Source organism: Bactrocera latifrons, unplaced genomic scaffold (genome assembly GCF_001853355.1).
Source record: "Bactrocera latifrons isolate USDA-ARS-PBARC rearing strain unplaced genomic scaffold, ASM185335v1 scaffold_285, whole genome shotgun sequence".
Taxonomy (NCBI): domain Eukaryota; kingdom Metazoa; phylum Arthropoda; class Insecta; order Diptera; family Tephritidae; genus Bactrocera; species Bactrocera latifrons.
Window position 1 is genome coordinate 59,719 of NW_017536463.1, and position 59,863 is coordinate 119,581.

The 59,863-nt window shown below is 35.8% G+C and overlaps 3 protein-coding genes across 10 annotated transcripts in view; all 3 read right to left on the bottom strand.

Annotated features, from left to right (window-relative positions):
• Positions 1 to 913: 913 nt before the first annotated feature.
• Positions 914 to 45,136, bottom strand: LOC108970143 (proteoglycan 4). The gene is made up of 4 exons (XM_018935321.1): positions 44,639 to 45,136; positions 3,538 to 6,562; positions 1,790 to 1,905; positions 914 to 1,553 (listed from the first exon to the last, which is right to left on the bottom strand). The coding sequence occupies exons 1-4, from the start codon at positions 44,639 to 44,641 to the stop codon at positions 1,419 to 1,421; spliced, it is 3,279 nt and encodes a 1,092-aa protein (XP_018790866.1). The 5' UTR covers positions 44,642 to 45,136; the 3' UTR covers positions 914 to 1,418.
• A 9,994-nt stretch (positions 45,137 to 55,130) lies between these two features.
• On the bottom strand, positions 55,131 to 56,971 carry LOC108970147 (serine-aspartate repeat-containing protein I). The gene has a single exon (XM_018935334.1). It carries the CDS (start codon positions 56,920 to 56,922, stop codon positions 55,588 to 55,590), a length of 1,335 nt encoding a protein of 444 aa, XP_018790879.1. The 5' UTR covers positions 56,923 to 56,971; the 3' UTR covers positions 55,131 to 55,587.
• Positions 56,972 to 58,606: 1,635 nt separating this feature from the next.
• Positions 58,607 to 59,863, bottom strand: part of LOC108970144 (flocculation protein FLO11-like) — a 3,173-nt gene continuing 1,916 nt past the window's right edge. For 3 of the 8 annotated variants that reach the window (XM_018935325.1, XM_018935324.1, XM_018935322.1), the window contains one exon: positions 58,607 to 59,849. In XM_018935325.1, coding sequence (XP_018790870.1) covers positions 58,738 to 59,849 — 1,112 coding nt within the window. In that variant the 3' untranslated portion in view covers positions 58,607 to 58,737. The other 5 variants (XM_018935330.1, XM_018935327.1, XM_018935329.1 and 2 more) reach the window with 4 other exon arrangements.

Here is a 59,863-nt window from a genome sequence, read left to right on the forward strand (position 1 = left end):
TAACTTAGTGCTAATTAGTGTTGCATTCTTTCTACATTTTGCGTGTTTGAATATGCAAGTAAATGTATTTAAATATCAATTTAAAACTAACTTTTATATTTTTAATAAACAATTTAATTTTGGATTTGCTTTCGCTGGATGTAGTATAAAGTGCAATGGATACTTGCTTTTTAGCGTTTTGTCCGGCATTTTGTTGGCTTATTTTTCGTGAGATTTTGGCAATCATCGTTGCAGCTGTTGGATAAGCGTGTGCTGTTGAAATACCGCTCATCGAGCTACAATAGCGCAATCCCTTAAGATTGGTTTCATGCTTGAGATACTTTTGTGATTCAAATTTCTCGCCACCTTCGACATCACAACGCACCTCAGTGTCATAAAAGACCTTCTGGGACTTGCGGCACACATAGCAGGCGTAGCGATGCATGTCTAAGTTGCTGCCATGCTTGGAGTCGGCATCTTTGACGAGGCACTTATACTGCTAACTGCAAAGTAGAAATGTTTTATTAATAAACAAATTGAATATTTAATATTGGTTGATCTAAAACTCACCGATTCAACGCCTTATTTTTCAGTGGTTGTAGTGGCACTTCAACAGCATCCCTCAAATTTCCAAGAAACTTAATTTTGCTTAGCATCTTTTTAAAGTGAGGTTGAGGTGTTTAATCCGGGATTGTTGCAAACGCAAAAGCCTCTGGCTACAAACTATAAAAACGACAAATATCTGCCGGCGGTTGTCGAGTTGCTCACTAAAAGCCAATCCGCCGCTGCCTGCTGTGCACGGCTGGAGCCTGCTAGAAATGCTTTTACCTGGCTGTACTGCTTATGGGTTGGGAGAAAAGTACAAATTTTCTAATAAAATAAAAAGTTATCATAATTACATATTTATTTAAATTTCTTTATACATTAGCTGCTAGGTATTATTTTTCTAAGTAATACATTTCTATATATAATAGACATGTACGTTATATTATATGTTTTTTAAAGCTAGTTTTAAAGTTCAAATCCGCTAGGACCGCGTGTAGAGTTCCGAAGAGTTTATGTGTTTGCGTTGCTGCAGAAGGATCTTCTCGATGTTATTTCTTGCGTCTTTTGGTCGATTCATAAAGTATATATAATATGTATACATACATTATATACATATATGGTGTATATAGTATATGATCCATGGAATTACAATTAAATAAATCTTAAAACTATTTCCACGCGCAGATTACACTTACAAATATTTTCATGAGATTTAACTCTAAGTGTACTTTCGTAACAATTTACACCAAACCTAGAACTAATAAATTAGGGCTAAAGACGATCGCGTATACAACAAAAAATCGTTTGAAATTTATAATACAAAAGTAAGTAGAACAGATGAACGATCGGCTAATTGATAACTCCAGATGTTAAACGCGGCAACATGAGCAACTTTATCTCGGCGATGGCGACATTGTCGACCTCAGTCTTCTGCCTTTCTTCACCTGCGACAACTGATCCTTGGTCGAGGGCTGCTTGTTGGATTCATCCGCATGAGTGTTTGGTGGCGCAGTTATGATATTGAAGACCTATTTGTTTACATGAATTTGTGTGTGTGTGTGGATATGTAAAGGGTGTTTTTTTGTAGAAATATGATGCATATTGATAAATAATGAACAAAATAATTAACATGTTGTGTAATTGTTGTGTGTGGATTTTCGTTTTGTTTCGCAATGAAGTGAGGAAGAAGAGGAAAAAATAGGAGTGAGTTGAGTATGGCTTTACGCTTTTCTATTGTATTCTATTTGATTTTCACACGATTTACTTTTGAATTGCCATCGATAATCTCCACTGGCTTGGCTGGCACATATGCCGACAGACCCATCAGACCGAAGAGCTCGGGACTATAAAAACTGGTTGCTGGCGCAGATGAGTGGGTGCCTGAAAAATCAATAATATTCTTAGTATCAATTTCAAAGCGGCTGAGAAAAGTTTGGTTAGTGCCTATTTAGTCAGTTGTATACAATTCAGGCACTGATCCGAAGTCAGATCGCATTGTTGTTGTTGTTGCAGCGACAGAATTCTCAGATCTCATTCTTCAGGATCAGTTATAATTGCCGGAGACAGAGGTAACAGGTAGCAAACAGGAAAATAGCGTATTTTTTTATGTAGGTATCGTTTTAAGTCCGATCCGAAGTGGTGAAGCGAAGTCAGATCTCAGCGAAAGTGTACTTTTGAATTCTAGTATACAAAATGGCAACGACAAGACTAACTAAATACCACAACGATTCTTCAGGATTGGTGATAATTGTTCTGGGCAGAGGTAACAGTTTGCGTACAGGAAAATCGAGCAAATTTTTCTTATAAACGGATCATTTGAAAGTTCAGTGCTAAACAAAAGGAAGATGCATGGAAGGAATTAAAGACAACATAATTCAGTTCCTGTTTAGCTTTAAGCATCAACTGCTCTCTGCTTTAGTTATACTCTTACAGGCCTTGAAAAAGTGCTACTAAAATTAAATCCATATGATTTTCGGTTTGTCATAACCTACAAAAGGGGCATGTAGAAATTTGGCAGCTGTCGAGCCATTTGTTTGTGAATTATATCACTTTGAGTGAGCAACTTTTGATATTAGCTTGATGACCAAAAGCAATTATGAGTTGAGGATCCGCAGCAGCGTTTGGAGATGTTCAAGCGTAATAAACCCGAGTTTTTACATTGATAAGTGACAATGTATGAAACATGGCTCAATCATTCCAATTCGAAGACCAATCGACAGTCATACGAGTGGAATGCACACGATGAATCCGCCCTAAAGCTGTTGGCTAGCATTGTTAAGGCGTCAGTATTTTGGGATGCGAATGGATTAATTTTTATTGATTACCTTTAAAAAGAAGATATTATCAACAGCGACTATTACATACTGTTTTTGAACCGTTTGAAGGACGAAATCACCAGGAAATCAGAAGATGCATCACGTCAGTGAAAACGATGGCAAATTAATTGGGCTTCGAATTGCTTCTGGCAACCAGGAAACATTTCCTAACATTTCAGACCTCAAATATAATAAATGCTCGCTGAGAATAAATACTCATCGAGAGAAGAGGTGATCGCCGAAACGGAGGACTATTTTGCAGCAAAGGACAAATTGTACTAAGAAAAATGGTATCGGAATTTGGTGGGTCGCTATAATCTGTGTACCACTCTTAAAGGAAACTATGTTGAATAACGAATTTTGCAAAAAAAAAAAGTGTTTCACTATGGTAGGCCCGGGACTTCTCAATTGATCTATTATACGTCCGATAACGAATGGAAGAAAGCTTATAAATAAAATGTACTCTGAAGAAAATATATATACATATGTATGCCTTTGATATATGAGACTAGTCAAACTAAATAATAGAAAAACATAAATTTTGAACTGCAAAATAGAAGAATAGCTAGTCTATAAGTTGGACCTGAAGAGATTGCAGTCTTCACAATTTAGCGAGTTGGGACCCACCGATTAAATTTCACGAAGCTTTTGAAAGACATTTAAAACAAAGCAGTATGAGTTTCAAAATAGTACTTACCATTACCGGGTGTTGGTCTCACTATGAAGCGTGGCGACTTTCTAAAACTGGCCGGCCCTTCTGTGCTCGTACTAGTTGTGGTAAGCGCACGTTGTGGGAAGAATCGCGGCTGTGGTGTCACCACATACACCTTCTCGTTTGTTTGTGGCGAAATGGTAACCTTGGCTTTGCGCCAAAGTTCTGCCGGCTCGGGCTGATAGGATTCGGAACCGAGATGCATGAAGTTCGGTGCCGCATGTCCATTACTATTCGGCGGTTGCTGAGTGTTTGTTTGACTCGTTGCTGAAGAGACTGTCGCTGTTTCGCTTTCTAGAGTGTCCAATAAATGATTATCGACATCATCGGCTATTTGATTCAATTCGAAACGCTTCGAACCGCGTTCCAACAGCAGCGATTGTAAATCGTTTACGGATGCTGGCAACTCTGAGGGCGGTTCAAAAAGACTAATTGTTGTTTTGGGTCGACGTGATGCTGGAGTAGTTGTGGTAAGATATTCAGTTGGTATGTGCTTGGATCGACCACGTATTGTTGGCGTACTTGGACGATGCGACAGTGAGGTGTACTCCTGCTCCGTCCAGTCGTCGATATTCTTCTGCAGCTTGGAGAGATCAAAGCTCGAAGAATTCGTTTTCTGTTGTCTGATTTCATGTTCGCGTCGCAGTAGATCGCGTAAATTTGAGGCAAGTATTTTAGTGACATATTTCGTGGTGCGACGCGGTAGCTCGGGAGGAGGCGTCTCCGTAGCCAATTTCGCAGTCACCAATTTGGACTCTTGCTGTTCGTGTATATCCACGCTATTCTGTTGGGCGGACCATTTCTGGAAAGCAGCATTCTGTTGATCGATTTGATTAACTGTCGGTTGTGAACGTGTGGGCTCAAAGGGTCGTGGCTTGTTTTTCGTCGTATAAGGAATGATTATTTGATGAACGTCCTTATGACGTGCCGGTGGTGGTGGTGTTGGTGGTGACATGCCAGCATATTGACCGCTCGCATCTATGGCACTGTAGGTGGAGGTTGGTGTGGGCGCCGCAGGTACGCCCGTGAATGTGGGCGAGGGTGGCAAAGGCGTCACTAACCATGGTGCAGTGGAGAAGGGCAGGTCGACGGAATTTGGCTTGTGATTTGAATAATGTTGTGGGGTCACAAACGGCGCAGGCGGTCGGCGCAAATTCAATTCGCTGGGATCACGCGTAAAGGGGCGTGGTTGATTAAGAAAACCGGGCGCATGTTGTATGGGAGAATCCAATAAGTGTTTTGGTGTTCCACGTTGATCATGCCTTACTTGCTCTGGTCGCGGTGGTTGTTGGGTTTGTAGTGAAGTTAAAAATTGCACTTTTGTATTCCCTTGCACGCGTTCCGTTATATAGTCCACCTCACCAAGTTGCGACAATTGGGTCGAGAATTCGAACTCGCGTGGTGGCTCTGTAGTTGTGTAGGGGAAGGTTTGTGTCAGCGGCAACCAAGGTCTGCTGTCCATGTTTTGTTGCTGATGTTGCACCTCGGTAAGATTGTGCGACGAAGCGGATGGAAAGTTGTCTTCACCTTGTGACTCATAGGGAGCTTTCTGTGACTCATAATTGTGCTGCTGATATTGCGTCTGCTGTTGATATGGTGTTGTATAGAAATTTGTGGATGGCTCGTAGTTTTGTTGAAATTGTGTATACCCCGTTTGGGACTGTGTTGTGGTGGCTGGCGAATATTGGGCCTGTTGCTGTTGTGTTGCCGTCTGGTAGGAATTATCCGTTTGTTGATAGATTTGAGACTGTTGTGGTTGTTGTGTTTGTGGCTGGGGAGGTGTTGAACCCTGGTCCTGTGTATTAAGATATGACTGACTCTGTTGAGACTGTGGGGTTTGAGGTTTTCCCGCAAAACTACCCAATTCGGTGAGTATTTGCGATGCAGGCAAGTGCTTGTGTAGATTTGGACTGAACTTCTCATGCTGATAAGACACCGTCGCAACCGTCTGCTTGACCGGTTGTGGATTAACTGGGGCTTGCTGCTGCCCTAAGTCAATAGAAGGCGATTGCTCAAACGTGACTGGATATTCGACTGATGAGACGAAATCGGTGATCTGATGGCTCTTTACAATCTCAAAGCTGGGATCATGAACTCGTGTTGGCGTTGCGTATGTCTGCTCTGGACGCACACGATCCGGTTGCAACTCCGAAGGTGCTCCAACATTTTCCGCGAAGTGTGCGGGTTTCGTAGTGGGCAATTGCTGAGCACTCCCGACCGTAGATTCAGTGGTTGTTGTGGAAGCTGCAGGCGTCAAATAAGGCAACCGGAAAGGTTGTGCATTATAAATAGGTGGCAAAGCGTTCAAGCTGAGATTCGGTATGGGTACTGGAAGGAATGGTGGTGCTACAGGAGCTTTTCCCGGTGCAGGTGGTGCTTTGTACAATCCAGGCAGTGGTTGATATACTGTGGGGAAATTGAACTGTACAGCGCGTTGTCTAATGGGCAACTGTTGCTTTCCAGTGTTGCCAAATGGCAATGGCTGTTGCTGTGTATGTTTCTGTGATGCTTGCGCTTCATAGTGTTGTTGTGAGTGCTGTTGTGGCACCGCTGCGGCGTGCTGAGTGTTCGCCTGATATTGTAAACCTTGCGGGAACATTGGCACCCAAGGATATTTATTGCAACGGTTACAAGGTTTACCATCTGGTCCTAAGGGTGCTTCATAATTGTATGCTTGTTTACCATCCGATGAGAAACCGTTGGCGATTTGATTTTGTTCCGCTGCTCCGAGACCGAACCAGCGTGCTATGCGTGACATAAAGCCAGGCGGTTCGACGGCATTGATGGAGGAGGTGTGACTAGGTGCCGCCACTGTCTCGGCGGCTTGATGAGCTGGTGCATTTTGATGTTTCAGATGTTGTGGTGTGGGTAATGGTGGTGGCACCAGATAATCAGCAGGGAAATTCTGTTGCTGCTGTATACCCCAGGTGTGTGGCACTAGAGCTGTTATACTAATGGCAAGGAGTGTAAGCTGGCAGGCAGAAGAGGCAAGTCGAAGCTGAAGTCGCGTCTGCAAATGAAGAAACAAATTCGAATATTCATTAATATTAAAATTAAAATAAATAAAAAATAGTGAAATTTAGCAGTGTTTTTATGTTAACTTATGCGAGGGAGGAATGCTTGTGAAAGAGTAACACAAAACCTTCGTTGTAAGACGATTTGGCATTTCAGAAATGCTGACAAAATCTATAAAAAGAAGTCGTTGTTTTAGTTTCGGATTGCGACTGTTGATAAAAAAATGGATCCCTTACGACGATACTAAACGCAAAAAATCATAAGTAGAACATGGCCAACCGATTATTAATGACACCAAGGTAATGCTCTGTATTCGATGGGGCCAGAAAGACGTGCTATATTTAGATATTCGAAAAGCTAGTGAAACCATTAAGGGGTTACATGGGTTTACCGATTTCAACAAAAAAAAAAAAGGAGTAGTTTATTCAATTCTACAACATCTCTCAAATATTTTCCTAAATTTTCAAGGTGATCAGAGTAATCGTTTCGAAGAAGCCTTGAGAACTTATTCGAAACTGGGTGTTTGAAGTCGGTTGAAAAGATTTTTCTAGAACTACTTAACCGATCTCCATGGAATCTTACACCTGCCTTTGAGAAACAATATTTAAATTTTTTTCTATTGCAACTATTTGAAAAAATTGCGAAATTTTAATTTTTTTTTAATGTCTGCCAAAAATCCAATTTTCCCCTCGTCCAAGTTCTATGTTAAGGTTTTAACTAAAACTCGTCTATTTCACTTTAAATAATCCTGAAAGGAGTTATCCGGCCAACGCGGACGCATCTTTCTTGGAGGGCTCACCAGAAATGGTGTCGCAATGGCAGAGTTTAAAATATTTTTTCCCAAAAACTGCAGAATTTCTTTATTAATAGTCTATGTTTGTAACAATAAAAAAATCTTATAAAATATTCCATTTTTTATATGAGTAAAAAGTTTTTAAAAAAAGGCTCGCTTAGCTTCTGATGAGTCATCAACAAAATGTGTGGTCTGACGTTATCCTGATGCAACATTACTCCCTTCCTGTTGGCCAATTCTGGACGCTTCTGGTCGATCGCCTGCTTCAAGCGCTTCAGTTGTTCGCAGTAGATGGTAGAATTAAGCGTCTGACCATATGGGAGCAGCTTATAGTGGACGTTTGGAACGATTCACCGGCCTTCGACCAGGACCGTTTTCGCTTGATATTGTCGTATGTGAATGCAGTATTGACATACTGTGTGTGCAGTATATCGCAGGCGTTGATTCTGTCCAGATAGGTTTTTCAACTCAAACATCAAGCTTTTTTGTGTATCAGAAGTCCAGATTGTTTAAAATGGTTTCGTGACTAACTCTCATCTTCTAGGCGATGTCACGAGATGCCGGTTTAACTCGATGTTTTCCATGATTTGATCGGTATTCGTCGTTCACAGGTCTTCCGCCGGCTTGCTTATCCATGATGTCGTTTTCACCCGCTGTGAATCGTCGAAACCCCTCCTCCGTAGTTCGAAGTTACAGAGCACCATCCTCCAAAACATCATTAATCTCACGCAACGCTTACACATCTATAACTGTTGAATGCAATATCGAAATTATCATGCACAGCGTTGTTTTGTGGGTTATGTCAAGACTTTTCCACAGATGTATAGCATTGCCAGATACGAGGTCTGTAACGCTTTATACATAGCCGCAAAATTCAAAAAACAAAAAGGCGGAAGGGAGATATTTGACAACCTAATATACAGTTAGAATTTTCAAAAATTCGATTTTTTTAATTTTATTTTCTTAATTTACATATATTTAAGAATACTTCATATCGCTTCGGTGAATATTTTCGAAGTTACACGCAAAGTTGAAAAGGCGTTTCAGAGTGCTCGGAAGTACATTCCAAACTTTAAACGCGTTTTGCTCAAAATGAGGTATGAAAGTCGGTGATCAACATAACTCGAAAACGGCTACACGGATTAGTCTCAAATTTTAACGCGAGCTTCTAAAATGTATTTGTGGTATTTAATCGAAGATTTTTTCTCACCGATAAATATTTTTTTTTTATAAACAATTAAGACCGAAATTTTGGTCAAAATCGAATTTTTTGTAGAAATCGACTTCTTGTAGGATAGTTTTATTTTGCTTATTTCTTCGATTAATTACTAGATTTAATATCATTTTAACGAAATCTGTTTGGTTTTTTATATTTCAGATAAATGTTAAAATTTCAGAAAAAGCGCACGAATATAGCTATAGGCTAAAATAATAATATCGAACGGGTCAAGCAGTTTCTTGCGAAATGAAATGATTTTTCACAACTAGAGCTTATCGTAACATTTAGTACCTCTGTCTTCAGCATTTGTGTATGAAACTTATATGGAGCAAAGGAGTGGAAATACAAATGACAAACCGGAATCCACAACCAATGAAAATAAAAATCAAAATGTAAATAGCATCAACGAGTTTCACTTTCCAAAACGCTAATCAACTTTCTGCAAACAATCGCCTTCCTCCAACCCACCACCACAAAAGCTGCGATGCGCCAACGCGTAAGGAGCCCGTACAATCGCCTAGTAGACTACTGGATTACTTGCTGACTTGATCAAGTGCCGGTCAGCGCACAGCTATGCGGCAGCTATGTCATAAATTAAGTGATTTTGACATTTTAGAGCAAATTTTCTTACACTAAAGGCGACCGTGAAAAAATGCTACAACAACACAGCCAATCACGATAATCAGCACAACGAACAAGCGTCATTTATACGGCTCATTCGACTTGAATTGCCGCTCATTGAAGCGTCAGTGAAGCGTATCGAAGTGAGCCGGCCGATGGTTAAATAAAAACGTGCAGTTCAACCAGCATTCAAGCTTGAAATTGGTGATGATGTGCGTGTGTGTGGAATGCACTAAAAGTAGTATGAGCTTGTAGTATTTGATCCGGTTTCAGCTACGCGTTTACTGAGTCGCGTGATCAGTTTTTGCCAGCTTTATATTTTATTGTTACATATTATTGTTACATATATATCATATATATACGCTGTTTACAGTTAATCTACGAAATATTGCTGGTGTCTAGGTCAGTTTTTCCTGTTTTTGTTTTTCAATTTACGGCGTGTCGTCACTGGACTCATATTTTGATTAAATATTTGATTATTTCTTTTCAAATGATTTCACTGACCGGCTTGGGTTGGTTTATAATACTTTTATTGCCAGACACATTTTATGAAAGCGATTAAATGAAAGAATAAAGTGAAATTGAACAACACTAAATGTCGGGCTTATTGAATGGAAACGGCGGAAATACTTAGAAAGAAAGATTTAGTGAGTCCTCGAAAGGATATTCAATAGGACGAGTAAAAAAATGAATTTTTGTTTTTTTGCTTGGTACTTTAAAAAATAGGTTCTTATACACCTCTATGAAAATCTCTCCAAGTTCTTAACTGCAAAAGGAAGGACCTCCACCTTAAACTTTCCATTTTTTGTCCTTTTACATAGAAGTTTGTAGGAAATTGAATTCTTTACAAAATGATCTCGTATGATTTTTTCGTAAACTTAACTATTTGAAAGATATTATCAGTTGAAAGTTAAGGCATTTTTTTCTCATGAAATTTATAACTCAATGAAAAAAATTATTATAAATCGGAAAACTCAGAGTTTTGTAGGAAATTTACTTACTCTATCATATACCAAAAAGATATTTCCTACAGTGATCAAATTGAAAGGTGATTCGAACGAATTTTCCAGTCATCATAGCACTTGGAAGAATAAAAACACGCGAAGTATATGTAAATTAAAAATTCACCTTGATCACAGTAGTATATAATTTTTTCTACCTACCCTAATAAAATAAATTAATATAAAACGTCGATTATACTTCAAAAATCTATTGATACTCAAAATTAATTTTATAATATTTATACATGTACATTTTATATATATGTACATTTTAAGAACATTTTTTTTTGTATTCACGGAGCTAATGAATGATACGCCATTAAAATGTTTTCTGCTTTGAAATGCAAAAATAGAAACTTTTATATTTTTAAGTGTATATGGATAGATTTTTATTCCGATTAGTACTATAGAGTGTCGGTAAGTGAAAATATAAAAAATTGGACATTTATTAATTAGAAATATTTCGGAAACTTAAATTGTGTGTGTATCAATATAATATATTGTAACACACAAAAGAACACGAAATATTCGGAGAACCTATAAAAATATATATTAATCGTCAGCATGACGAGCTTAAACAGTCTCTCGTCTGGTCGGTAGCTTGCTCGCTATACAATTATTGTTATAAATGAGTATTTAAGTCATTGCTTGGTTAGGCTATTGTTGGAACTCAATCAATTTTAATGCGATTTTTTTCGCAATCTGACTTGTATGTTGCAGTTATTTTGTAAGTTTATTATTTCCGCTGCGGACGCTAAATTAATACTCAGCGTCTGCACGTTGGAGTCTTCCGACATTTTGCCTTCGACCATTACCAGATTTGATAGACCAATAGAGCTAAAACAACCACAAATTAAAACATTTTCATCTCCGCACCTTTATAGTGCTTTATAGTCACTTTGGAGCCTCTCGGGACCTTTTAGCCGAACTTTTTCTTTGCCTATTCATATTTGCTCTTCACACTCCAAGTTACTTTTTTCCAAAAATTTGGAGGTATTTGATAATACTTTTTGGCGAATTCCAATCGTGCCTTCAAGTTCGTTTTGCTGTTGATAGGGCTTTTGTACTTGTAGCGGCTAGAATAGCCGGATTCTCCGATCCGTTGAATTGTTCGGTCAAAAATACTGATCCGAAGACACTGATGAATACATCAGGCTGAAACTGTCGGGTCTTTCTTCACTAAATAACATATTTTAGTCTTTTCGCGAGCAGTGGGTAATCTTGGGTGCTCCGCTTTCCAGTCCACCATTATTTATTGAAATTTTCATTGCATTTTGGATTGCGGCCTTTTTCCTAGATAATTTTTTTTTGTCCTACATCAGTTCGTGTAAATGATCCTGTTTAATGAATTGTAACAGACCAAAACTAACTTTTTGCAGAAAGAGTGTTTTATTATACTCATGAATCAGCATGAATTTTTAGTAAATATACTCAACCATTTATCAGTAAACAAGTTACCATTGCAAAAACAAATAAAAAATGTTTAGTAAAACATGATAATAAAATACAATAATTATGCCAGACGCTTTATGCTCTTGCAACCTGTTGCTACAGAGTATAACAGTTTTGTTCACCTAACAGTTGTACGTATCCCCTAAAACTAAGCAAGATAGATATAGGGTTATATACATATGTATATATAAATGATCGAGATGACGAGACAAATTGAAAGCCAGTGACTGTCCGTCCATCCGTGCAAGCTGTAACTTGAGTAAGAATTGAGATATCTTGATGAAACTTGGTATGAAACTTAGAATTGTATTCCTTAGTAAAAAAAAAGAAATACGAGTTCATAGATGGACGAAAGCGGACCATTGCCACGCCCACAAAACGCTATTAGCCGAAAAGCTATAAAGTGCAACAAATAAACATTAAATTATGATATAAAACTATAATTTAGCATAGGGGATTGTAGTACCAAGGTACAAAAAGTTCAGAAAATATTTCATATTCTTATGTTACAGTACGAAAATAGGCGAAATCGCCTACTTTTCATATACCACAATTTTAAATTCCACTTGATTCTTTCACTTTCCAGTACGCAAATGAAGAAGCAATTAATATAACGGGATAAAAGTTTGCACTAATAATTTCCCAAATCCAACCATAACTATTCAAGCCCCTAGGTACCGAATATACCCAATATAAAGATTTGCAAACTTCCGGGTGACTTTACTTCATATATAATATTTCTGTTATCTCAACGGAAATTACGAAGCGTGAAAACTATATATTTAACGAACATCCAGCTAACTTTACTCCATGTTATTGGTGTTTGTATGTGAGGTACCTTAATGAAAGTCAGATAAAATCACGTCGGTACTACCTCTACTCCCATATATTACATATAATGCTATTCGTTTTTCTAACAAATGTTATGTCGAATTTGACGGTCAGTGTATGAGTTATAGTATACATGTATAAACTTGCATAGATTCTGATCCTCTGATTGACATCTTACATCGTTAAGTTTTTTTATTTTATTATTTTATTCTTACCAATTACTAAATTTTAGAATGTTCGGGTATACCCAAACTTAACCCTTCCTTACTTGTTTTATTATATTTTTTGGCAAATTGACTAATCAATATTGTTTACCGGATTCAATTAGCATTGCTAACATCAACAGAAATAGTATTTATTTTATATTCGATAACTACACCATGATATTTAAATTGAATGAGTAACAGCTAAATCATTGCTTAAAAGAGTAGTAAATGCCAAAAAATCGAATATGTCAATCAAATTTTCATACACGACAGTTTGTTATCAAATGTCAATGTAGTTACCCAAAAATGGTGAGTGTATTCAATTAAGGGACAAAAATAACTGCTTTCGAGTTTAGTATTATGCCTAAGTATATTATATAATATTACAAGTATGACTTAGTATAAGTTCATTTTAAAAACTTACCCTAAATTAGTATAAACATCCGAAAAACGAATATATACCAGTTTATATTTCTATGAAAATCGAATTAAAGTAATTTTTCATAAATACATGCATTTTTGAAATTTATTTGAAAATATCTTTACAAGCATCTCTGCATCCGAAATTTGGCATACTTTCAAGTAGGACAGAATAAAAAGTTAGTATTTAATAATCAAAGGCAGATATTTAACTGAAATGCGTCAAAAAATTCTARAAAGTTTACTACTGAATTAACTTGAATGAATGAATATTTTCGATTTGTACATAATATTATATATTCGATTATATGTATATGCATATACTTGCATATCCATGGACTGAATATGAAGATAAGCAGCTGTGGGCTGTCGTGTCCGTGATATATCTTAAGTCCGTTCGTACAATACACGTAAATATTCAAGAACAAAATATCTAATCTTTAAAGCACTTATCGCAAGAAAAGTGCCAAATTTATTTTTGTAAGACTTTATGTTAAGTATTATTAGAATTTTGATAAATTTATTTTAAAGTTCATTTTAAGGTGTTTCTAAGTCATACGTTAGATTACGGACTTTTATTACGTAGTATGTGACCATGTCGTATATGTAACATTTTTAGGCGAAAAGTGAAGCAAGACAGTAAAATGATAAATTAAAGTTTTTGTTAAAAAAAAAGTAAATATTTTCTTGCGTATTGGGCGTGAATATAAACTGAGAAAGCTTAGAGATTACATTAGTAAGAAATATGTATATAGATTAATAATATTGGCTTATCGAAAAAGTCTTTTCGTATTTTGTCAATACTTGTCGTTGCAGTCGTAAACTACTACCAATAACATTGTGTCATACCATATAATGTTGGATAGGTGAGATTTTAAACTTCATTTAACAAAAAATAAAAAATAAAATTAAATTCGGGGAAGTTGAGAAAAAGTTACATCTGTTCAAAAATGAGTGAAAATAACGAAGAAATTCGCTATGTTTTGAAATTATTTTATAAAAAAAGGGAAAAATGCCACATAAACCACCAATGAAATTTGTGAAGTTTACGGAGACGATGCTCAGTTCATGTGGCGCAACTATATCCAGCACTGGCTTGAACCAATACCCTTGTTGCAATGGAAATTGAGATTTGAATCCATCGGACAACCGCAGAGAAATTTGTGGCGTCTAAAAAATCTTAATCTCAAAATTAAAAACTAACCTATCGAATTAACCAGAGAAAAAATGTAATTTTGTAAGATGTCGGTAAGTAAAAAAATCTATTCTGAATAAAATTACCATAACCTTGCATTGCGGACTTTTTTTGATCATGGAATTTCCTAAGAAATCTAACCTTGGCGATATTTTATATCCCTAATAGAGTATATTAAGTGTTCTCCGAAGGTTTTAACACTCGGTTCCTTCCGAGTCAGAGACCCTCTAAAATATACATACAAATAATCAGCATGACGAGCTGAGCTGATTTAGTCATGTTCGTCTGTCTGTCCGTCCGTTCTTCTATACATACGCGAACCAGTCCTTCAGTTGTTGGGACATCGATCTGAAATTTTACTCGCTCCGTCCTCCCAACAAGCTGATAACTCGTCGGAACTCCCGATATCGAACCACTATAGCATATAGTTCCGATACAAACTGAGCGATCGGAATCAAATGCTTGCATGAACAAAAATTTCATTTGTCGAAATGTCTTAACAAAAATTGGCATGGGTCTAGAGCAATGGTGCAGTCTCCGAAGAAATTGTTCTGCTCGCCATACAAACTGAACGATTGGTATCAAATTCTGGTAAGAAATATTTTTGTATTTGTGAAGGGTAGCGGGAAGTTAACGTTTTTTTCACAATTGTACAAAATGCCGTGAAAAATAAAAATATAATAGAAAATGTTCATTAAAAAAACTTGATTTAAATGTTAGTTATAAAATAGTGTTTATAACAAGATTTGAAAAAAAAAAAATGTTCTTATACTGCTGTTCTTCGCTGTTCTTCATAACTATGCGTATTTAAGCTATTTGGTGTGGTAGGTAAAGGTAGATTCTGCAGATAGTACTCAAACGATGTTTTATTAGAAAGGCGTGAGAACTCTGCACAGTAGACGTAAACAATAACAATTATCTTTTTTATTTGCCAAAGTTAATCTTGTGTACCTCTTGCTCCTGTATACATATATACATTCATGCATGTATATGTACATACTTATCTCTAGACAAATGAAAAATAAATTGCTTGTAAACATATTTTGAACTAAAATCTTGATGAGTATTACCAAAACTAGTAGTACATACATATACATGTACTTACATAGGTAACACTGTTGGGTAGATTACATTTGTTGGTTACGTAATTATCGGTGATTGATTTGAATACGAAGTAGTGTTATGGTAAGTAGCCAATTGAAGTGTTAACAACAATTCATATGTTTCAAGCTACTTACACACACACACGTGTAGTTGAAGAATCAGACAGCAAGTGTCATTGTTTTTTTTTTTTTTTTTTTTTTTTTTTTTTTTTTGTATATAAGTGAAAGTGTTGCTGTAAATAAAATGCCGTTAATGTTTCGTACGCATTTTGCATTTTTAACGCCACAAATGCGGTCAAGACTCGCAGATGTGACAACATTTTGTGCATACGGTTGGCGGCGAAATAAGCAACAACATATTTAAATAATAGCAATTCAGGGCACAAAGTGGAGGTGCAAATGCTAAATAAATATTCCGCTACATTGCGAGTATTTCGCATAAATCCTCTCGCTTGATGTTGTTGTTGCCGTTGTAAGTTTTTGTAGTGCAATGACTATGTTGGGCATGTCAACACTTAGTGTACATATGTGTGCGTGAGTATGTGTTTAATTTTTACGAATTGGCTTGCTTATTGTTGGCAACGCGGGTCGGAATGACCCACCCTGGAATGTTTGAGGTTTAAAGTAATTGTTGGAGCATATAAAAAAACATTTATGGGTACACATGTATATGATTAGAGCTAAGCTTATAAAACTTTAATACCCAACAACAATCCATGTCAGAATATGAAAATATTATATCAGGTCAAAGGTTTTTCATACAAGGTCTTTATTCCGATCGTTCAGTTTTTTGGACAACTATATCTTATAGTGGTCTGATATAGGTGGTTCCGACAAATGAGCAGCTTCTTATATAGAAAAGAAAAAGTTGCAAAATTTCTGATAGACATCTCAAGAACTGGGCGTGTATTACTGTGAGCAAAATATAGTAAGACTTTTTAATTTTTAAATAAAATATTTTTTTTTTAGGTAGGTATGATTGTCAGTGACATCTGACAAACCACGTCCAGGACGGCCATTAAGATAAACTGATCAACAACACGTCAATAAAATAAAGAAATTGGTGCTTGAAAATCGACTATTAATAGTCAGAGATTTTACGAATGGTGGAATGTCGTAAAGATCAGTGAAAAGTATTTTGAAAGATAATTTTAGCCCAAGAGCAGTGAAAGCACGATTGGTTACAAAATCACTTAATTTAAAGAAAATTAGCGTTGTGTTAACGTCTGTGAAACCGTACTTTCCGGCTACCAGGACCTCATGAAATGTACTATTGCCAGCGATGAGTCTTGGATCTATGCTTACGACCCAGTAACAGGCCATCATTCAGTCGAATATCGTGAAAATAAATAAGAAATAATTTAAGGGGGAGGAGATAGATTTTAAGAATAAGTTAAGAATTTCAAATTATAAACCAAGTCTTACTATTTTTTGCTCATAGTAGTATACAGACAAACAATGTCTTGACCGGCCAAGTCTAAATCTTTCCAAAAATAATTCTGACAGATATCTCTGAAACTGATGGACTACTTGGCTTTTGATGAATGAGCCCACTTTGCAGATTTTTTAAGAAAGTGTTTCTTCTCACAACAAGGACTAGTTATAGTTACTAATTCACCTGTGGTATATCCAGTACATTACTCTAGTATTTACCGTTATATGCAAAAAAAAAAGTATGTATACATGCATATGTAACTGCAAATTTTATAAAAAAACTTAGTAATTGCTATAAATTTGCCAAAGCGCTATAGGGGCTATAGTCATATATGTACATAGCCTTGTTGGTTGTTTCGACATAATTGTTAATACCATGTTGCAGATATGTTTATGCAGATTATAGGTCAGTTGATGACAACTATAATAAATGATGGTACCATTTTTACCTCATTTCTTGTATACATTCCTAAACAGTTATGCAATCGAGATATATTATTACAAATACATACATTTAAATAAATGAGTATTACAAAATTAAAGTTATATTTGTGTATGTATAAGTAGTCTTACTCGTTTTTTATATTATAAATGTGAAAAGAGCTACTTCTTCTACTATAAGTGCATAATAAGAATGCAAGTTGACTTTTCAGATTAATGTATTATATAATAAAAGTCACTTCGCAATTCCTTCCTTAGTTTTTAGGTCAATAGAAAAGTAAACTTGGACATGTGAAATATCTATTCCTTAATTTATCAATTCTCAATCTGATTCAACAGTTTTTCGAATAATTCCTTCCAATTGCCTTAAACTACTTTCCATCAAAATCCTGTTCCCTACCCAAAGCCGAAAATTAAACAGAATTATTGAAAGCATAGTAAAAAAAGACTTATAAGTAAATATTTATCTGCTCCACTATCAAAACACGTGAAAACCCGTCGCCTGATCTAGGTTACACATTTCAGTGTATTTTTGGCTTGCTGAAAAAGAGCAAAATCTCGAGTGCGGCAAGTCTATCAGATTGAAATGTTAACATGTTTTGAACAAAAACAACCACACATGTATAGTTTATCATTTTGAATCTCAATACACCTACGATAATTACTTAGCTCAGTAATTATCATGAAAGCTTTTCTAACTCTTGAAGAACCGAATTTAGGATCAATGAGCTATGAGCTTCAATGTTAAATATTTTTTATCGCCAAGGTTAGTTCGATCGATAGCCAACAATTAAATGAAAGAGAGTTTGAGTTAATGTTTTATAAACAACAACTGCAAATGATTAAAAAAGTCTTATATATACATTGTGATAAAAAAGCACCCGGGAATTGTAATTAAAGTTCCCGGGTGAATGATTTCATGATTTCACACCAAAACAAAAAAAGATGTATTTGCTAAGTTGGTAGGACTATGCTAAATATGAGCGAGATCTGGCAATCAATTTTCTTACAGCAGCTGCTTAACTTCGTGCTAGTACACCTCAGTAGTGCGTTGCGAATTTTACAATAGATATAAATATCGAGTAAATAATCAGGCAAGTGTTGGAGAGATGGCAAGAGAGCTCGACATCTCTCGCGAGTCCGTTCGAATGATTTTAGTGGATATTTTGCTTATGACACGTTTTGTTGCTCAACTCGTCCCAATAAAGCTGTAGTTCCTTCAAAAAGAGTACCGTAAACAGATCTTTTTGGGCATGCTTGATCGAGCGAATTCCACTCCCACATTCATGAAAAACATTATAATTGCCGATGGCATGGGCTTATGAGTTTGACATGCAAATAAGTCAACAATCATCGGAATGGAGGGGGGAAAAAAATTACGCGAAATCAAAAAAATTACTACAAAGCCGCTCAAAAATCAAGGTAATGCTCAATTGTTTTATTTATTTTTTTTTTTTTGTAGTTTGATGCGTAATGAATATGTTCCGGAGGGACAGATGGTCAAGACTTGAGAACATCAGTCGAAAACGACCGAAATTATGGAATAACAATTCATGGATTTTACACCATCGCATCTAGCAAACGATTGAATTCGAATTTAAGGCCAAAATGAATACCATCGATCAACCACTGATCAACACTGATTTGGCTCTGTGCAATTTTTTTCCCCTAAACTGATATTGCTGCTCCTTGGAACCCGTTTTCAGTGGATCGTGCTAATGAAAAGAGTTTCGGAAACTGAACAAATCGTTGGGGGTGAATCTTAAGGCGACAAAATCAATATTGATGAATAATGAAAAATTTCTACGTACTTTTTTCACAATGTATAGTAATAATTTTCAAGGATATTTGTTTTAAATTCTTTAAATTTAATTGAAATTGCAATTTTTTTCTCGATTTCGTTTTATAAGATATAGTTAAATAAAAATAAGACCGTCTCGAGTCCTTGAATAATAACGATGGTTAAAAGAATAAAATTAGGTAATGGTGTTAATTTTTTTTTAAATTTTTTAAATTCCAAACCAAAGCGATCATGCCCTGGCAAATAAAAATTTGTTTTCGAATTCATCTGGAAGAGTCCGGGATTTGAAAACAACACGTAAAATTTAAGGTTTCCACACATTGACGTGAAGTGTTTCCACTCAAGGCTTCAAAACTAAGGTTTGTAAGTAATATTGCTTAATATTTTACCTTGGTTGAATTCTCACTTAGTATGTTTGTTTAAGTATCACTAATCTTGAAATTATTTTACTAGCAATATTCGCTGATGATTTCATTCAAAACATAAATTCTAAGATTCAGTTGTCAGTAGTTTATGACATCTTACAAAAGAATTAAGTGGAGGTCTGACTCGTCCGCAATATAAAAATCTTCTACCAAAAAACTGATAATATTCATAATGGATCTAATATCCAAAATTATGCACAGTCTTCCACAAAACAATGGAAATATGTTCAGTCTGTGTCGTTTTCATGTGTCTACTAACTACTTTCATAATAATTATAAATGCCAAAGGAATGTGCAATATGTTTACATTAAATAGTCAAAATTTTCCAAATTATTTACTGATTTAGAAAACTAATGATAACACTTCAGATATCTTAGTAAGCAAATCGGTTTCCCAATCACTCACAAATTTGATAACTCGTTCGAAATAATAAACTAAATTAATTCCACATTGTTATCTAAACTTACTTTCTAAGCAATTTATGGGCAAAATACATCCAAATCAACTTGAAAAGTTATGACTAATTGCTAAATGGGGAAATCAATGTGATTATTACACAAAATCAATATCATAAAAGAAATCGTAAAAAGTTTTCTTCATTTGTTCTTGTTTGCAATTATAGATGTTATTCATATAGACCAAGAAATATCTACAAGTACATATTGTATAATTTAGGTCCTCCGTGAATTATTACTCCACATAACGTTCGCTCGATATTGCTTAACGCAGGTATAAACTTTTAAGTTTGATAAGCTCAACGATCTTCCGCTAGTATATAGTATATACCACTGCGGTCGGATGTTTGATATGTGAACCATTGTTGTGTGCATAGCGTTAACCGGCAGTGAAGTGGTCGGAAGGAAAAGTACCACAAAACAAATAACAAGTAATCAAATATGTAATTGCGGTTATTTATGACTTGAAATTAAACTTTTTTATTCATATTTTGAAATAAAACAATCAAATTTGCACCTTTGAGGGAGTGTGCATGTGATATCACATAAATTGTCACATTGTAATTATTTATAAAAAAAAAACAAGAAAAAATGTTAAGTTCGGTTGCACCGAAGTTAAATACCCCTCACAGGTGCATTTATGTTAGTAACTATRTGTTCAGTTTGTATGGAAGCTATATGCTATAGTTAACCGATCTGAATCGGAGATTACATTGCTGCCTTAGAAAATAATCTATACCAAAATTCGTGAATAAATCATGTTAAATGTGAAAGTTTTCCATATAAGAACTCAATTCCGATCGTTCAGTTTGTATAGCAGCTATATGTTATAATGGTCCGATATCGGCAGTTCCCACAAATGAGCAGCTTCTTGAAGAGAAAATGACATTTGGAAAATTTCAAAACGATTTCTTAAAACTGAAGGACTAGTTCGTATATATACAGACAGACAGACAGACGGACATGGTTAAATCGACTCAGCTCAACATACTGATCATTTATTTATACATACTTTATAGGGTCTCCGACGCTTCCTTCTGGGTGTTACAAACTTCGTGACAAACTTAATATGCTCTGTTCAGGGTAAAATAACGAAGTTTTCGATACTTTAATCTTATTTATACAAAGTGAGCAAATAACACAGCAAGGCGTGCCTTTATAACGGTGTTTATTTATAAAACTTATTTATAAAAAATTATTTAGTTTTCAAGTTTAATATTAGGGAGTCGCTCTTTTTCTTGCTTTTAAGATTTTGAGACCATGTGAAATCTTGAATAAAAAATACTTTAGGTACAGCAAGGAAAATTTTTTTATGTGCATAAAATCTTTTTTTCTCTAATAACATGTAAACAATCACTGAACTCTGAGAGAGAGAGAGTAAGCAAGAGGAGACTAGGTGATAAAGCTTGTATATATGTGTGCTACAAAGGAAAATACCAAAATTAAATGCTATGATATTATAACTGCAGTTTTGAATTCTGAAACTCATGTTTTCTAAAAGTTCATTGAAAAAACGGAACGAAAAAAGTGTTTTTTTATTTTTCAGAAAAAAAGAGTTTTGGTTAAGTTAATCAAAACTTAACTGACAAATGGCTCCTAACCAGGCACGTCTTATAAAAAGAGAGGTTGTATGTTAAAGAATAGGCAGTCGAAAACAGCTCTAAAGAAATATCGAAAAGCAAATATTATTGCTTATATTTAATGACGCTTATATATGGATTTATGAGCGTGCATTGTTTTCTGTAATTATTTTCAAATTCACTTTGGCCACGCTTATGGAAGATTTAGCTAACCGCCAACAATTAACAATCAGCTTAGCCAGACCAAATATCAGACGGTTGCAACTTCGCGGCTAAACAATTGGCCAGCAAGGTTATTGCCGTCAGGACCTGTTATGCTGCCAACAAAAAGCAATATGTACATACATTTGGACGCACATATAAATATGTTTTGCTTTACGTATGCGCTATCGCCACTGTAGGTGTTTTCGTAGTCGGCGAAATTTGAATGATTGACGTGTTAGATAAAGCGGAATTTTAGTGCGATTTTCAACTTTTGTGTTTGTTGATTAGGCTTTCAATTTCTTGAGTTGTGATTGATGTTGGATGGAGCAATGTTGGCAACTTACGAGTCAACACATTTGCACATTTATTGGAGTGGGTTGTAAAACACTTGTTGACATAAATAAATGCACCCACTCCTATGAATGAAATAAAACAGAATACAAAAAATAATTAATAATGAATCAGTATTAACGAAGTATATGCGCAAAGTATAAAAATTTCCATGCGTTATCAATTGATATGAGGCTTGCAAGTGGTCCGCCAAAAACAAAAAAAAAAAAAAAAAATAATAATCTAGTGCAGTCGCAAGGGGTCTGCAATGTTATCATATACGTGCAAATGATGATAAGAAAACGAATTTTCAAAAGAAATTGATTTCCTAAGAAATGCCTTATCGAGGAAACGGAAAGGAAATTGTGTACAGTGAGTATAAATGAGCACCGCGGCAGATCATCAGAGTTGAAAAAAATTTTCTTGCGAACTGATGAAGCTATTTATCAAAGGTTGCAAACAAACGCGCTTTCAAAATTTAATTAACGTTGGATAATAATAATTTTTTATTTTGCAGCAATAACCTAAAATTTTGTAAAAAGAAACCAGTACAAATTTTCTGTTACTATCGGATAACGATTCGCAAAAATATCTAATAGTTTTGTGAATATATGATGTGTCAACAATTGATGATCAATTTTGATCTCAAATATTTCAAACACTTTTGTTATGTCCAAATCTTTTCTTAACAGCGATTTTTCTCGCTCATTCCTTCAGATGTAAGAAAGGGGGTTTTCTATAAAGACGAACTTTTTTAATTACATACACAGACATAACTGGATATTTAATGGAATATATATAGAAATTCGATCCAAAATGTATAAAATTAATTATAAAAAAAACAATTATCTTTACGAAGACGCTTTGAAAAACAAAATGTAGAATTACAGACATATATAGCAGAACTGTACACCACAGTTGCATACATATGTATAAATAAATTTCAAATAACCGAAATAGCCTAAGCAGTTAATATATTTTGCTCTCGAAAGTGTTGATTGGCTCTAAATACATATCGTTGCTTATTATTGTTGCAATAATTTTTCCACAGAAAATTTTTCCTTAACCAAGTTTTTCAATATTTTTCTAATTTCTAATAATATCTCTTAACAGCTGGATGTTTGTCTTCATAGTGTTAATTACTAATAAATTGCTTTTATAACATTATTGCTTTTTGAATATGACTTTTATACTAATTGGTGACCCAAACATGGCTACTTTTTTCAGTAGACTTTTTTGACATATCATGCTTAGGCCGAGTCAAACTGTCATGTTATTTTTGTTCAGTATTGTTTGGCATTCCATCATAGAATGAATTATGCCTGAACTATGTTTACAAATGTCAAAAATACAAGTGCTGTAAAGAAGGTGTTTAGCGGCCTTCGTTCAACTTATGGTTAACATAATCGGCTTATTGAACGTACTATTCGCAACACCATCACACATCTTGACACCCTATTCGACCGATTAGACCGTAGCTGAGTGGACCATATATACGAAGAACGTGGATAGCAACTCGAACTGATGTATGGAAAGGCTAGGCGCATTTTACGTCGAGATCTTAAATTGAAAGCCCACAAAATACAGCTTGTGCAAGAACTTCCCAAGTGACAGCCCTTTGCTGTATGAGTTCTTGAAAAGTTCCAAGAAACTCCGACGTATTCAAGCCACATTTTTTCAGTGATGAGACCCAGTTACAGCTCAATAGATACGTAAACGAGTAAAATTGCCGTATTTGGGACGAAGAGCACTATTTGATGCCTGAAGTTGAATCTCGTGATCTCGGCGACACAAGACGGCGCACTTATGGCGATATTGAGAGTAAACGTTTTAAATTTTACGTTTGGTCCAGTCGATTGGCAATCAATATCGTGTGATATCACACCGTTAGACTTTGTTTGCAAAAAAATGTGAAGTCCAAGGTTTATGCGGACATTACTGCTTCAGGCATTGGAACAAAACATCACGTTTTTCATTCGCCAGTTACTAGTCAAACTGCTCGAACGAGTCAACGAAAAATGGACTCAAGGGATTAACCATCTGAGAAATAGCCGCAGCCAACATTTGAAAGAGATAATCTTCAAAAAATAAATGAAAAATATTGTTCTTTCGAATGATAATAAACATTCCTCATTAGGTTTGAAGTTTCTGTGCTTTTTCTTCAAAAAAGTAGGGAACCTCGAAACGGAAGCAGTGTGGCATTAAGTTTGCTACGAATTTGTAATATGGAGAAGGAAATAAACTGCGCAGCAGACTGAGACGCATTAGTTTTCTCCTTCTGTCGGTCTGTCTGTTTGTATGGTTCCATGCATATTAGTCCCACAAGATAAAGATCCTTCCATACGCTCTTATACTATAAGAAATTTGTCTCCATGTGGAAGGTATTAAGCCGAATAAATGTTCCGAATTCCGCATGCATCAGAAAAATTGTGCTGATTTGAGAGTTGCTGTTCTGCACCTCAATGCAGATCTGCAGAGCATGTGAAATTCGCATTTTTCTGTGCAAAATCAATGCTGACAACATAAATAACATTTATTTTTTGAGCTAGTTCTGACACCACCCTTAAGCTGTTCAAAAAAAAAAAAAATAATAATAATAATAATAAAATAAAAACGAATACAATTCGTCAAAAATTATAAAAATAGTTATTTACGTGACCAAAAGTTTTATTTAATTTTAAAATAATTTTTGAATTGTATACCTTCAGTCATCATCTGCTTGTCAAACATTACTGCAGATGTATTCTAGCTGAGCTTCTTCTTCTGAGCTCTGCTGGCAGAAAATATGACATGATTTTCAGGCGTTACAGCCTCGGAGCAATTGAAGTTTACGTTTTTTCTTGTTTTATTAGTTATTGCCATTATTGTATTTTCACTGTGAAAAAATCACGTGACTATAAAAAAATTTCCCGAAATTCAAATCAGAACATCAAATGATTCAACACTTCAGTACCTCGTTTGCTCACTGGGGACGCCAACACGCCTACACGTACCGAAGCAGTTCCCCAAAACACCAACCAACTGGATTGTTGACGGTCGGTAAACAAGTCTTTAGACGAAACCGCTTCTCCTGCTGCTGCAGCAAGGAAAGTGAAATGTGCCGACAATGCAAACAATACAATAACAAATAAAAAATTGCCAAAGAAACCTATCAGCGGCATCTACAACATGTGGCAATTGCTGCAGAAAAACCGGCAGCTACATCGGGCGCAAAAACAACATCAACAAAATATCATTAATGAAATTAACCAGCACACCGCCCGCGCCACCACCGTGTTGGTGGAGTGCATGTACGCAACAACAACAACAACAACAACAACAGCAACAATATTAAAAGTGAACCAAAAACAAACATCTGCGCTTGCCACTATTTCGACGCTGTGCCAATGCCTTTGTGGCGCCCCAAGTGGATTACAGTTCACCCAGTGATGCTTCTGCCAACGAGTCACGGCATGCCACGCTAAAGTGCTGCGCTGGGAAAGTGGAAAACTCGTTCGTTGTAGGCAGTTAGCTGCTTGCTTCGCTGACTGACAGACGCGCCGACTGTCGATACGACCCGAACGGCCGGTCACTGGAACTGTCACGGCGCGCACACTGCCACAGCGTGTTTGTTGTTGTTGTTGTTGCAGCAAATTGGAGCTACCACTTTTATGGTTAGCGAGCTTTTTGATTTCCTTGCGAACGATTTTCCATTTTTCTGCAAAATGCCAACGCGCGAACTAGTTCAGCTGAGCGCAGTTGGTCGCATGCATTTTCTGCATTTATGAGCGCATCCACCAAATAGTTGGTAATATTGCTGTGATGCTTTTTGCAAAATCTATGCAAATGTGCGTGTGTGTGTGCATACTTAATCATAACTGCATTTATGTCTGCTGCCAGTGCCTTCTCACATGGCACCTTGTGGCGGGAGAAGGAATTTGCGGGCATTTTCTTAAGCCGCAGCAACACTACAGCAGCATGTAGCGGCCGCAGCCATGGCAGCGGAATTAATGTGCAATTTTGATTGTGGGAATAAAATTGTGAAAAAGCAGAAGCTGCACAACAWCAACATGGCAGCATAACAATTGATTGCGTTGCAATGCCAACCGCACAGCGATTTGTTGGCCACAGTGAAAAGGGCAGCGCCATTGCCAGGCAGCAGCAATTCCATCTAATATTGTTTGGATTATTTAAAAGCAATTGCATGAAGATGATACACTACAGCGACAAATATACACATATGCACGTACACACAACTACATGTGCCTGTAGAAGACATACTCAAGCAGTGATATTTATTGCGAAAACGCCTCCCAAGCTTTCGTTGGGGTGGTTGGCACTACGAATTGCCGTTGCGGTCGCGAAGCCAATCATATTATCATTCATAAATACACACACACACATACACACTTGCAAATATTTCCATAATAAATAGTTTTGTGGCCGCAGTCGTCGTCCATTTGTTAGTGAATTATGCGCATTTCAATATCTCTTCATCGCTTTTTCACTTTTTTCTTTCAAGTGCTACTAGTCTCACATTCTGCTCGCCAACAGCTCTACGCATTTCATTACATTCGTCATGTCTTAATTAGTACATTTCCTTTCGTTTGCAATCGTCATTGCAGATTTTTGAAAAGCGAAAGTGGCAACACAGAAATAATTTCCATTTCAACCACTCACTTTCGTCTCAAGTTTAATATTCTTTCACACACTCTTGACACTCGTAAATGTCAGGAAGATAAAGAACAAGGCAGTTGTGAAATAAAACCGTATCTGTTTGTTCTGCATTTCAACAGAGGCTATTATGAGGGCTTAAGTGATTTTGATCGGGCTTACTAGAGTAGTTTACTTTGTAACCCCAAAGGAAACGTAAGATTTTGTAACGTTTTCCGAAACGCGATGCCACATGAGTCAAACTACTCTCTGTGGCCTGGCAGGGCTTAATTTTTCTTGAATTCACTTTTTTGCATGTTTTTGGCGAATCCACTAAACAACCAATCTTATAAGAGATCTAGTATAAAGAAATTCACAATTTTTTCAATATATGGCTTTAGTTATCCATATCATTCGTGATACACTATAAGACATTAGAAAGTGAAAATTTGGGCTATAAAACTCATCAGATGGTTTTTTATTTGAAGTTTGCTTGAATCAGTATTTTTTATGGACGCGTCCAAAATATGCACCAGCAAAGCGAAAATATATCATATTTTCAAGTTTTCCTACGATGAAGGCGAAAATGCAAGCAATTCGGCTGAAATTATGGAAAGTGCTCATGATCCTGACTCTAGAAGGACATTAGTCAAAAATCGTTGAACTGTTTCGATTCGTCATTAAATAAAGCTTGATACAAAGAGAACCTCAATGTATCGGTTTCATACGAGTTAACCCACAAAAAACTCATGGACCGACTTTCCATCTGCAAATCGCTGCAGAATCTCAACCAAATCGATCCACTCTGGAAGCGTATGGTTACTACTGAAGATTTACGAAAGTACCATGTGAAAATTGCTATTGTCGAATCATGACGAGCCACCGCAAACGGTAAGCAAATCCAGGAATAATATTAAGGTGGTTTTGATACATTTGTCTTTTTTGAGATCTCTAGTGTTTAATTTACCATGAACTGCTGCCTTAACTCTTAATACGGATCTTTACTGTCATCAATTACGCCGTCTGAATAAAAACAATCACTCAGAAGCGGGCAGCTGTCAGCAATGGAGATGGATTTTTATGTATCTATCTTATAGTCTGGACCTGTTCTTGTCGTTAGCGAACGATTTCTTTATTGACATTGAAACTGTTTGCGGTGTTATTTCTTCTTTTTTGTCGTAGACTCTGCTTACGCGATTACTGTAGATTGGAGTCATGTGTAGAAGTTGACGCAAATGAGCAACATTCTCCGAGTGTCATTCACTTGGTAGTGGCCAGAAAAGATTCTTTTACATAGTAGCTAATGACTACCGGCTTTGACCAAGTATCCTCTGGGTAGCCAAAGAACATCCGTTTGAAGGCGAGCTATAGTGAGAAGGCACACCATTCCTCCCTAGGGTTGTGCGCAGGGTTTGGGACCGGCCACATAAAAAACGCACCTAGTGAAAAGGAAACAACAGCCTCAGACGAAAGAAACACCTTTTGATGACGACCATGGCAAACGAATAAAAGATTACGATTTAAGGGTTTACACCTGAAATGTCCGGTCCTCCCTTAATTGCGAGGTATGTCTGCCCAGCTGTTTAATGTCCTCGTAAAAATAAAGGCTGACATCACCGCCGTCAAATAAGTGAGATGGTGAAAAAAAACCCTCACGAGAAACCAAATGGAACTAGGGAACGCGCCGCTCCACGCTTTATTTAGGTATACCAATTACTGTCAAAGATAGTGGGTTATTAGTTATTCGACTTTCTATTGGCGCCAAAGCTCATGTCAGCTGAAAGTTAATAGATTACAAAGCTAAAATTTTAACACTATACTCTCGGATTAGGTTAATGGCGGTGGTAAAAAATCGTCACTCGAATTTCACAAACATTTTATCCCTTTCTTCGATTCGTAACGGTTAACAGAATTTGCAAAAAAAATATATAAATGACTTTTTCGAACTCATTTGTAACCTATTATATAAAATCACCTTTTTCATTGCTAATTTATATGTTATGAGTGTTATGTATTTCGTTTAACTTGTTTCCATGCGTAAATGCATATGATGAAAGAAAAGAGGTGATGCGGAAAAGTGAAGTAATTAGACGTCATAGATCTGCATATAAGTATGAGTACATATGTATGTATGTATGTAATCCGACCGGCATTGTCAAGCGACTGCCAAGTAGGAAAAATAATAACATGACACTCTTTATATATGTAGTTGGAACTTTCAAACACTCTGCTATTGTCGGCAAGTCGCTATAGGAATAACACTAGCAAATACTGGCGTCTCAATAGTATTGCATCGACGTGCATGGCGATTACATCGTAATTACTCATTTCATTAGCAGCGCTCCATTTTGAGCAGAATTTCTACAGTGTAGCTTAATGGCTTATGTGGACATATTGTATGTATGTATATATATACATAGAGATTTATATGCACAGGTATTCGTTTCTTCATATGTACATATGTATGTCTGTCCATAAACGCAAATAAGTTTGCAAAGGCGTTAACAGTTATTGAAAAATTTGCCAACATAGCATAGAAAATATGTGCGGTATTTTAGAAAAAACAGCAACAACAAAGAAATCGTGCAATATCACTAATGTGCGATTATCAAACCAGTATTTGTTGCATGCTGCAGTATGATACATTTAAAGTCATTTATGAGTTGCACACTTCGCATGACATATAAAAGCAAGCCGCACTTAGCTATTAGCGGTTTTGCCTAAGATGTAGGTACATATTTGAATGCGAACGTGCATTACCTGTAGATTTTCAGCGAGATTTTTGGTAGCGTAGACGCTTTGCGGAGCACTCGACGTGGGAGAAAGTCCTTTTTTTAATTCTAAAAATAAAATGTGCTGCTTCCATACAAGAAGTTGAATGCGATAGGTCAGTTTGTAAGACAGCTTTGTATGGTTTTTGCTATATCGATGGTTCCGACCAATGAGCAGCTTCTTACGGAGAAATTCTACGGAATTTAACTTATATCCCCAATAATGTCTTCCTTTCCAAAGAAGAGTGGGACAAGGATATAGGAATAAGTATCTAAACGGAAACTGTGCTACCTATTCAGAAAAAATATGTTAGACAGATCAGGCATCTCCCTACAAGAAAGAGAAAATAGAAGTATATGCCTGTGGCTACTTGTAAATTTAATCGACAAAAATGTTATGGATATACTACCTGATTCTTGGAGGAAAGAATCCCAAAGCACGCTTAAAAATATTTGAGATTTCAAACCTAAAGACTAGCTCTCATATCCGTATATACAGACAAATAACCAGACAGACAGATAGACGAACYCGCCTAAATCGACTCAGCTCCTCACTCTGATCATTTGTATGCAATACATACATATACATTTTATAGGGTCTCCAACCATTATTTTTAAGTCTTACAAACTACGTGATAAACTTACTCGGAAATAGGGTTTTAATCCAACCCAAGATTTTTCCCTTCACGGAACGTCAGAAAATCGTAGTAGTGTCAAATTACAACCCAAAAGTGGCCAATTATTATCGCTGAGAGCAAATGTACTCATTTAGAAAATCAATAATCTCAAAAATCACTTCATTATCAATACAGGGCTGAAATAGTGCGTGATTGTGCAGAAATAAATAAAGAACAGCAAATTTATGAATAAAACAAGAGCAGTTGCTACAAGACAATTGATTATGGTATGGTGTATTCGGGTTTTCAATGATGTTCTGTTTATGAAAGCAAGAGAGATTTAGTCAGTAATAAACTAGGGATTATTAGTGTGTGAATAGAGTGCACTTATGTCTCCGTAAATCTTTTGAAAACAGAATTGGGAACTTTTTTTTTTTAGATCAGCCAGCATTATAGTTGATTTTAGATATAACTTCTACATAGTTATACCATATATGCACTTCAATTAAGGTTTTTAACCTCTTAGACAGAGTCTTCTTATCGTCCAGCTATTTCGACAAGCAAACTATTACTACTTCCCATACAATATTTTACAGTTGTGCATAAATATTAACAAAAACGATGAGTACATTTGTATATCCATTTCTTACACTACTTTATGCTAAACGCCAAAGTGACTGTATAAGCGGAAAGTGAATGAACGGCGATTGGAAACCGCAAAAAAATCGCTCATACAAATATTTGTGAATATGTAGTATATCCGCATGTAACGTATTAATTATATGTATATACTATCTAGTTCAAAATTATTCATGCTTTCATTCAGAGTATGCAATGAACGCAAACCACGCTTTTCTCTTAAAAGTAGAAAGAATCCAATTAATTTTTATAAAAAGGTCGAAAGCGATAGACATTTTTTCAACTATTTTGAGCACACTTGGAAAGGAATGCGTTAACTTTTTGTGATTTTTGTTATTCTTAGAAGTCTTGTTATAGCGCAGAAACATTAAATCAATTAGTAGATGATTAAAAGAACTTTCACAGTTGACTAATAGCTAATGATAAGTAAAGTTCTAAGAAATATTCGACACCTTGAGGGTAGAGTGGGCTTTCAACACTTTTTGTAAGTATGTATATTTATATATGGTACATATTCATATGTTCTTGAGATAAGTATAATAAAGAAACGTATACTTCATGCCAACCAGAGAAAGAAATTGCAGTCAGAAGAGGAAGAAATTTGTATTTTAAGACTGTGGATTGATATCGAAAATAAACCAGTTATAAGTGTACGTGTTTCTGGAAATATTGCGAACACACGTAGTGTTCTGAAGAAAATGTCCACACATTTTTATGATCGATAGCTCGTATAACACTAGTTTTCTAATAAGCCAAGGTTGTAAATATGAACTGCAATAGAATATTAATTTTATAATTCGATGAAGCTTGGATTTTGATATAATTCATACAGTACTATATACATATGTATGTATCTATAGAGGCATGTACTTAATGTCATGTTCTAAGGTTGAGGGTTATGCCGTGCGCAGTTCTTGTCGAGCCTTTGATTACAACTGAAATGTAGAGCTTTGCAGAAACGATGTGTGACCGAGATATGAGCTTGATTCACAGCAACATTGTGTTTGTGTAAATATTATCCTACAAATGAATATCTGGAGGTATGTATATCTTGTGAAAAAGAGAATAAAATGTCACTGTTATAGATCATTGTATTTGCCTTTAACTTGTATGTATTAATGGCAATACTGAATATCTTCAGACTATAAATCGATTTTATAATAACTTTATCGAATAGAAAATATCTTACTTTATTGAAGAGGCAATATATAAAGTTATATAGATCTCATATCACTTAATTCACTAAAAATGCAAAAAGCTGTATTGAAGCAGAAGGAGACTATTTTCAATAAAGAAAATTGATTTCGCTGATAAAACCATTTGTTCTGTGTTTTTAAGTCCTGTTTACTTCGAAACACACCTTGTACAACTCGAATTATGATCCACAAAAAAACTTCGAGTTAGAGACACTTCGAGTTATCGAAGGAAATTTGTATTAAATTTGACTCCTTTTGCCAAATCAAGATTTGGAGAACTTCGAGTTGTGGAAGTTCAACTGTATTTACCTGGTCCAACCATCAAGGTGTTGCTCTCTGTCAATGATAAAAGCTTGCTGCTGGCGCTCACACAACTGCGATCCAACATCAGCGAGCACTATTAAAATTTTTACACTTTTTTGAAATTTTTTTCATGCAAAAATTTTCTGTTCACCTTTGTCTGTTTGCTTTTCAACTCGGCTTGTTTCGTGCGCCTATTTGTTTAGTGACAATGAGCCGTGCACTCGGCTCCAGCGAAAAATCTACCGGCAAAAAGCGTATAATACAAAAACAAACCTAAGTGTAAGTATGTGTGTGTGTATTATGAGTAAATGGTGTAGTGGAGCAGCAGTTTCAGCACGCCTAAAACCACCGTTCCACCACTGCCGCTGCTGCCTTCAACTCGGCTGCGGCGCCTGACAGCGTTGATCGCTGGTCGTGCGCGATTGACACTCTTCCCACACTTTATTGCACGAGCGTCTTATACTTTAGACTTTACAGTCGACGAAAAGTGCAAATGAGTGGCAGCAGATATTTTTGCATGGCCATAAGTAAATGTGTGTTTGTGTGTGGCTGAGTGTGTGGCAGGCAGGGGAGTTTGGTAGCGTGGCGTGAAATAATCCCAACATTGGTAACCTAATCACATTGCGGTCATTGTTTCTTGTTGTTGTTTTTCTTATTACTATTGTTGTTGTTAGTTGCAGCTAAAATGTTTGTTGCTTGCTGTATGGAATGAGTGTTACTGTTTTAATTGCTGTTCACATTGTTGTTGTAGTTGTTGTTGACAGTAATGTTTTATTAAACTAGCTGAAGCATGATTTTTGCCTTCACTGTTATCTTTATTGGTTTTTGTTGTTGCACAACTATAATAACGAAATAATTGCCGCGCCCCCTTCACCCACAACACAATTTCAATTGTTTACATAGCTTTTACATGCTTTTAATTGTATGCATATACAACTATACATATATCTATACACTGGTATGTAAACCAGTCTACTCGCTGTCGCTTAAGCTTTTTTGGTCCATCCAAGTGTATTGTTGGCCTGACAGTAATTACCGCGCGCCACTGGTTGCCACCACCTCGTTGTCCGGACAGACACCAAATTAAATAGTGTCTGTGACTGTGTAGAGTTAGCAGCATTGCAAAATAAGACGAAGACGAAAAGTCACAAAAGAGCCGAAGGAAAACATTGTCACACGCTGTTCTGCATTTGCACGCTCACAATGGCGGAGCACCGTTAGTGTTCGACTTTGAAAATTGTGCTGCTGAAAAAGTGAAAATTCGTCGGCGCATCCAAAAATTATGCGCTTTTCACACGAGTTGTTGTTGTTGCTGCCATCCTACCTTATTCAATGCTTCTTAATGTGGTTTGTTTCATGGCCCAATGTCAAGCATATGCAGCAGTCACAGCGGCGTTTTGTTTATGGTCGGCCACTTTGTTGTTGCTCAAGCGGTTGCGTGCATCTCTGCGATGTTCCGTTCGGCCACGATTCGCTGCCCAGCAGCTGGAGGCATTAATGCGTTGAATTTTTCACGCCCAGTCACTCATTTGTAACTTTTATTACAGTTATTTGCAAATTGTTGTTGGTTAACTCGTTTTTGCACACTTGTATTCGGGCTTCTATCGCTCTTCCACTAAAGATGTGTGTGTCGGGAAGCGCTTTGATACTGATGATGATTGTTTGACTACCTGTCATCAAACAAACAGTCAAAGTTGACAGTCATAACTTCGAAATTATAGGTAATTTCGTCTATCTTGGAACCAGCATTAAGACCGACGACAATGTCGACTGAGTAGGCAATTGAGAAGTAAAGTCCTCTCTTTACGAAAAAAGACCAAACTCTATAAGTCACTCATTATTCCCCTTTTGCTATATGGTACAGAGGCATGGACGATGACAACAACTAATGAGTCGACGTTACGAGTTTTCGAGTGAAAGGTTCTGCGGAAGGTTTATGGTCCCTTTGCGCATTGGCAATGGCGAATATCACATTCTATGGAACAATGAGTTGTACGAGTTATACGAGTTATACGACGCCATTGACATAGTTCAGCGAATAAAGAAGAGATGGAGAAGGACCTGGTGACACTTGGAATATCCAATTGGCGCCAAATCGCGAAAAGGAAGAACGACTGGCGAGCTTTTGGCGAAAAGTACTGATAAGTCAGTCTTTGGTCGGACTAAAATCTGGATCCGATCCGGTTACGTAGATTTAACTATTGTGGCAATATTGCGATCATTTTTATGGTAAGGACTTCCATTTTAGGATAATGAAAATAATTGACTTAACGAGTATCCAGATAGCTTTTATACAAAGCTTTGTGGAAAGTTCTGTATTATATGTTCTATTTACGTTGTGTATTGGCTCTGCAAACTTTACTCAATTTAAGCTAAACCTATCACTGATAAATGAGGAAAAATGATTGTCTCCAGCAATCTCGTGAAATTTTTGAATACATGTTGTCTTTAAACTTGCACGAAAGTAGCTGATTTTTTGCAAATGGAACGACAAATTGAGATCGAAAAACGAAGTGATAGGGGCTATGAAAAGAGTTTCGTAGAAGATATTACAAGCAATCTGTCTAAACTGGTACGAATTATATTAGTTTTAATTTAGAATGATCAGCCTTGAAAACAATGAAAAAGATGAGTAAAAATAGGCAAAAAACAGAGAACTTGATAGCTGAATATTTGACGACTTTCTGCAATCATGCTCATCTCTAAGCCACAGCCAAGTCGCATGATTTGTTCCTTTGTTGCTAAATTTTATTTTCCTTCATTGCGTTTTTTTGTTGTTTTGTTGTTGTGGTTGTTTTCAGACCACCGACTGGCGAGCGCGTAAACTTGTCACTGGGAACATTTTGTTATTGCTGTTTCTTCACACACTTCTGTTATTGTTGTATTTTATGAATGTTTGTATGCAAATGTAATTACGCGTACGCTTCGATGTTGAACTTGAGTGTCAAGTGGAAGAAAATAAAGTAAGAAGTGAATCGCGTTGTTCGTTCGCACAGCGCAAATAAAAGTAAAAGTTTTACTGTGTTAGGTCATTTTTTTTTTTTGTTATTTGAGGCTAATGGTCAAGTGGACACCGTCAAGCATTGTAGACGTAATAACATGACAATGGGTAGGGAGTAGTATATTACATATATTATTTACCCCCAAAACGTAATGTGGTCACAAATTCAGCCTAATATAACCCGCCTCTTCAAAGTCAACGATCGTAATTAAGATCAGTCGGCGATAAATTCAAAATGAACTTATTAAAATTGAAATTATAATTACTACTATTTCATTTCATTGTAGTTTCCCTACCTTTTCGCTTTAATTGGTTTAGTGCGTATCACAGAGTTGAGTGAAATGCAAATCTGACACTCGCAGATAACAAAATAAGAGCAGAAGCCAACGATAAATTACATAAGTAAACTGAACATCTGATGTAACGAAGGCTAAGTTCAGGTAAAAGCGAACATTTCATATTCTTGCAATTTGCAGGGATTAAAGCCCGGAAAATACCTTCATAAGGCTTATTGGTTTGGGGTCTAGGGCAATTTTTCGCCCTATTTTATTCATTCTAAGCACACATACTTATACCCCACATACTATTACCGTTGAAAAACACGCTCACTCAATTTCATTAAGATAATTCACATATTGGCCGATATACATACATATGTGGTATAAAGTCAATCGGAGGTTCAAAAATCTTTCATATTAGGTATATGGAGGCTAGTGGAAGTGTTGACTCCATTCAAGCACACACACACATACCACTATCAGAAAAGAGTTCTCTTTGAACTTCAATGAAGAATCTGACACATTGATCAATATTTTCCGTGAAAAGTCAACTGCAGGTACTGGAGTCAAAATATTCGGTACTCAGGTACTTGAACCATTTTGGGTTCATTTATAAATTAATTTTTGGTCATAAGGTGGCATACTTCAAAGGCATTATTCGGGCAAAGTTTTATGAGATGGAATTTTAAATTTGATATGGGAAGTAAGGAGGGCTGTAGTCTGACACAATATAACATGAAAATATTAATGGAATGTCACCAAACTAATTTAATATAAAAGTAATTGTAATAAAATGTCTCTACTTTACTGGATTAAGTTCTGAATCTTAGCATCTGCTTTATATGACTGAAATACCACAGCAAATCCACATACATATGTAGTTATTTATTTAACACCATTATCTTTCATTCCCACTTTTATTGCTTTTTCAGAGGAATTCCAAAAACGACACTGCGACCATATCAAAGTATGACGCGGTAGTACTATGTAAATACAATAGCTCAGCTTGTTTTTGGTTTTTTTTTTATTTTTCTTACCGCATATTTGCTAACATGTCCATTGTTATTCTCTTTCCGCTTTTTCTGCTACAAATTAGCCTTTCTTTTTGGGCGTTGCTTACGAGCTCGCGAAATATTTACTTTCGTTTGAATACCATTAAATTCGTAACAACCAACGGTAATACCATTTCATAACCTCATATACAAAATACATACATATATGTATATGTAAATGTAACAATTGTTTGTGGTCAATTGCTCCATTCCAATAGACTGTCACACTATATACATTTAAGAAATATTTCAAAAGTAATGTAGATTCATTTTTCTTTTGCCAGCGGGAAATATTTATTCAATTCTCATCATTGTGAAAGGAGGATTTTTGTAAGTTCTAAAGCGTTCCCTTTTTTATTGAAAAATATAGCGATTCTATTTCCCATTAATAGTTATTTAACCGCATACATATGTGTGGATTGATATAAATCTAGACATCCGAGGTGTAGTGCCCTATACGAACCCCACCTTCCTGTTTCCAATCTGGAACTGTCTTTCTGTAAAAATTGTACAAATCCAAAATTAATAGAGGGACTAATTATGTCTAATCTATAAATGTACGTTGGAAGTTTTCTTGCTTATCGCGGTGAGCTTTTTAATTGTAGCGGTATTAGAGAAAAAATAAAACATTTACCAAAAATTGTATTTTAATAAATTTATTGTTTCTTTGGATGTATGACATGTAGCACCGTCTTATCAGAAAAAAGTCGTCCATATCAACAGCCTCCATTTCAGGCACAAACAAGACATAAATCATGCTTTTACAGCGCTCGCCATTGGCTGTAATAATATTATGGCCAGCTTCACTTTTAAAAAAACCTAGCGCAATGATTATCTCTACCCATATAGCACACTTTTTGAGGATATACTGACGTCTGAACAATGGCTTTTGGATTGTCATCTCTCCAGACGTAACAATTTTGTTTATTAACATAACTATTCAACTAAAAGTGAGCTACATCATCGAACAAAATTTTCTTGTAAAATCGGGATCGATACCTCGTTTTGGCCCATTCATCGAACGTAAGGCACGCCTAATGGTCCATCAGGTTCAATTTGCTCGAGTAGTATTTTGTAAACCCAAATCTTTCCGCAAAATCTTCAATAAAGTAGAGCAGTTGCACGCGCTGGCATATCGACTCATTGAAATCTTCATTGATACTCTGCTACACCGCATCAACATCAATTCTCGATCTCTCTAAAACTCAGTATATGAGGGAGAGAGTGAGAAAAGATTTTATTGAAGAACTCTTTAGATGCATCAACTATGTATGTCAACCAGAAACTTGAGAGCAATTCGCCGTTTCATAATAAATTTTGGGAAGAGGAAAACATTTGAGTTTATATATAATATATTAACAAATTTGATAGCACAAGTGAGAGTTTTTACAGAAACGTGGACGTCTGCTTTCCTTACGTCGAAAGAGTCGAATCTTACTTAGAAAGTTAAATATACTTCGATCATCAGGAAAGGATTGATTACGACTAGTTACGAGATGAATACATAGATATGAACGGCTCTGATGACTCTTTACCTGGCAAGTATTATAATTTTGATTCCAATATATCTTCCGAAATTCTATAAAGTTAAGATTTAAAGTTAAAGTTTATATCCATTAACCCCCGCTGATAAGCTTGCCTCTATCCATTAGCTCACATTAACTAATTACTGTTATTAGTTGTTTTATTGTAAACTAAACTCATAATTTGGTATGGAATGTCCAATTTCCAAAACTGGTATCCTATGAAATACCTATCTATAATAATAGGGATAATTGGGTATCACCTCTGCTCCTTAACAGCATTAACACCGAGCAATTAAGCAGCTGAGTTGAAGAGTTACGAATATCATAGCAAAGTGTGTGAGTATGAATGTGTTGAGTGTAATTATGGTGGGCTACGATTAACCAGTATTACCATTTATAAGCTCACCAACAGAGACAACATTCATATTTGCCACTTTTGTCTAATGCCTTCGGGTGCCTATGGCTGTGGCAGACAATTGCTTCAAGTGCGGGTTCGTATGCGGACATATACATACAATGAATTTTCTTATATCTCCATTTTTTACGACGACAAATTGTTGGAGAATATTCACAGTAAGTTTACATAAACATATAAAGGGTAGTTGGTTATTGAACAAACATCTCGAAATAGTCTGGTTTTAGTTGACACATAATATTTGGAATTTCCGATTTGTTATCATAAATTTATAGAAATTCAAACCAAAGAAGCATTATTCTTAACTTGAGAGGTATTTGATAGATAATAACTATTTAAAGAATAAGCTGAACCACTTATATTATGTTAAACATTTTGTAGGATACATTTATTCAAAACCACGTACGAAACAAATTCAGAATTATAAAACAGTTGAGGTCGTCTTATTTTCACATTAAATGGGCGCAATACTCAGCGTCTGCTTATAAATATTTTACACAACTATTAGAAGCGAGCTGAATCTATCAACAAGTCTACGTAAACGAAAGAGTCCCGGATTTTTACCTGACCACATTCCTCAAAACTATTTACGGAATTATTATAACCACGCTACACTCAGCTAGTCGACTCACCAAGCGTTGAAGAGTAGCGATTCAAACTAGTTATACTAGGTGTTCAAAGAAATGGGCAGAACTAGCGGTGGAACCTTGACCTGACAAGTGGGCAGAGCGCAGAGCGCAGATTTATCGAGTAAAGTAATGTCGAATCGAATACAGCAAAGACATGCTAATCTGACCTTCAAAGAGCAGTTGTTCCGTACAGAATTGCACTTAGGCGGTAGAGAAACCAGACCAGTCGGTATGCATTTGCCGATTTTTATATAATTTTCGTGATAAGACTTAGAGTATGGATCTTACGAAAAAACGAAGCAACGGTAGATAAATAGGACAAATTCACTAGTTGGAAGAACCACCTGATTCAAGTGTTCTAGACTTCGTTTTTTGAAGTCACGAGTGCTTAAGAAGAAGACAGTATGCTGACTCATTTTCTAGGAACTCTTAGAAAGCGGTTTAAAATGAAGAAATATAGTTTTTAAAATAACGCGGTGACATTTGGATCACCCTTTGTTTATTAGTTACAACTAAGTGCGTTTAAGCACGCTTGATATTAGACTTGCCAGGCATTACAACCAAGTCAGTTACTCATTGTCGCCTATATATACTTGGCGACTTTTTCATAATTCAAGACAATTAAAACGACTGCTGAACCTAATGCGCATAGGCACCCAGGAAGACACTCACATAAGTCCACATGTGCGTATATATGTATATAAATGTRTATGTATGTAAATATAAAATTACAAATTTATACGAATGTAACACTTGCGGCACATACATATGTGTGACGTTGCATAATTGTGCACATTAAACAGTCAACGACACGGGATGAGCCGCAGAAAGCGCGCCGCAAAGCGACCACGGTGTCGACAAACAGATGGACTGGGGCGCTGACGCAGCTGGCAGCCGGCCAAACTTGGTTTACTGGAATTTTTCTATACATGAGTATTTAATTGAGCGCACACACTATCACTATCACTTTTGTGGAAATTTGGCGACACATCGCAACGAGTTTTGGCGAGTGGCAGCAAGAGTGAAGAAAAAAGTTAAATAAAAATTAAATTTAAAAAATTGAAAAAAGTAAATAACTGAAAACTTGAGGGAAATTAAAGTTATAAATTGAAAGAGTGCAAAAAAGAAATACAAAAATTGCATAATTTAGAAGCATTACACGGTGGGCATGCGCATAATTGTCGCCATCAAACCGGCACCAGCACAGTAATTACAGCTAATAGGTACTCTCTTTGGTTTATTATATAAAAAGTGAAATTTCTGCTGTTTCAGGTGGTTATCAGGAATTTCAAAAGAAAGTGACAAGAACAATAAAACACTTCGTTGAAATTCGGTCGCTTTTGTTGGCAAATCGTTGCTGCGGATTTATTTGCCATACCAGCTTGACCTTGTTTTATATACGCAAATATGTAAATACATATATTTTTGTTTTTGTTCAACACTTCAAGGCATCTGTGGTCACCCACATGTGGACAAGTGAACGCTTGAGAGATCTCGCGCGTGAAATTTCGCTTTGGACATAGTAATAAGATGTACGCAACGTCAAGTAATGTCAAGCAGACAGACGAATATAATATATACAGACGTACTACAAATACGAACATACATATGTATAGTGAAATAAGTGGGAATAATAAAAATTTTACCGACACACACTTGTATATCTGCTTTCTTTTAATCATCTCAGCTAGCGGCTGGCACCCACAATCGACTTTCTGCTTGCCATACCAAATTCAATCCAATTGTAAACATAATCATTGTTGTAATCGTAATGCTTTAACGCTTTGTTTGTTTTTTTTTTTTGGTCAGCTATCGGTTAGTTAAGCATTTGCAACGCCTCGAGGCAGTGAACCACAGAGTTCATGGTATTCAAATGCATGGTTTGATGCAATATGCAAACATATATACATACACATGTATATACATATGTCTTCACATTATGGGCGTTCATATGTAAACTTTTTTATGGCACCTCTAAACTGTTGCATTTACGCATCGTTCATTATGAATTAAACTGCTTTGTCTTGGCTTTGACCGAATTTTAGTATGTTTTATCAGTGGACTGCAAAGAAATTGGATTTACTACTTTGACACGCATTATACGGCAGCACGGTATATTAAGTAATCCTATTATGCTAGTAATTGCACAATATACTAACATATTTGTGAAATATGTTTTGAAGGGCGATACAAATTAATGAACAGAATTTTTAACAGCTGACTGCTTCATACATATACTATATGTGCTTATCTATGTCAAGCTGGTCATAAATCTCACTGCTACTTGAGATTTACATGCATTGAGTTTAATACCTCGAGCCTTTAGACTAATAAAAACAAAAAATGGGAAAAAATTACATAGTGCTGATAAAAAAATATTACAGCGCTTACAAACTTATCCAAAAACGATAGCTCCAGCAAGTTAAGACTTTCGAAATCACAATACATGAAAAGAATTACTCCGGAAACTAACCCGTCATCCCGGCATCTTGTGCCAACATATTTTTCTATATGAACTGAAAATAACGGGAACAGAGTTGTCGTAATATCTATATACTATTGTCGGCAAAAAATAGTAAGACTTTTTGATTGAAATTTCGTCCACCTATTCGTCGAAATATGTTTTTCTAGGTTGGTATGACTGTTAGTGACATTTAAGCCAAGTGTCACCTCAAAATAATCATTAGTGTGTTATACGCTTGCCTTTCTGAAGTACATAGCATAAAGTGAATTTGGCGAGTTTTTCACCAAAGAAGCTCCCTTAAATTTTGTGTGCGGAAACAAATTACTGGTAGTAAAACATTTAGAATGTTGGAAAAGGCCTTCAGTGATAATTGTTTGTCGCGAGCAAGTGGTTTAGATTGGTACAAATCATTCAAAAAGGATCAAAAATGTGTTGACGAAAAATCACATCCAGGACGGCCATCAACATGAACTGATCACCAACACGACAATTAAATAAAGAAATTGTTGCTTAAGAATCTACGATAAAGAGACAGAGATCTTACTGGCATGGTTGTAAGATAGGAAAGACCAGTGGAGACCATTTTGAAAGAACAATTGGAGCAAAAAGAAAAGTGATAGCACGATTAGTTCCAAACACGTTAACGTCTGTGAAACAATGCTTTCCCACTACCAGGGTGTCGTGAAACGTATTATTACTGGCGATAAGTCTTGGATCGATGATCACGACCCAGAAACAGACGATCAATCAGCCGAAAATCGTGAAAAGATGAGCCGAAGTAGATAAAACCACGCCAAAACAGGTCAAAAATAAACGTTATGTTAACAGTTTTCTTCGATAAACGAGGTGTTGTGCACTCCAAATTCCTTTCAACCAGCCGAACTGTCGACAGGGAATACTAACTGAGTGTTACGAGTCGTTTGCGCGAAGCTATTCGTAAAAGAAGGCCAGAATTATGGGCCGAAACTCTTGTTTTTCGCACCACTATAGTGCACCATCCTATAGTGCATTGGTTTTTTGTGAGTTTTTCGCCGAATTTATAACCAATTTAGTACAGCAAACACCGTACTCGCCTGATTTAGCTCCGTACGACTTTTGGATATTCAACAAACACAAACGACCGTTCCGAGGTAACCGTTTTGAGTCAATTGAAGACATTAAACGTGAATCACTATGCGCATTGAAAACTGGCACAAGTGCATCGCGGTCAAGAAGAATCTTTTAGATAAGGATAAAAACTTTTAGTTGTTCCATATGAATTTTGAAAATCCAAAAACGATCCTCATATAAAGAAAAACTTTTCATTAATTCAAGTACGGTCTAGTAGAACCCACAACCCACCCACACGAACTGATCGTGTTATTGAGTCAGTCCGAACTAAATCGATCAACAAACAATACTATCACAAATAGATTCGTTCATCAACATTCTTAAATTAAAGATATATGTATATCATAATCGTATAATAGCGAAATTGGAATTCTTACGTTTTCCCGGATTACAAATTTCAACAACATTTTCAAAAATTGTTGGGGGTAATACTGAATATTGCGAGTAAAACCAATTGGGTTTTCTGATTTCGTATATTATCTATCTCTGACTACTATCGCAGGCAACTGTACAAGAAAACGGGAATCACATAACAAACTTATGACGGCATAATAATAAGAAGTTCATAGCAATAGCAAATGATAATGGGGATAAATTAAAAAGCCATCTAACTTAAACACTGTTGAGAATTTGTAGTTCGTAGTATAGTAGAGAGCTCCGCTTTGGTACTTGTTTATGTAAACACATATGTATATTATATATTATATATGTACAACAAAATTATATCTATAAATGGTTCGCGGTTGGTTATGTCAGAAAGACATTCGGTTATGTTGGCACTGAATACGGAGGAATGACAGCTACTGAAAGAACTAAAGAAGAAAAAGTTCTGAGTCCATAAACGCTCTAATGAGGAAGAGCTTTCAATATTGAAGAAAACTTTTTCTGATTTTTACTGATGCCTGCCAGAGATATGATTTATTTTGACTTTTCCGTCATTTATGGACGTTTATTATATGGCTTTCTCAGTAGCTGGCACCCCTCGGTATTTATTGTCAACATAACCGGGTGCCTTTCTGACATACAAGTAAACCAGAGATACGAGACGTTTCGTCTAATTTTCTGACCTAATTGTCGATCACAAGTCATCTCACTACAAATTTGATTTAGATAACATTATGATTTAATGGAACCTTTTTGTTTTATATACGTACAATATTTATGTGGTGAATTGGAAAAATAATTCTACATTCGAAAAAAATTAAAATACACTTATAAATTATATAATTGTATATTAGGATATCACGTCTGCTATAGTGACATTTGTGTTTCCTGAAGCAAGAAAGTTGGAGAATCGAGTAGTCTCCGTCACCATAATTATTCCCATCAGGTTATTCATTGTATTCAAAATATACATTTATATCGGAAAATGCACAAAATAATAATTGAAGTTAAAACTTTCTGTAGATTTGTTCCATAATCACAGCTGTGTTTCATAATTTGCGATTGTGTCGCAAAGGGTGCAAAGAGCATTGAACCAAGCAGAAACCATGTATGTGTTTGAAACATACTTGTAGAAAGTTTGAAAGAAATTTATTACGAATCTTTACTGATCTTCATGCGTTCGAGTAATTTATTGTTATTATTCTAAAAATTTAATTTTTAGTATTTAAAATCAGTTAAAAAAATATGTATCTCAAATGAAAAAATTCATTGAAGATCTAAAAAAAAAATTGGTTTATTCATATTCTCAATTTTTTTACAAATAGCTACTTCTGTTTTGTTTTGCAAAAATAAACAACAAAAAAAGGAGTTTTACCACAAATGCTAAAACTAACTTATTTTTTTATATATTTTTATAATTNTACTAAAAAAAACTATTAATAATTATTTCATTAATAATTCAAAAATATAATTTTTTTTATTTCACAAAAAATTATTACTAAAATCAAGCTGTTACTTGAAGACAAAATCAATCGCACTCACCATTTTCCCAATTTTTTATTAAATGATCCAATGATAATAAAGTAATCCTTTCAATTTTAAGCGAGCGAAGAAAAATTAGTTTTCCACCAGTTCTACACTTTTTCACTTTTTACACCAATGCACTTGTTTTTGTGTCGATTTTTTTTTTTTTTTTTTTTATCAGTTGCTGCTTGTTTTGGAAGATCCTGCGAGCAGGCGGCTCAACAATCACTGCGCGCACTCAATTTGTATATGTAATTTAACCTTAAAGTAATCCGTTTATCCAGTGTAACTTTTTTCTCATTCTTTTGAGGCAAAGAAAATTTCTTTAGGAAACTTCACTTTTATATTTCGTTAATTTCCTTCGTTTTGTTTTCTGAAATCACAAACCACAATTCACACGAAAACCACTGTGTTGTTGCTACTTTTTGCACCGCAATATGAACTTTCAAAAATATGTTGTCGCGCATACATTTCACCACACGAACACGTTAAACGAAAAACTGAACCGTCACTGCGCGCATGCGCACTCGTACTAAGTAGACGCGTTCGCTTTGCGGCAGGTAGGAGCAATCGCACAAGCTGCTGTGGTGGCAACATGGCGCTGGAGAGATGATGCTACCACAGCAAAAACAATAGCAAACAGCTGTAATTGCGTACTGTTCACAGTGTTATTTACCTGGTATTTCGCTTATGTTGGTGTGTATTTGCTTGTTGCTCTCCAATGAAAAATGAGAAAAGCAAGGCAATGATAACAGGTAAATGTATTCGTCGTCTCGCATAATAATAAATCAATAGTCACGCGATGCATTGACAAAGTGGAAATGATGATGAGAGCAGGAGCTGTGCCAACATGCAATATAAGTGTGTATGTACATATGTGTTTATGGATAATTAAATTTTTTTAGAATGTTCCATTATCCTTACAGGATGAATATTTGTGCACCTTCTTCGGTATTTTTAGAATTTCGTAGCAATTATTTCTCAGCATAAAAAATCTAGTTGAGAATAATAAATTTTCAACAAAAATTTCGAAAATAAAACAATTTCGGTACATATTATTTATGTATTGAGTATCTTGGAAAATGATTTGAAATGCGATTTTCCAATAAGACAATACTAGACGACTTTATATTAATATAAAATAAGAGAATACATATATACATATGTAATACGTGCTATACACCATAGGCACAAATTATTCTTTACAAGAACTGTATTTTGTTAGGTCAGCTTGTGTGACAGCTATATGCTATAATGACTCGATCTGAACAATTTCTTCCACCGTTGTCACTCATGCTAAATTTCGTGAATATATGTCCTTGAAAGAAAAAGGTGGCCATACAAGCACTTGATTAAGATCGTTTAGTTAATGTGGCAGGTATATGCTTGGCCGATATCGACGATTTCGACGACGATTTCGAAGCAGCTGTTTGGGGGGAAAGAACAGGTACAAAATTTCAGAACGACATCTAAAAAACTGACAGACAGACGAACGGGCTTACGCAAAATCGACTCAGCTTGCCACGTTGATCATTCATATATATGCATAAATGGATCTAGAGCTTTTCCATCGCTAAGGCGACAAGAAATGTGTTAATTCAAATAATTTCCTCAAAACTCAATTCAGAATTTCGACTTTTTTTCTGGGAAATACAGAATCCACAATAGAATTAAACAATAATACATAAGATGTAAATATACGATCCACCCGAATTTATTCACCTGAAGCTGGTTAGCTAACTTTTAAAGAGAAGTAATAAATTTTCACATTCGACCAATAATTTTTGTAGCATATTGCCTTGAGGTTCTCTAATTCAGAGAATTGATACAGACCGCTTCGACTGCTTTAATTTACCGTAGAAGCATCCAAAGTTGGGACCTCGTTAGAAATACATATTTGCTTGGTGTTTATACTCTTTCTCCGTGCTTGAATGAGCTTCGACTCCAATTTGTGGCAGCTAAAAATATTCTTAGAGTTTCAGATTTTGTCTTTGTCGATATTTAAAACCAAGACAAAAAATTTGAGGCAAACAACAATCTTATTAATTTATGAATGCATTTCTTTGCATATATACAATTTAAATTCTAAATTTAACTCTAGCACCCGTAAGCTTTTCCACAAACCGTTATTGATTGAGGATGCTAAGTAATAATATAAACGATTATACTTAAAACACTTTCAAAGATAATAGATTAATGCGTTGTCGCGATAGAATAGCATTTTACTTTTTGCCAAATGAGAGAAATAATTATGCACAGGGATTTGTGATTGTTTTGATCTTCTGCAGTTATTCGATGTACATCACACCCTTTGAATGTCAGTAGACGCTGGTCATTACCATTCTAATCGATAGTACTGTCTTTGTCTTTTTCCGAGTAGATTTGCTGGGTGAACGGCACAATTTCGACTATTCCTTAGTCTAATAGTGGATCTATATTTCAAAACAAAAATCCACTCCTCTTTTTAAATCTTGTGAATACGTCAGATTCCAATTTCGCTGAAAACAAAACTATGAATCCAATTAGATAGAAATTATCCGGCAACCATGTACTGTACGTAGATGTGGAAACATTGGACAATAAGTGTGAGTTTTTGTAAAAATTATATGTATATTATATATTTCCAGAATTCGTGTGCAAAAAGGGATTTTAGGAGTTCGAATTAAATTCGAACGTTATTCGTACGAACCGTTCATTCAAACTTGAAATTTTTGGCACAGTTTTACATGAAATTTGGACGAACCTGCACCGTCATGGTATCTTTGTGTAGAGTATCCTGACTATGTACTTTTAAAAGTTCAATACTAAATAATTGATTTTATATGGAGGAGAATGTTCATCATATAGTTATTCGATGGAGTAATGACGTATAATAATTTTTGCGCGTAATATGATACGATATATCTACCTCTATAGTTATGTTAAAATAAAAATATACAGATCTAACTATTTTTATCTCACTCATTTCTTTTTAACATGATACAAAATTTGAACAGAAAAGCCAACCTTGAAATTTGTAAAGACGGTATCCCTAATAACGAACTAGAAAAACTGGGCTAAGTATCCCTGAAAATACTGGATTACTGAAACCAGGAGTTAAAGGTAATACTATATTAAGGGTGGTCCAAGTAGAAGTACTCTACTCTCTCATGGACTCTTGAAGAAATCCGAGAGGATCCGATGTTTTCGAGTCAAATTTTGTTCAGTGATGAGGCCTGTTTCTGGCTCAATGGATATGTAAACAAGCAAAATTGGCGCATTTGGCACGAAGAACAACCTGAAGACATTCGAAAGCTGCCATTTTTTTTCAAAAAACACTACAGTTTGGTATAGTTTGTGGGCTGGTGGAATCATCGGTTCATATTTCTTCAAAAATAATACCATTATAACCTACTACTTTATACCTGAAATTGTAGCTTATGATCTCGGCGACGGAAGGACCATCTGTTACGTAGCCGTGGCCAATATTTGAAAAATGTAATCTTCAAAAAATAAATGCCAAAAAATGTACATTCGAATGATACATTTGAAGTTTCTGCGTTTTTTTTTTTAAGTATGGAACTCCGAAATAGATCACCATTTATATAAAGTTTTGTATTATCGCCTCCTTAAAAAACAATTCCTTTTAACCGAAGTGTTGTACAAATGTTATGACAATATCAACTCCAGGATCAACCAAGGATCAACCATTTTAGCAACAACCGTAAAATTATTACCACAAATACTAGCTAGAGCGAAGACTATCTAAATTTGATAGTTTCACAGAAGTTATCAAACGATTTAACTTTAACAATTCAAAACAAGGGTAAGCCGTATTTTGCACTTAAGAGAATAATTGGGTCAAATGCAATGTGCAAAATATTTACTATTTACATATATATTTATACCCTGAACAGAGTATTTTAAGTTTGTCACGAAGTTTGTAATACCCAGAAGTAGGGGTCGGAGACCCTATAAAGTATATATATTATATAAATGATCAGTATGTCGAGCTGAGTCGATTTAGCCATGTCCGTCTGTCCGTCTGTATATATACGAACTAGTACCTCAGTTTTTAAGGTATCCTTTTGACATTGTGCAAACGTCATTTTCTCTTCAAGAAGCTGCTCATTTGTCGGAACTGCCGATATCGMACCACTATAACATATAGCTGCTATACAAACTGAATGATCGGAATCAAGTTCTTGTATAGAAAACATATTTGACAAGATATATTCACGAAATTTGGTATASATTATTTTTTAAGGCAACAATGTTATCTCCGAAGAAATTGTTCAGATCGGATTACTATAGCATATAGCTGCCATACAAACTGAAAACATAGTTACTAACAGAAATGCACATGTGAAGGGTATTTAGCTTCGGAGCAGCCGAAATTAACGTTTTTTTCTTGTTTTTCTTACGGCAGAGTATAAACAACAAATTGCAAATCTTCAAAAAAGCGGAAAATAAATCAAAAATACATTTCAATATGCGCTAAATTGAGTTCATCCACAAAACCTTACTTCGCTCACAAATTCAATTGCATGCCTTAAAAAAACAAATTAGTGAAAGTTGCAATTACTTAAACAATTGCATAAAAAAAAACCCGAAAATTCACTTTGACAAAGTGCAAATTTGTGCGTGTTTGTGCGCCTGCGCTGAGCTCAGGCGAGGCGAATACTACTGTCATTAAAATTTTAACAGTTAACTTTGATGAATTTATCAAAGTACAACGAATTCTATTTAAAAATTCAAACACACACGGCGACACATAAGCATACATAACACATACACAGCATATACATAGAAAATACATAGTAAATATATAGAAAATGCATGCATATTTTGTGGCGCGTGCATTACGGCCGTAAACGCCAGCAACTTGGTCGACTCATAACGTGGCACGGAACTGCAACGCAGTCAAGACACGTCCATAATTGTTGCCGAGTATTACGTGTCGCTGCCATGGGCCACCGCTCAATCTGCCTTGGATATATGGACAATTGACCCGCTGACAGCGCGGCAGATCGGCAACGAAGTCATTCGTCGTAAATACTATTGTAAATAAAAACTAAAGTTGCTAAATTATGGTGTGTATGTAAGTATGTAAATGTGTGTGTGTGTGTGTGTGTGCCTCGATCGCCTATTCCACCTCATTACGGGTTAGTGGTCACAAGACGGCTGCGAAATGAAAACGAAACTGTCAAATTGTACAATCGGCCTGTTTGTTGCAGCCACTGTGCGTTGTGGTTGTTGTTGTTGTTATTACCATTTATGCTGCAACAATTGCGCGCGGTTACGCAGTGTTAAGCGCTTTTTATTTACCTTACGTGAGAGCAATTTCAAATGGACGCTTCAACCGCCCAGCAGGTGAATCCGCATAAATACTGAACTCACACACACACACACGCACATAAATACGCCAAATAAAAATTTATAGAAGAGCAGTCAGTCGCGCATAAATACGTAGTGTATAAATAAATAAAATAACTGAAAATAAAGCATTCGTAATGTGTTTGCAAGTAAAGTAATCATTATCCGCGTATACACACACATGCACACAAACAAACAGTGGGTATAAATATTCGACAGTCGCAAGTCGAAAAATGTTGAACAATTATGAGTCTTGACTGGTTAGCGCACTGTCGGCCCACCTGACTGCTCATCTGCCCCACCACGACTTGACTTAAGCGCGGTATTCTACGCACGCCTCCTGTCCCACATTATAATTCCTACTTCGTCTTGTTACCGCCGAATTTTACCTATGAACCGCTCTTGCATAACGTCGAAACTCGCGGAATTCGGAAATTTGCCGTTAATTGTTTTTGGGCAGATCTCGATCTTAATGTGAGCAATTTGCATGTAATTGTTACGCGTTTGACCGTTACACATTTGTCAGCCATTATTTTTGCGGAAGTCTGAAACAAAAGACACACTCTTTCTTCATGTTATACGTCACAGCTAAAAGCGACGGTATGCCTCAGACCTTAGTTGATACCCTAGCAGTATAGTAGTTGTGAAAGGACGTCTGGATATCACCGGTTGAGTTTGTAGCCAAATAGTTGTAATTGCAGTTGTATAAAGTTGTAGACAATTACAATTAAATAAATTCAAGAATTTTTAAACCAATTGGCGTTTGATTTTCTTTCGGTTTTAATCTTCAGGGGACTTTTATTAAATTTGGGTCTCAAATTATAATTTGAACATGTCTAGCTACAAAATGTTCCCATTTTTCTGGCAGTTTGTGGATTTCAACGCTAATAAAAACTGAACCTGTTTGGCGGCCAAGAACGAATCAGACCTATTTTTGATACACTGTTCTGGTGTGAAACGTATCCGCCTGCGTAGATGCAGCGCTGCCAGTGCGATTTCCAACCATTGAAGGTGAATCGGAAGGCATTCTACAAAAGAGCCTTGAGATCATACTTAAAGATTCATGATTCGTCACCTGTGGTGGTGGTTACTCAAAAATGGGGAGTCACTTTCACACATGTTTTTGACACCCTTCCACTTACCGCAATTTCTGGTCATAAGTTCACATGTTCAAGTGCTCCGTCACAAGGTCATGATCTACAGATTTTGATAAGATTAACATCTTGGCAATTACGCGAATACTTATTCGACGGTCTGAGTTTAAAACTTTGCGTCATATTGTCGGTATTTGTGGAAGCCGACGGTCTCCCAGTACGTTCTTCATGAGCGACCTCTTCCCGGTGCTCCAAAAAGGATTGATGCCACTTCTTGCTAAAGCAACATTTGGGCAAGCCTACTTGATCAAACGCCTCTGTCGCAGATTTGCCGGGTTTCACCCAAAATTTATTCGCGTACCTCTGCTCTAAGGAACGCTACATTTTCGGCTAGTACCACTCACAGAAACACATCGCTCCAATAATGTTTGTCCTGACTCTCCGTCTATCGAATCCAGTTGGCTTGCACACGCTCCGAAGTACAGTCGCGGCGACAGAAAATTAGTCCTATTACTTTCCAAATGTTTTTTAAGCATTCTTGAAACATGAGGGCGAGCATTAACATGATGGGAAATTATATCCTCGTGTCTAGTCACAAATTTCATTCGTTTTTCCTTAATTACTTGCATCAATTTGATGAGTTGTTGTTGGTAGTGTTCTGCAAGACGTTCTTCGGCCTTCAAGCCAACATCACTACTTAGAGCAAGCTCACCATAATACGATGACTTTCCGTTAAGGTTTCTTCTCACTGATAAGCATTTTTTTCTAAACAATTTAAGGCCGAAATTTTGGTCAAAAATCGATTTTTTTTTAAATCCACCAATTCTGTCAAATATTTATTTTGCTTATTACTTCGATTAATTACTACACCTGTTGGTTTTTTAATTTCAGACGATCCAGTTCAGAGATATAGTGATCACCGCAAAACATATGTTTTTGAGAGAAGCTCCTGAGATCAGTTAGGAACTACAATATTTAAATATTTTTACTAATACAAAGTCTTAAAATACAATTAGAAAAAAACATAATAAATAAATGTACACATTTTTGGTTCTATGAAATAAATATCTAAAAGTTTTTTCAGAAAAAAATTCATTTCTTTTCGGCCTTTTAAATGCATTAAGCGTAGGCGAGCTGAGCTGAATGTGTGAGAAGGATCGGAGAAGAAACCGATAGACCAATTCTCAGCTCTCAACGGTGCAAATGCATCTTTTTCTATATAACAAAAGTATAGTAATATATCAAAATCTGTTGGATAAAGTAAAATCTTAAAAAACTAGAAAAAAGGCATGCAGAAGCCACGTTTTAAGTGGACCTTTTTTAATTAAAAAATCGAAAATCTCACATATTGATCTGTTATATAAATTGTTTCATGACACTGGATATTTCGGAAACTTCTAACTATTGATGGATCTTAAGTACAAGTATAACAAACAATAACTGTGAAGACCACTCCAGCCCCGCCATGTCTCAAATGCGAGTTTAACTCACATGTTTGGGAGTTGTAGGCAGTCAAAAGAATTCCATTCTAATTCTTTGAATGAATGAATTCTTAAGAGAGATTGTGTGGGTCATAAAAAGGGCAAAAAGCTTATTAACAAATAATTAAGAATATATGCACACATACTCGTATGAATCTACCAGATTCTATTGTGCTTTCCTGATAATTTCTAAAATGGATATAAAATGTACTTATTGTAAAATTTTTTTATGGTTATGATTACTTCGAAATGTTTACATTACAAATATAACAAAACTGGACTACTCAAACAATGCATTCAAAACATGTGACGGAGAAACAAAGTGTGTAAATTTGCTAATACAAAGTTATTAAATATTAATATTTATCTTTACTTACTACTAGATAAGGCTGATTTTTTATTAATAAAGTTGGTTACAACAACAGTGAGCTATGATGTCACTAGTGCTTAGTCTAATATGAGGTTAATAATATATTAGTACTGGTGAATGTACAAATATATATGAAATTATACAAGATCGGAGCTATTTAAAGCTTATGTATGAATAGTGGTGATATCAGATAATAAGAGAAGAAAATTATTTTATTTATTTATTTATTTATAAAAACGTGAAACAATAATACAATTACTTTTCCACGAAAAAAGGAGCACTGGCTGCCAGGACCTTCGGCTCGCTGATGTAAATATAAAATGTATAGTTATTGCTTAATTAAGTCTTAGGTGTAAAGTTAATAAAATGTTCTGTAGCTAATAGAAAAGTTTTAAGAACANTATTAGTAAAATCTTGTTTAACAAGGTTTAGGTCATTTAGTTTAGAGACCAATAATAAATCATCAGCATAGCATATATAAAACATATTTTTATACTTAGAAGTATTAGAAGAAGAAAATTAGATTTAAAAAATATAAAAGGAAGTAAGATGTAACGAAATGAATTCTAACCTTTTCCGAAGCGAATGGTAACAGGAGACGAAGAGTGAATCAAATACGAGAATAATCTGCGAAAACGATCATGGTCCAAGTAAGGAATCATCCACTATGAGATTCTCCAGCCCAATCGAACGCTTCATTCTACATTTTACTGTCAACAACTGATAAGATTGAAGCAAGCAATCGATAAAAACCGGTCAGGACTGATCAACAAAAAGGGCTTCGTCTTCCAACAGGACAACGCTAGACTACAACATCTTTGATGACTCCGGGGAGACTGGGAGAGCTTAACTGGGAAGTTTTGGTGTACTAACCATGTAGCCCTGACCTTGCACCATAGAACTACCATTTGTTTCGGTCAATGCAGAACTCCTTTAATGGAGTAAAGGTGGCTTCAAGACAAGCCTATGAAAATTACTTGTCGCAGTTTTTCGCAGAGAAACCAGAAAACTTTTACACTGATGAAATATTGTCTCTAACGGAAAGATGGCAAAAGTGATCGACCAAATTGGTACATATTTGGTTCATTAAAATTCATTATAAATATAAAAAAATAACTTGTAGTTTGATTAGAAATACGAAAAACCTTTTTCGACTACCCAATACATAGAATATAATTCGATAAGTCCGAAAAGTTCTCAAGTTTACCTGCTTTCGAATGTTACCTAATCTCATAAGGCTTTTTATATACTTTTCATATTAATTAAAAGCTGAAAGTATGTTGACCACTTTTACTTAAGCTTTCTTCTTCAAGGCGAGTAGTAATATTGCACAACAATAATGTAAAATAGCTGTCCTCCATTCGCCAAACCTTGAAGAGTAGCGAATCGATCATATAAAGCTGTAACACCTAGTGAGTATACCATTTTAATGAAATAATTGCTTACGCTCTTTAATCGAATTCATCTACTCGATTTTGTTGTTGCTTTCACTGTTTGCTTTTAGAAGTTTTTCAGAAGAGCGTAAACTGAAACTAAAACGAGCATTCGATTTGCTCAATTTAGATATGTTGGTGCATTCAGCATGCGTGTTTTGAAGATACCTCAATCAGAGTAGAAAAATTGATTCGACTATTGGTTCAAAGACATGCAAAAGTATATTTTATATTTGTTTTCGTTCACTGATCCCGAAAAGCACATAAAAGACCACAGTACTAAGTCGGTCATTATCATGGTAGTACCGAAATTACAGCTGACCAAATTTGAAAAATGTTAGATATGAACAGAACTAATTTTGTCAAGTCATTAAATTACATCTTGTGATGAGATGTCATCACCAGCCCCTGAAGTAGCATTTCCGCATTCGTCATGCTTCCTATTGATACTCTTATCTAACCAATACATAAAATATAAAGAATTTAATAAAATAAATAAAAAAAAACGAAGATATAAAAATTATATAATTAATTAATAATTTTTTTTTTTTTTGTATTAGTTGGCTTCAAAATATAATTATAATTTCGCAAACATCTATATCAATATTTCCGGCAAATGCCAATTTCAATTAATAACTTATTTACTCTATACATTATTACACTTGCATTACGTGGACTAATTTATCACTGAATTTCAACCAGTTTATGCCAAACATAGGTTTTAATTATGATTTATTGATATGAGTGAATGGTTTTATGAATTAGGAAAAGATTAGATTCAAGTGCACGACGACAAATTATTTTATTTTTTATTCTTAAACTTTCAGAACGCAAATACTAAATGAATTATCAAGTCGTCAAAGCAATAAGCATACAAATGAGCAGATAAACATTTTATCTGCAAAAACAAAAAATCACCCGGGTTACTAAGTATCTTTTTATAATTTCAATTCTTGGAAATTCTCTTATCAAGGGCCGTTTCCACCAAAGATAAGCTCTATTCATGGTAATGCTTCGAGAAGAAAAAATTAACTCCTGTTCATTTCGTGCTGATATTAGTTAATTTATAGCTTTATAGTTAATTTCGCATTTAAAAACAAGTTATGCTACTGTAAATATGTATGTATATAAAAAAAATTAATTTATTCAAATGCTTTTATTACACGTGACTGGTTTCATGAAACACAAAACTTTCGTTTCTTAAGGTACAAGCCCGGTGTAATATAATAGTAATTTAAAACAATTTAAGAAAATGAAAAAGGTTGAATACTGAAGAGCGTTTCTCTTTGAGAACCTTTTTAGTTGTGGAGACGTCTGCATTGCAATCGAAATTGTTATCACAAAAATTTGTGTTATAGTTAAATTGCTGACCTGTGGGGCAACTTTGTAAGTAATAGATAATTTCGCCATTAACTTCGGCGCATAAAGCGAATTTCTCACAAGAGCCACTCTGTGGATAGAAGCCGACATCGGGGCAATCAAATGCCGGTAGTGTAGTAGATTCCGGTTCGTCCGTGCTTGTTGGTACATCAGTGGTTACAGGGGCATCAGTTGTTGCAGGTTCATCGGTGGTTACGGTTACGTCAGTGGTTTCTGGAGCATCGGTTGTTAAAGGAGGATTTGTTGTTGATGGTTCTTCAGTAGTTAGAGGAGCGTCTGTTGTTTCTGGTTCTTCAGTAGTTACAGAGGCCTCAGTTGTTGTCGGCTCTTCAGTAGTTACAGGAGCATCTGTTGTTTCCGGTTCTTCAGTAATTACAGGAACATCTGTTGTTTCCGGCTCTGCAGTAGTTACAGGAGCATCAGTTGTTGACGGCTCTTCAGTAATTACAGGAGCCTCAGTTGTTGTCGGCTCTTCAGTAGTAAAAGGAGCATCTGTTGTTGTCGGCTCTTCAGTAGTTACAGGAACATCTGTTGTTTCCGGTTCTTCAGTAGTTACAGAGGCATCTGTTGTTTCCGGTTCTGCAGTAGTTACAGGAGCATTAGTTGTTGACGGCTCTTCAGTAGTAACAGGAGCATCAGTTGTTGACGGCTCTTCAGTAGTTACAATAGCCTCTGTTGTTTCCGGTTCTTCAGTAGTTACAGAGGCACCTGTTGTTTCCGGTTCTTCAGTAGTTACAGTATCATCAGTCGTTGCGGGTGCCTCAGTAGTTTCGGTCTCATCTGTTGGAGCTATAGTTGTATCATCATCTTCATCTGCGGTTGTCTGATTGTCAATACTACCAGTAGGAGCAGTAGTGGGTATGGTTGGTTTGATGAGGTCTCCGTGTGTTGTAGTAGTTGTGGGTACTGTCGGACTTTGTACATCCTCATCGCCATCAGAACTGTCAGCCGTTTTACTAAAATACGCAACTTTTGGCACACAAACTCCATCGTAACGGTCAAAAACGTATCCACTTTCACAATTGAAGTATTTGATATCGAATGTGCCGTATTCGTTAAGATCACATGCATAAAATTCTGGCGAGTTATCGACGAATGCAAATAATCCTACGCGTTTACAAGGATTCAATAAAACTCCAGCATCGGCCACGGCTATTGCCAAAAATAATCCAAGAAAAAATAATTTCATTGCGCTTAAGACAATTTTTCCTCACTCGTTGTTTTCGTTCACTTCTTTAAACTGCAAATAACTGTTGAGCACCTTTGATGTATTCTTTTATAGAAAATTTAATTATTTGGTTGAAATATTACTTCATTCAAATATCTTTTAATTAACTGATAAAAAAAAAATCCGTATAGATAAATAGTAAGTGGTTTTAACGCACCTATCTCAATACAAAAACAAAAAAGTATTAATTTGAAAGAATTATCAATGTGGATTTTTGTTTGCTTTACTTTGGCCCATAATATTTAGATAATTGAATTTTTCTAAAAAACTTATTCTTCTTTAATGGCGTAGACACCGCTCACGCAGTTATAGTCGAGTTATTAAGAGCAGAGACTCAATTKATGCGCTAGCGCCAACAATATTCTTGACATTACTTACTTTTATGTCTCACTTTCACGGGAACATTTTGCACTGTGCCTGTGGATTCAAATTTTTCCACTAGACGCTCAATTTTTGATCTGGTACGATGATTATGACGACCATAAATTGGACGTAGTAGTAGAGTTGAGGCCACTGACTCCGAATGGCGGTAGTAAATTTTAATAATTTCGACTTGTTGAATCGTATATCTGACGACAAGAAAACGATATTGTTACTTTAGATGGACTTTAATGAAAACAAAAATATCGAGAAAACGCCTGACGTCAACAAAAGGCTTCATTCGGCTACTACAACATACGTAAGGGTCGGATAAACAGAAAATTCAGTTGCAAGTTTCCATCAATAACATAGCATATTACAGGTATTGCAGATCTGTGTAGCAATTATTGAAGCGATAACAGTATTTTCTATAATTTCAACATTTTCACCCAATAAACGTTACCTACACTTTCGAATTCGAAAACTTTATTTCTTCTACTCACAATAGAATATGATTTGATGAATCATAATCAATACAAAACTGAATTACGAATGATCGATAATGCGTTGTTTTGCATTTTAGGTGGTGCTATCGAGGGTAATACGTAATTATATCAAATATCAATACAATCAAAGAAAAAAACCTATTCAACGGTGTACATAACTTCGTTAAAACTTGACGAATGCTAACGCACGAGTGAACGAAAGCATTAAGAGATTAGATTAATTATTTTTTTAATTAATTTTAGCGCAATTAAAAGACAAATATCCAAAGAAAAATATCAGAAAGATAATAGTAGGCTTTCACTCTTCTTCAGTTCAATTTTGCTTTTTGCGCAACCAGTAGTTTTTATATTTGTCATTTTATCACTCAAACGCAAAAGTAAATATTTGAGCTTTCAACGGAAGTGTGCAAATTTGCGTACGCTACTATAATTAGAGCAATCACAATAAAGGCGGCAATAAAACAATGTCTCCATAAAAAATAAAAAAAAATAAAAAAATCGTTCTACATACTAGAGCTTGTTTGTGATCTAGCTTGTAAGAATTTAGCAATTCACTTTCATGCGGGAATAACCAATCCTAAGTGGTAAGCAAATTACGTGATAAAATTGTAGTCTCAACTACAAGTACTATTACTTTTGTACTTGAAACTTTTGTGTGGGGCAATGACTCACTGCCCGCCGATCTGATAAAATATTCAACACTTGAGTTCGATACGCATTATGCTATCCATCAATTGTCAAAATCAAAGTCAATATGTTAGTAATAAATTAGTTAGAAATAATTCGTTTAGTATTATATTTTATAAAAAAAACCTTAAATTAATGCAAATTTTCTTTATTTTACAATTATAGCATAAGCATTACTTATACAGAATTACGAGTGCACGAAGTGTGGTCTCTCGCACTAGACTCATTTAGACGATTCGTGATCGTAGTATTTGGATCCTTTCGGCCGTAAGAAACAAGTCAATCGGCGCTCACGACCGCATGAACCAGACTCTAGACGGAAGACTTTGCCGCTCGGACAAGCGCTGGGCAGTTGAAGGAAATTGCTATGTTTCTTACTCCACTCGCAGGTGTAGTATTTGGTACAATCATTCTTATGGGCGAAGGTACCCTCCAATAAGCAGGTGAACGGTTTGTGGTGCTCAATAGGAGCTACTTCACTGCTGCTTTCATCACTGTTTTCACAATCGCTTTCTGGATCACAAAAGAGTGTGCTCCTATTGAATTTTTGTCCGCGGGGACACTTCATATCATAATGCTTCATTTTACCGAAATATTTGGCACAGTAGGCAAACTTTTTACAACCGTCTTCACTTGGGAAGAAGCCTTCATAGGGGCATTTTAAGTGTTCTGGTGGAGGTGTTCTAGGTGTTGTGGGCGCTTTCGTAGTAGCCGTGCTTGTATGTTTAGGCGGATGTTTTACTGTGGTACTAGGTGAGTTGGTTGTAACTGACGCTGGTGTGGTAGACGACACATCGGGTGAGCTGGGTTTATCACTGCCTGGTGGTGGTACTTCACTGGTGTGTGGTTCTTTTGTTGTAGATGGCCCTTGAGTAGTAGTAACTTGCGATACTTCTGTCGTGCTGGCTTCAGTACTTGGTGATCCCTCTGTTATCTCTGGTTCCTTCGTAGTAGTTGGTGCAGCAGTGCTGCTAGGCAAGCTTGTGGTTTCAGGCTGCTCTGGAATTTCTGGTGCTTTTGTAATTTCACTTTCATTTGTGGTATCAACCGTTGCTCCGGTGGTGTATTCAGGCTCTTCAGTAGTACTTGGTGTATCCGGAACTTCAGTTGATTCTGTAGTTACAGTTGTCTCATTTTCCTCGGGTGCTTCTGTGCTACCTGATCCTTCTGTTGTGGTATTATCTTCAGGTTCTTCAGTAGTACTTGGTTTCTCTGGAACATCAGTAGATTCTGTAGTTACAGTTGTCCCATTTTCCTCGGGAGCTTCGGTTGTGGTACTATCTTCAGGTTCTTCAGTAGTACTTGGTTCCTCAGGAATATCAGTAGATTCTGTAGCCACAGTTGTCTCA

What these genes read in the sequence shown, in the direction of transcription:
- LOC108970143 (XM_018935321.1), bottom strand. An exon ending in GAGACCAACACCCGGTAATG is followed by an intron (nt 1,906 to 3,537) that starts GTAAGTACTATT and finishes TTGATTTTTCAG; the next exon opens with GCACCCACTCATCTGCGCCA. An exon ending in TTATCGATGGCAATTCAAAA is followed by an intron (nt 1,554 to 1,789) that starts GTAAATCGTGTG and finishes GTAAACAAATAG; the next exon opens with GTCTTCAATATCATAACTGC.
- LOC108970147 (XM_018935334.1), bottom strand. Translation starts at nt 56,922, where the DNA reads ATGAAATTATTTTTTCTTGGATTATTTTTGGCAATAGCCGTGGCCGAT.